Raw genomic sequence first — 72,089 nt, forward strand, 5'->3', positions numbered from 1 at the left:
AAGGAGGAAGAGACAAGAGATACTCAGAAATGAGTATAGGAAAAAGCAAGCACTGGTGGAAATCAAAGAAATATTTCTTGATGCATTCAGCTTGCAAGTACCTGATGAAACCCAACCCATCATGGAGCAACTATCCAACATTGTGGACCAGGTATAGAATGAAAAACTAGAAACTAATGTTAAATTATTAGAATGGTCACAAAAGAAGTTTTAGATGAAAGTGAATGAGAAAATATCAAGTGAAATAGCACTTTCACAAGTTGAATTGGCTAAGAAGATTGAAAAGGAAAAAAATGTACTTGGGAATGTATTCTCATTGTACACCAAGTTGTGTGATTCATCCTATTTCACATAGGAAACCAGCCAAAGGATACTGAGCTTGGAACAAAATCTAAAGATTTCTAGTACTCAGCTACTCAAAGATCTAACTCAGAGTGAGAAGCATTTTGCAACTATGCTTCACACACAAAAATAATTAGCCATATTAATAGTAAAAGAGGTCAATATCAAGGCCAAATTGATGGATTCAATCTTCCATTACCCCACATCTAGAAGTACTCCATAAGGAACAAGCCTATGCAGAAAATGTTCTAAAGAAAGATCCTAATATTTCTACTTTAGAAGGCCTTATTCATCTTGTAGTAGATATAGCCATCCAACACAAGCCATTGGAGATAGCTTTAGATAATTGGGATGCTTCTCTCAAGATGATTATAGAGGTAAATAAAACATTTTTGGCAAAGTATTATATTCATTCTTAGGACCATTTGACATAAGTCTCAAAAAGGGGGAGATAATTCATTATTGTATCTAATAAGAATGGGGAGATATTCAAATTCACATTTTGAGGAAGTAATAAAGCCAAAAAATACAAAATCGCAAGAAGATCTAAAAGGGACACAGATACAGAGTACAGGAAGCAGAAATAGGGTACACACAACTATATAAACAAATGTAGATAAGGAAAAGAGTATTAAATACATCAGAATGAGACACATTCAACATAAGAATTTTGGTTACAAGAATGGAAGTGGCACATCAGCTCAGGGGGAGTTACAAGATTTTGAGGTATACAAAATTTTGAACAAGTTTTTGAAGTTTTGAATAGAATGTGTATTATGATCATAGAGATTAGGTTCATAATGCCTAGTTAAGTGTTTTTGCCACTCATGTCAAAGGGGGAGATTGTTGATCTCAGATTGTCTTTGACATTTGAGTGTCAACACACTTAACCAATTCTTTAGTTGATGTTGAGTATAATATAGAAGTCAAGCTACAATGTATGCCAAGCCAAAAAATTCAATAGGTGCTGAGTGAACTTCAAGTGTGCCAAGAAAAGTTCAAGTGCTAAGAAAAGTATAGATGTAAAGTCACTATTGATGTCAAGTGAAACAAGATTTCCATAGGAGCCAAGTGATCACCTAGTTTTTCTATTTGTGTTAAGCATCAGCAACTAGTATGTGTCGAGTAACATAGAATTAGCATATGAGTTTGTGCCTTCACAAAATTAGATGTAAACCATTTTTGGAGCTAACATGGGATGAATCTCAAAGGATCTTGAAAATAAGATTGAATCTTTTGCATTACCTATGTAATCAACATGTAGCCAATGAGAAAAATGTAAAAGGCAGGCAACCAATAAGAAAAGTGAAAGAAATGAGTGAGAAATGAAGAATTACTATTGATCATAGATTCATACCTAACCCTAAGTCTTAAAAATATTTAAAAGGACAACAAAACATCATTATGCAAGAGAAGAGGATATGTGAGATAGAATTGTATGGGTGAATTATAGTGAAGTGTAGAAGGGTAAAAAGATAGTGAAAAATAAAGTAGCATTGTAGAATCCAATTGTTGAAGAACAAACTATTAGAACCTCATAGAGTGACATATTAGATCAAGAAAGGATTAGATCAGTAAGAGTAGAACAAGGATTTGGAATCAGCAATTGAAGATTGCAAAGCTATTAGAACAAAGACTTTCTAATACTCTCTAGAAATTGTATTAGATATGGAAATCCTATGGACTTAGGTTGGCCTAGCAGCCATTTGTAAATCATTTAACAGGGTAGCATTCCAAGTGAATGTACAAAAGTCCTTTAACTAGGCCTACTTTTAGTAGGGTAATGAAATATTTTAACTAGGTCACTTTTACTAGGGTGTAAAGTCTTTAATAGGATAGGCCTTTCATAGGGAAAATCATTGGAAGTGGCCAAACATTGTAACCTTGAATAGTTACACATTGTTGTAGTGATATTTTTGTGGGTGTCATCCCCACCCCAGTTTTACCTTTTCATTTTGGAGGGTTTCTAGGTTACCAAATTTGTGTTATCTTTTTTCATGCATTTCTTTACTTTAATGTTTATTAGATGAATTAGATGCATGTAAATGGTTTCAGTTAAAAGGATTTGAAAAGGTTAAAGTTAGTTACTTCTGATTCACCCCCCCCCCCCAGAAGTAAATCTTCCCACTTGTTAATTCCAATGGTTTTTGGCTAAATGGTTTTTATTTGTAAAGGTGTGAAAGTCTATAGTTTTAGTCAAGATTTAGGGTTTTTGTTGCATTGCAAGGAGTTAAGAGTGGGACCTAGTGGTTGCGAGATAGCATTAGATAGGTGTCAACATTCCAAGAGATCTCAATGGATCGAAGGAAGAAATATCTCAAAGGTTTGCAATCAATCACTAATTTCGATCTAGAAGTAGATCAATGCTTGTCATATTCTCTCTTTCTAAAGTTGTGTAAAGGATAGCCAAAGTGAGAAAGTGAACATTGGACATGTGGATGTAGTGAGACTAGAGCCAGCTATGGGCTACAAAAAGGGTGTGTTAGGGTAAGTTGACGGAATGGCATATTATGGTTGGTCAAAGGTACTAACTATGACAAAGAACTTTAGTTATATAGGAAACCTCAAATATTCTTACATCAATGGTTGTCATATTCTCTCTTTTCCAAGTTGCATGAAGTTTAGCCAAAGTGAGAATGTGATGTAACAACATGTAGAGATGGTAGGACCAACCCATGTTGTGAGTTTCCAAAAGCTTTTGCCAATATGAGGTTCCAAGTGGAAATTTTTAATTTGAGAAATATATAAAGCACAAGGAAAAATATTGCTTTATCATGGCCATCAAAGTTTAGTAGATCAACAACTCTTGATTTCTCATTGTAGACACCCAAAAATTGGCAAAGACCTAAACAACTCAATTGTAATCATCATCAAAAGACCCCAAATAGGCACATTATGAATAAGTGGATAGGCTAATGAAAGAGTTTTTTAGGAAATGAAAACTACAACACAAATGGGTAGGTGAAAATTCAGTCTCATTATTTGATCCCCCACTTTCTTGAAGATCTCACAGCAAACTATAATCAACCACTAGGCTCTATCATGTACATTTTTTCAAAATGAATGGTGTATCTTCAAGTTCCATAGAGGAAACTAGTAAATAAATACAAAACATTGACATCTCCCATCACCTATATGGAAAAGGTTTTGACTTAATGAAAAAGATGGGATATTTGGGTGGTGGCCCTTTAGGGAAAGGGAAAAGCATCATTGAACCCCTAGCAACATAGTTTAGGTCTAACAAATCCAAAATAGGGGTGGGGTATAGTGAACAAGACAATGCATAGATCACTTCCAAGTCCCATCCTAAACATAGTGGTTCCTCCTCTTCCACCTTGGTCGAGGTACCCAAACAAAGGGATGCTAGTAAGCAAAGAGCAACTAACACCAAAAATGTGAATCTATCCTTCCTAGATCCACATCACACAAGAGAACCACTCATTGACACCCCTAATAATGAAGAAAATGATGACTCCACAAAGTGGGAATTTGAATCATGATTCCATTCATTATAAAGAATGTAATTTTTTTCACATTCCCACATTCAATGGTTCCAATGAACAAGGATCCACCTCTCATCCAAACTTTACTTCACCAAGAGCTAGCACACATCAAACCAACTTATCAGATGAGGATGATGAACCTATTGAAATTTTTTAGTTTAAAACTATATTTCCTAACATTTTTCTAGCAAAAATTAAAGATGACTACTATGAGTCACTCTCTAGCTCTACTTTTTTCTGACACTTTAGAGGAAGTTCATGTTATAGACCTAACTTATATAGTGTATAAATGATCAAACAAGGTCATGTCTTTAAATCCTACCAAATCCTATCTATATTACATACCCATCTCCTTAATCCATCCTAAGCTCATCAACTAAAATACAATTGACCCTCACTATATTCCCAATTTTGACATCAACCATGATGTTTTCATCTACCTTAATGTAGTTAAACCATCTCATTCACAAAGAATAGGAATGCACAAAAATGGGTTTGATATCAATCATCTTAGCCATAGTAGAATAGGTCAAGCATATCAAAGCATCAATAACCGCCATTAGGTTATAGCTAATCTTGAGAAAAAATTGAAATGAATAGAAATGACACATCCAATGGTGAAAACCTAATAGTGGCACCCATGGATGAGATGATTGATACCCTACCCAAGCACTCAGAGGAAAGATCATCCATCCTAATTGAACCTACAGAGAAGGTCAACATCATAATAGAGCAAGAACCAAGGATCATCCATTTGGAATAGCCTTTAAACATAAGAAAGAAGCACATTCAGTTGCTTCTTCAAAGAGAGGTAAATAAAATTTGCATGGTCCTACACAGACATGCTAGGGTTAGGCCCAACTCTAATCCTTCATCACCTTAATGCTTCTTTAGAGGCCAAGCCAATTAAGTAAAAGCTAAGGAAAAGGCATCCCCAAATATCCATTCTATTCAAAATACAATTAGAGAAATTGCTTAGCACCAATTTCATCTTGCCCTTAATGTATGTATCATGTATATCAAAAAAATTTCCTATATCAAAGAAATGTGCTAGCATACACATCTATATTGATTTTTGGGATGTAAATAAAGCATGTCCTAAAGATGATTTCCCCCTTCCCAAAATCAACATAGTTATAGATCTAATAGCATGTCATTCCATGTTTTCTCACTCATGGATGGATTTTTAGGCTACAACTAGATTAGGATAGCACTAGAGGATCAAGAGAAAATATCTTTTACCTATGCATGTGGCACATTTTTTGGAATGTCATGCCTTTTGGCCTCAAGAATGTAGGAGCCACCTATCAATGGGCCATGACCACTATCTTTCATGACATGATGCACATTTTTATGGAATATTATGTTGATGATATCCTTACCAAATCTCATACCCAAGAAGATCATCTCCCCATCTTGGACAAGATATTTAACCACCAAGAAGCATTCAAAGTTAGGCTAGACCCTAAAAAATACACTTTTAGCATAAAATCTAGCAAACTCCTAGGGTACATAGTTTCACCCAAAGGGATTGAGGTTGATCTCACAAAGGTACAAGCTATAATCAACATGAAACCTCCAAATAACTTGAGTCAGTTGTGTTCTCTTCAAGGAAGACTTCAATTAGTCTATCACTTCATATCTAAGTTAGTAGAAAAGTTTGTTCCTTCCACCCACCTTCTCCACAAGGACATAATTTTTAAATGAGATGATTAATGTCAAATGGCCTTCCATTTACTCAAAAACTACTTGATGAATCAACCTATGTTGGTACCTCCAATATTACAAAAATCATTTTTGCTATATACTTTCCTAATAGATAAATCAATTAGAGCCCTCTTGGCATAGGAAAATGACTAGGGAAAATAAAGGGCCATTTATTGTATTTGTTGCATCCTAGTCAACTATGAGCTCAATTACACCTTTATTGAAAACTCTTTTTTAGCCATAGTTTTTTCTTCACAAAAGCTACGCCATTATCTTTTGACACATAAGGTTAAATGCATCTCTAATATTGATCCCCTCAAGTAACTTCTCAACAAGACAACATTAATAGGCAGATTGGCCAAATGGGTAACGATCCTAAGTGAGTGTTATATTGAGTATGTTGATTTGAAATCCTTAATAACATATCTTTGAAGTGAACATGCATGCATATAAACATTAAGAAATTATGAGAAACAAATATGCATCACCACATAACACTTGAGATTTTGGTAACCCAGAAACCCTCTAGAAATAAGAAGGTAAAATAGGGGTGGGGATGAAACCCACAAAATCATTGCAGTAATAATGCTTGACCACTTCTGATGGTCTACCCTGTTAAAGGCCTACCCTATCAAAGGATTTACACTATATCAATAGTGACCTGGTTAAAGGATTTACAAACACTTTACATGAAGTGTTAACCTATCAAAGGATTTAGTCACCTAGCTAAAGAATCTACAAAATAGCTGCTAAGCTAACCTATCACCATAGGGTTTTCTTTCTAATACAATTACTAGAGAGTATTAGGTATAATAAACCTAATATCTTATAATCCTTCGATTTCTGAATAGAGGCACTTGATCTGCTTTCTCTAATCTTGATCCTTTGTGATCTGATACTCTTTTCTCTGAAAATTAGTTTTCCTTACACACCCTTGTCCATTCACTCACATGCAATGAGATTTTGTCTTCCTTATAAAGACACTCAAAGACTTAGGGTTAGGTATGGATCTATGATCCATATTGAATCTTTGTTTCCCGCTTATTCTTTGCACTTTTATCATTGGTTTCTATGCCTTCTCCATTTTTCTTATTGGTTGTATGAAAATTTCATAGGAAATATAAATGATTTGATCTTATCACTCAAATCCTTCGAGATTCATCATATGTCAGCTATGAAAACCATTTTCATCTAAATTTGTGAAGTTTCAAACTCATATGTTGATTCTGAGTTACTCGACACTTACTACTTCCTAATGCTCAGCACCTTCTGTAACTTGACTATTGTATATTCTCAGCATCCTTTATGTAACTCAGCTCCTATATATTCTCGATATCCTTTATGTAACTCAACTCTTGTATATTCTTGGCATCATTTATGTAACTCGGCTCTTGTGTATGCTCGGTACTTAGATCATGCTCAATACTTGTAGTCACTCGGCACTTGATCTTCACTCGACACCTAAAGACTGCTCGGCACTTGAAGATCACTCAGCACCTGATGAATTTTTTGACTTGGCACACATTGTGGCTTGGCATACATAGTATACTCAGCTTCAATGTAGAAAGTGGTTAAGTGTGTTGGCACTCAAGTGTCAAAACCATTTTTAGATTAACAATCTCCCCCTTTGACATGAGTGTCAAAAACACTTAACTAAGCAATATTTATTTGATCTTATGAGTAAATTTACTAATCTACTTGGTATATATATAGAGGTTTAAAATAATTTGTAACTTTGTAACTCAAAATTATTATAACTCTTATAACTCCCCCTGGGTTGATCATGTCTATGTCTTGTGCCATTATGCCTAATGTTCTCTTTAATATATCTTCACAATATTATCTTCCCCTTAGAATATTATCTCCCCCTTTTTGATACTAATGTCAAAGGGTCCTAAATAGTAATGCCATGCTTGGCCAAAACTGTCTTGTTTACCTCAAGGAGTATTTGGAGAGTTGCATCCCAGTTATTTAAGGCAATATCCAAAGACTTTTGTTGGATTGCAAGCTCTGCTGCAAGATCAACAAGTCCTTCATGTGTAGAAATATTTGTATCCTTCTTTAGGACTATTTCTACATACATTTGCTCCTTGTGCAATACTTCTAAGTGAGTAGTAATGGAGGCTTGAATTTGAATTAGCTTTTCTTTAATAGTGGCCTCTTCTGCTAATAATGTTGCTAATTCCCTTTGAGTGTGTAAAGTTTGAGCAAATTGTTTTTCACTTTGTGCAGGGTCTAAGGGTCGTTGTATGCTAGAGAGCTTTAATTTACTCTCAAGGTTCAAAATTTTTTGATTTATTTCTTGTGTGAACCTGAAAAAATCACACAATTTTCTATAAAGGGAAAATATGTTCCCTAATACACTTTTTACATTTTCCAATTTTTTGGCTAGGTCAACCTATCCAAAATTATATTATTAGCTATTTTCTGGTTGACTCTACCTACATACTTCTTTTCTAACCATTCCATTAGTTTTACATTAGTATCATGGTCTTCATTATTTACTTGGTCAACTATATCAGATAATTGCTCAAGTATTGGCCTGTTTGCATCTGGAGGTTGAAGACTAAAAGCATCCATGAATATATCTTTTATTTCATTCATTGCCTACTTTTATTTGTAGTCTTTCCTCATTGCCTCTTGTCTCCTTCTCTTATCCAATGCACTCTATATTTCATTGATCTTTTCCTCATTTAGAGTGCTTGAATCATAATAGGGTATTTTGATTTCTTCATCAAGCTTAAGAATACCATAATAGATGGTCTTAGCTACCTTTGTAGAACTTGAACTTGGTGTACTGACATTTAAGGTCATCATTTGAGTACTCTGCTTATGACTGGGTTTGGTGGGAGTTCCTATTTTAGGTAATTTAACCAATTTTTTTATTGTAGACTCCTCTTTATTTTGAGTTTCTTCCTTATCCTCTTCTTCTTTCTTGTCTTCTTCTTTTTGTGTCACTGCTGCTAGAGGATTACTCGCTATTTGAACTATTGTTCCTGTGACTACCTCTGTTGTTGCACTTACCTCCTGATGAGTTTGAGTGACTAATCTTGGTGGTGACAGAGGTGGTAGAAATGTAAGCCTAGTAGTTTGAATGATTTGAGGTGGTTCTTGTGGTAACACCTTGGCTTCTTTGAGTTTATCTATTGACTTTTGAAGATTATCCACATTGACCAATATTGGACTTGTACACAATTGTGCTTGTAGAGCTGTTTGGTCAAGGATCTTAGTAAGATCCATTGTAGTTAATGGATTGATGTTTTGAGATGTGGTGTCAACAACATCCTTAATCTTTGTGATTTCTGCAGGTGTGGTAGGTGAGTGAGGTGGGCTAGGAGGTGAAGGATGTGTGTCTTGCACACTTTGCTATTAATCAGTTCCTTTGTCTTCATCTTTTCCTTCCTCCTCTCTTTCTTTCTTGTTTTCCTCTTCTTCAACATTTTTCTCTTCTTCTATTTTCTCTTCTCTCCTCCTCCTCCTTTTTTCAGGTTTAGCAGCAGCTTCCTCTTTGTATACCTCTTTAAGGACATCTTCAATTATTTTGTACAAGTTTTTCCAAACCCTTGTTGTTCTCTACACAACCTCTTCAATTTTGTTTTGCAAGATGGAGAATGCCCTATATTTAGGTGTAAACCTTTTTCTATGCCTTTTGATTTCTTGAGTTACCTATTCTTTTATTAAATTAGGCAGTAGGTTTGCTAGGGATGATTCCCTCATCTCTTTCTCCAACATTAGATAGAAATGCCATCTATCTTCTATAATTTTAGACAATTCCTTTGGCAATTGTCCATCTAGTTCAAGAGGTGTATACTTGAACTGTGTCATTAATGCATAGACTGATTCTTCTATGCTATTTTGTTCCTCTTCACTAAACTTATTGAAATCAATCTTTTTCATTTCATTTAAGTCTCCATTCCTAATCTTCTTACATAATATATCAATTGAAGATTTAGGAGGACTTACCTTTTCAGTCTGATCTTCTTCGTTAGTATCAAGTTGGGCCACATATCTTTTCCTTTTCTTTGGCTCTTCTTGTGCCTTTGTGTTTTTCTTCTTTGTGGCTTCCTCTTTAGCCTTTTGAGTAGAGGCCCTTGTTGTAGCTCTGTTTGTTGGCTTTTTAGGCATTTGCACAGTATCTTTCTTTGGTGAAGGCTAACACGTAGGAGGTGTCTTTGTTTTCCTTTTGATGGCTCTACCTCTAATGGGTGCTTCCTTGGTTTTTACATCCTCGACACTCTCATCTTTCTCAAGTGGCTCTTGTACTAGCTCACCTTCTTCTTCTCCTTCACTAATCTCTTCTTCTTCACCTACCACACTTGATTCTCCAACACCAAATTTCTTCTTTATCTACTTTACCAGCTTGTCCTTTTCCTTTATTGCTGAGGCTGTCTTGAGTTTTGTAACAACTCTTGATTTTACAATATCATATGTTCCAAATGCCTTGGTAGATTTGTCCATTTCCTCTACAAGTAATTCTATGATGGCTGCAGAAGCTTGGTCAACATCAAGCTCATATCACAATGGTCTAAGCCATCTTGTTCTTGGAAGGACTGCTTGAATGTAAGTGTAATCAATATCAACAAGAAAAAATATGTCATTTATATGTTTTTCTACCAGTGAAGTTGGTATTCTCATTATGTTCTTCATTGCATTTTTGAAATCCTCAAAATAGATAGACATTTGATCATCAAAGCTATCTCCCATTTGTGCAATGAAATCATTAATTTGAACAACAATGGTTTTATTTTGACTCTAGTTGACTTTGACAAATGAAGGGAATTCCTTCATTACATAGAAGAACATACAAATCAACACTAAACCAAATTTACACTATGCTCCCTTGGACTTTCTAATAGCTCCAAGATTTTTATTGATCTGTTGCAACAAGAGCTCTACAAGGTCATAAGTGTGGTCTTTCTTTACAAGTTTATGTGCCACATCTACTGCTATGTAGGGTACACTATTTAACCTTCTGGATTGGTAAAACTTATGTGATATGATCCTTACAGCAAAGTCTAGAAGGGGATCAGTTATGGTGTCTATAGTCATGCCTCTATTGTTCCACTTTGCACCTGTGTTCTTTTTAATTGTTTCCTTCTTTTCACTTCTCAATGTCTTTGGCTGATCTAGGGTTGGAAAACTAGTAACCCTATGAACCATCTTCTTAGTAGTCTTGACTTGCCCTTTTTCTAACTAGAATGATCCATCATGGATTGTGCTAAGTATAATGCATATCCACTCATTTTTTAATACGATTGGAAAAACTAGGGCTTTGGTTAAACCCTTATTTTCTATGATAGAAAACTCATCTTTCAGAATACCATTTTCATAGAGTTTGTCATAGGCATTAAAGATTTCCAAATCTCCTATGGCTCCTATTTTACAATTATAGCATTTTCGCACATCTTGAATCATAAAAAATTTTTCAAGGATGGTGGATAGGGCACCAATGGGATCATTTTTGTATGCAACCTCTAGTATAGGTCTAAACTCAGGTTGCTTAACTTTGTTGCTGACAAGTTGAATCTCATGGCTCATTTTCTCTTGGGTCATTTTTGAACTAGATGTCATTTATATCCAAACTAGGGTTTCAATGATTAAAGTAAACTTCTCAAACTATAAAACTTGGCACTTGAAGAAAATACCTGGATAGATACTTAGATCGCTTGGGTAGATGCTAAATTGTTGTAAATCACTAGTTGAAAGCTTGAAAGTTGCTTAGTCGTGGTCAAGGAAATTGCTCTTTGTTTTAATGGCTTAAGAATGAATCAATTTTTACTTTTGAGTAGCAAAAGAAACTTTTGCATTTAATGCATTTTAGTACCTACACCTGTCACTCAGCTTCCAAATGTTTTTCAACTTGAAATCTTGTTGGCAGCTATACTTAGTTGGCATCTATTTACTTTGTTGATAACTCAGCATCCAAAGCAGTTTCACTCAGCATCCAAAGATAACTCGGCATCATTGTTCAAGTTTAGTCTTAGCATCTTATCTTATGCTTACTTCTTCTTTTCAGTGCTTCTTTGTCTTGGGATTGATGTATGATATGACTTTGTATAGTAGTCCCATATATCTCTCTTATGCTTAGATTGATGAAGTGTGATCACTTGACCCATTAGGTGAAGTGATCCCTTTTCTTAATGTACTGCACTCATATTTCTTCTTCCAAGTTTTATTCATTTGTCCTCTTATGACATCAATCTTTTCTTCTCCTTTGTTGGCTTCAGTATTTGGTGCTTTGGACCTTGTAGGATAGTTTTTGCTAGTATGACTAGTTTTCAAGCAACTGAAACATGTGGTTTGGCTCAACCATCTTTTATAGTTCCCCTTGAAATGTGTTCTTATGCAATTTTGGGGTATATGTCCATATTCTTGGCAATAGTGACAATTTTACCTAGTGTTATAATCCCAATGGTATTGACTTTCATTCCCTTTTGATGGTTGATTTGATGTCCACATAGGCTTTGATCTGCATTCAAATACCCTATGTCCATATTTCTTGCAATTATGACAATGTCTTTCAAATCTTTGTGTTCTTGGGATTTTGGATCTGCAATTTTGTGTCATATGTCCTTGCATGTTGCACTTGTGATAGTAACTCTTGCTTTTGTGTGTGTTTGGTTGATTGATTCTTCTACTCCTGCAAATATTAGCAATATGTCCCTTTTTATTATAGTAATGACAAGTGGGTTTAGAATCCTTACCTTTGTCACTTTTTTGCTCAACACTCTTTGATGATTCACCAACTTCGGTGTTGTAGTATCTAAGTCTTGATGTATCATGGGCTGATCTTGGGGATTTTAGCAACTATTCAAAGTATTTTATGGCTTTGCTTGACTTGTTGAGATTCTCTGCTATCTCTTTTTCTCTGTTCAATTCATTCTACAATTGTTCATTCTGTATCCTTAGAGTAGAGATCTCAATATCTTTCATATTAATTTCATGATGAAGATTCATCATTTGAGCAAGTGTATCCATCTACAAGCTTGAGATCCTTGTTAATTTAGTACATTTTTCTTCCAGTCTATTTGCAAGATTTCTTTTGTCATCTTCCATCATGTTTTTGTCCTCAACTGCTCTTTTCTTTTGTTCAATGATTTCACATAACATTATGGCCTATGATTCATGTTCCATCTTGAGAGATCTTATCTCTTCTACTTGAACTTTGTTTTTCTCCATCAGTTCTATTATTGTTGCATCAAATTCTTTAATGTCTCCATTAGTAAATACTTGTGTGGTATCAATCTCCTTGTAGTGTATGTCATTTTCAGCCATGGCTATCTCTTTTCTTCTTTTCAAAGATTTTCTTAATTCCACTCTAGCTTCCTCTACTTTTTGTAGAGTGAGATGCACATCTATCACCTGGTTTTCAATGATCTTTCCAAGTTTGAAAACTCCCATCTTTAGATCTTTTCCTCCAAGTGATTAAGCTCCTTTTTGAGAGAAGTAGGGCTCTGATACCAATTGTTGGAATATCTTATTAGAAAGAATGCTTCTGAGAGGGTGGGGTGAATCAAAAGTAGTAGCTTCTTAACTGTTTCAAATCCTTAATAACATATCTTTGAAATGAATGTGCATGCATATAAACATTAAGCAATTATGAGAAACAAATATGCATCACCACATAACACTTGAGATTTTGGTAACCCAGAAACCCTCCAGAAATAAGAAGGAAAAACTAGGCTAGGGATGATACCCACAAAATCACTGCAGTAATAATGTTTGACCACTTCTGATGGTCTACCTTGTTAAAGGCCTACCCTGTCAAAGGCTTTACACAGTATCAATAGTGACCTAGTTAAAAGATTTACAAAAACTTTACATGAAGTGTTACCTTGTCAAAGGATTTAATCACCTAGTTAAAGGATCTACAAAATAGTTGCTAAGCTAACCTATCACCATAGGGTTTTCTTTCTAATACAATTGCTGGAGAGTAGTAGGTATGATAAACCTAATAGCTTACAATCCTTCGATTGCTAAATATAGGCACTTGATCTGCTTTCTTTGATCTTGATCCTTTGTGATCTAATACTCTTTTCTCTAAAAATTAGTTTTCCTTACACACCCTTGTCCATTCACTCACATGCAATGAGATTTTTTCTTCCTTATAAAGACACTCAAAGACTTAGGGTTAGGTATGGATCTACAATCCATATTGAATCTCTATTTCTCACTTATTCTTTGCACTTTTATCATTGGTCGCATGCCTTCTCCATTTTTCTTATTAGTTGTATGAAGATTTCATAGGAAATATAAATGATTTGATCTTATCACTCAAATCCTTTGAGATTCATCATATGTTGACTATGAAAATGGTTTTCATCTAAGTTTGTGAAGTTTCAAACTCATATGTTGATTCTAAGTTACTCGACACTTATTGCTTCCTAATGCTCGGCACCTTCTGTAACTCGGCGCCTGTATATGCTCGACATCCTTTATGTAACTTGGCTCCTATATATTCTCGGCATCCTTTATGTAACTCTACTCCTATATATTCTTGGCATCCTTTATGTAATTTGGCTCATGTGTATGCTTGATACTTAGATCATGCTCAGTACCTATAGTCACTTGGCACTTGATCTTCACTCGGCACTTGAAGATTGCTTAGCACCTGAAGATCACTCGGCACCTTATGAATTTCCTAACTTGGCACATGCTATGGCTCAGCATATATAGTGTACTTAGCTTCAATATAGAAAGTGGTTAAGTGTGTTGGCACTCAAGTGTCAAAACCATTTTTAGATTAACAGAATCCTATCTTAGATAATTTTCTAGATATGCACATTCTTCAAATAGAGCTAATCACTTGGAAGTTCTACTTTGATGGTTCTTATACACACCATGGTTTAGGCATTGGTATTTTTTTCATTATGCCTCTGGGCATTACCATCCCCGAGTCCTACAACTAATTTTCCCTTACATAAACAACATGGATAAATATGAAGCCTTGGTCTTAGGTCTTAAACTAGCCTTAGAATGGACATTAACAATGCTAGAATTTTACAAAGATTCTCAATTGACCATCAACCAAGTCACCAACACATATCAAACCAAGCATGAAAATTTATTGCCTTACAAACATATGGTTAACACTTAAGGATGTTTTGCTCACATTACTTTTGAACAAATTCCTAGAGATAAGAATAGAGTAGTAGATACCATGACCACCTTGGCCTCCTTACTTTAGTTACTAGAGAAACACGAATGGTATGAGTTCTTAGTAGAAGAGGTAGTTCAACTCACATTTACTCAACTTGGTTCCATCATTATCTATTATTTAGACACCCCCGATTCCCTCTTGTATAACTCCATCATCACATACCTCCACAATAACACCACTCCTTCTGATCTCTCATGGAACCAAAGATGTAATTTCATTTGATAGACCTTGTGCTACAATTTGGTAGCTTATATGCTATATAGGAAAGGTCTTGATCATACTTTATTTAAATGTGTTGAAAAGGATGAGTTGAGAGTCACTCTACAAGAAGTCCATGTGGGCATTTGTGGGTCACTCTCCAATGGGTTTACACTAGCAAAAAAAATTCTCAAGATGGGCTATTTTTGGCCAACCATGAAAAAGGATTCTATCAACTATGTTAAAACTTGCAAAAAGTATCAAATCCATGATAACCTTATTCATGCACTAGTCCAAGAGATCAACCCTTTGGCCACACCATGGCTTTTTTATCAGTGGGGCTTTGATTTGATTAGAGTCATCCACCCACCTTCCTCTAATGGACATAAATGGATTATCACCACAACTGAATATTTCACCAAGTGGATTGAAGTGGCACCACTCACTGACTCTACAAGAAAAAAATCTCTTCCTTCATTCTAAACCATGTCATTTTTTATTTTGGTATCCCTTGTGACATTCTCACGGACAACACCTTATACTATAAAAATCAAATATTTGATGAATTATGTGAGAAATTTCATATTATACACCATTCCTTGTCAATCTATTATCCCCAAAGCAATGGTCAAGCAGAGGCCACCAACAAGACCATTATCAACATTCTTAAAAGAATAGTCAATGATATTGGTAGAGATTGAAATTTAAAACTAAATTCCACCCTTTGGGCCTACATGATGAGTATCAAGACTTGTATAGGTGCTACACCCTTCTCCTTGGTTTGTGGTTGTGAAGTCATTCTTCCTTTAGAGGTTGAGATCCCATCCTTGAGAGTTACTCTTCATGATATCCTATTAGATGAGGACTATAAAGTAGCTCATCTAGAGAAGCTAGAACTATTAGAATAACATCAGTGTATAACACATGAGCACCTCTAAGTGTATCAAAATAGGCTATCAAGACATTACTACAAAAACGTCAAACCCCATGTCTTTCAAATTGGTGACCTAGTCCTCTGAGAAAACCCTTAGAATCAAGCTACTAGGGAAACTAAAGGAAAATGGGAGGCCAATTGATTTGGCCCTTACATTATCACATAATCATTTGGGACCAGTATTTACAGACTTTCAAATTTTTATGGGGAAGACCTAGCAGAGCCCATCAACAACATCCATCTCAAAAGGTTTTATGTCTAAAGCTTTGATACCAAAAAATCAAAAAGACCAAAAAACATTCAAAAAAAAAAATGGTACAAAAGAGATGAGAAAAACCACCTTTGGTTTAAAAGGAGTAAGAGATAACACCTTTGGACTTCCCTAAATAGCCCAAGTCCTTTAATGTCAAAGACAACAAAGCGCAACACAAGTAACTCTCTCTAAGACAAATTTTTCTTGGTTATAGCCTCCTCATAGTTGAGTTAATTTTACTCATACCTAATTGAGAAATACTTGTGAGTTACAATTTAATGATTTTTGGGCATTAGACAAAGTTCACAATAGCAGAGAGAGCCAGCAAAACAACAACAGAATGACAAGAAACTAAGAGAAAGTATGGAGTCCAATTATGTTCTAAGATATCATAGACATGAATTGTAGGAAAATCAGTGCACATCTTAGATATCTACCATGGCCAATAATTCCCAATATCTATTTTAGCCTTCATGTAATCCATTTGAAATCCCAAAAATACTTGTTTGCCTCCATTATCTCAAATATAGCTCTCTAAGCCCACTTTTAGCCTTTTGGCCCACTCTTTGTCTTGTTCACCCTTTATGTGCTCCAATAAGGCCCCTATTCCAAAAAATCTTACTTACATCCTCCTTTTTCCAACCACTAGTCAAAAATTATCAAAATTTGACAAAAACATTCAAAAATTATAAAATATTGTCAAAAACATTCAAAAATAATCAAAAATTGTCAAAAACATTCAAAAATTGTTTAAAATTGTCAAAAACATTCAAAAATTGTTAAAAATTGCCAAAAGCATTCAAAAATTATTTTAAAAAGTCAAAAACATTCAAAATTTGTCAAAAATGGGCAAAAATATTCGAAAAATCTTTAAAATGATAAAAAATAGTCAAAAAATCCCAAAAAATTAACAATAGCTCAAAATTCCAGTCAAACATGGCCCACCTCAACTCAAATAGGCTATTTAATTATACATAAATTATTGTTATATTTTTCAAACCGATGATCCATTGATTTCATGTCAAACTAGAGTGCATCTATAATTGTCGCTCCTTCAAGATAGGTTTGCGTACCTCAATTGGTTTTATATGAAATCAATGATGAGACCCACTATATTGAAAAATAATTAAATTTTTTAAGGCTCTATTACCTCTAGCAAAACAATAAAGAGTGCCTTAAAGGCATTAAGAAGTAGTGTAGTTATGTCATGAAACATCTTGCTAGGCTTTGGAAAATTTGGCACAATGCGAATAGTGAAAGAGGCTCTAGTAGAGTCCCTTTTCTTTCCTCCAGCCAAGAACATTCTTGATAGATTATTAGTCTTATTTATGTTGCAAAGCCCACAATTAAGCCAACAACCTTTCAACAAATATATCAATGCTATCCCAAAAGGCCCAGATATCTGTCAAACTCTTTCACCGTCACCTGACTAGGGGGCACAGAATAAGTAAGCATAAATTTGAGAGATTGTAGTGACCTCCTTGCCTTTTTGGGCTTCCAAAGTGCCTTTTTAGGCCCCTTTTGGACCCTCCAGTGCCTTTTTAGGCCATCAAATGCCTTTTTTAAGGCCCTATTTTGACCATTTTAGGCCCCTCAAGCACCTTGTTAAGACCCCAAAGTGCCTTTTTAGACCCCCAAAACACCTTTTTCAAGGCCTTATTTTGCCTTTTTAGGCCTAAACTCCTTTTTCAAGGCTTTTTTCACCTTCTCAAGCCCTGTAAGGGATTTTTTAGGCCTAAACACCTTTTTAAAGGCCTTTTTACACCTTTCCAGGTCCCTCAAGTGCCTTTTTAGGCCCCCAAAGTACCTTTTTAGGCCCAATCACCTTTTTCAAGGCCCTATTTTTCCTTTTTAGACCCCCAAACTCCTTTTCATAGGCCCCATCAGTATGCATCTTGACACATACCTAGAGAAATATTTAGACATTGGCTTCTAGCTCATCTGTGAAGCTTATCAATATATACAGAATTGTGTCTTACAATTCATGGTTTAGCACTTCCCACTTTTTCCACCTTAAACATCATGGCTCTCCAAATGTACACAATTTTGTACTCATCTTTCATTGAGATCTCACACTGACATTCAATTCCCCATACATAATTGAAGATCTTTCTTCCTCTACAAATCTTATTGTTCCCACTTTTATGGAAGTTGACACCCTTCCAAATAAGTTGTAAAAATCCCAAAAATATTCAAATATTTATAAAAATACGAAAAACATCCATATATCCCTTAAAATGCCAAAAACATCCAAAACATAGTCTAAAAATATCAAAAACAGACATGACAATGTTTATCGAACACATTAACATCAACCCCAAACATCCTTTTACTTGCCACAAAAATAAAAAATAAAATTATTCTATTATGATGAAAATGACAACATTACATTCAAACAACATCTATTGGATCATTTGTTCTAGCCTACCTTGTGGAGGTGGTAGGACAAGGTGTCCAATAAAGGGTGTTTCCCCGTACCTAGTTCCAGAAGAAGAGGCCCCTGGTGTCAATCCTCTTCATATCCACACCACATTCATGGGAGTCAAAAATATCCACTACATAATTATGCATTCAATAGTTGTATAAATTCCCTATCCAAAAACTATGTCTTTCACCAGTTCTCATTAGAAAATGCATGATGATAAAGTCCCATATAATTGGTAGCTTCCTAGTGTACTTTCATAGTTTGTTGCATATCTACAAACAGATTCTCCACCAGCTTATTATTCTTGGCATAGTGATCTCTTATTGGGCCAAATCCCACTCCTACTACATTTGATTAGTTGCCATTCACCAACACTCTGCATCTACTTTTGTCTTGGTAACATCCCACTCAATGCTAACTACTCCTGCAGCTACAACAACAAGGTGTTTTATTTGACAATTACCTCCCTAAATGACTCAGACTATGATTTCAGTAACACCAACTCATTTTGCATGTTCTCCAAACCCACTTGCACCATCTTTAGGGATTACTACAACCTCTATGCTTGTGATTGCTCCACCCACATTTCCATGTCATTTCCCTTTCCTCATGATTTCTCCACCCATAGTTCCACTTCTAATGATTGTATCCAGGTTCATTCTATATTCACCACTACATGGAGCCATGTTGACTCCATTTGTGCTCCATCTTCTTGCACCTTCTCCATCAACCTCAACAAAAATGTGACTTCCTATTCTACATTTTCCACCTAAACTTTCTCTGCAACCAACATTCTCTATAATTCTCCATGTCACTTGATGTTTGACCTCCACCCCCTACCTCTAGTTGTGGCTCCTCTATACTCATACTACTAGTTTCTCCTTTCATTGACCCTTGTCCTAGAACTCTAATACTAATCAATTGATGTGCTCCACTCATCACCTTACTGATATGAACATCTTCCAACTCTCTCTAAGCTTTTCCCATGTACTTTTTGGGAGATTTCATCACCCTCACCTCCATTGCTACTTCTAGCACACACTTTGCCACCCTAGGTAGACTATTCTCTACCTACATCATTAGTTCATCATCCAGTACTACCTATAATTCCTACTACACTACACTCCCCTCTAACATCATTAATGTTGACAAGGGCATTTCTCCTACCCTAACCCTTGCATCCTCAAGTTGTGTTGGTGCTAGTCCAACATGACTTGATTCACCCTGCTTATGTACTAATGCTTGAAATTCAAATTGATACTCCAATTCCCCAGAGGTCCATTGATTGTGTTTTTCCATCCATCCTTGCCTCACCCATCCTCCCTAGCTAGCATCACCCTTTAGTTGTGACTAATCTAGTGAACCCGACATGGTTTCACTTGCACACTTCCTCAAAGTTCTCAATAAACTCAACAACTACATTCTACTCTTTACTATGCTTCATATTATGTGCATATTATCCACCTATTTATGCCCATCACTCACCATGACTCACACTTCCCTACTCTTTCCATACATTCACTCTCTACATGCCACTACACTAGTGCTAGGTACACTTGGTCATTCAAACACTCTAATTCACACTAACACATATCGCCAACCAAAATCTGTTGTTGAATCACTACTAACACATCCCATATTTTGTTACTAGACTCCTACAATAGTTGCATCTAGAAAGAATTGGACAAACTTGACACTATTACACATAACTATCAAAACTACTGGTCCACAAATAATGGTTTTTCTACTGTTATGAACTTATAGTACTTCAATGATGTACTTGACTAGAGGTACCATGATGAAGTAATGATATTTTATTTGCCTTTGGTTTTTCACTATTTTTCTCCAATGATCCTTTCATTTTCTACATAATTGGTGTCCACTTGTAAGTGCCTCCTCTTATGTAGAAGGCCACATGTACCTTACCCAATTTTTGAATGATATCTTAGGTGAGGTTCTTTATCTAGCATATGACTATTTGTGTGCCTATTTTCATTTATTATGGCTACATTTTCTATTTTTAATGGTCATCCTATCTTTCATGTACATTATTTGTGGTTTTAATTCTCGATGTGATAAAATATTCATATCACCACAGCTAAGCTAGTGGTGGCTGTACTATGTTACTTTTATTTAGGAGCTCTTTGATGGCAGTTAATTTGCATCTCTTTACAAAGGAAAAAAAAGTGACAATTAGTTGCATTCATTTAGTTTGCATTTTCATCTTGGGTTCCTTGAGAACAAATTGTTGGCACATCAATTAGGATTACACAAACAAACCTAAACAATATCATTCAACCAATCAACAACACAACTCAAGACTGGCTCTCAAATATTAGATAACAGCATCAACATCAAAACAAGCTTTTGACAATCAACTCTTGTGGACTTTGTCTCATTGAATCACATGTCATTATCCATCATGTCCATTCCACCTCATTCCTTATCACATCACATCAACTATTTTCATTACATGACCTTTGAATCTCAATCAATTTTATTTCATTTCATTACACTCATCTCATTTCATTACATTTCATCTCCTCCCATCTCATTTCATTTCATCCTTATGTGACCTTCAAATCTCAAACAATTATGGTCACTAATCTCTCCTATTTCACCTCATGGTCTTTTCCACCATGTCATCTATTACATTGCGTGACCTTTGAATCTCAAAAAGTTTTGGTCACTTTTCATTACACCATTCATCATATTTTATGCATTCCCTATCTCGCCTATTCTTACTTGGATCTCAAATTTCATTTGTGAATTTTGGATCTCAAATGTTGAGACTCGCCTCTTCACATATTTCCATCTCTCACGCAATCATTTTATTCCATATAGTTCTTTCCATTTATCATTTCATTGCATTTCCTCGCATTTCATTTCATCTATCACATATCAGGTTTCATTTAGTCACATTTCACTTATCATATCATTTCTCATTTCCCATTCATCCATCACTTTATATTTATACTTATCCTTTCATATTATTGCATCCCATTTATACATTTCATTATTCCCATTCCATTTGTCATTCCATTTCATTTCATCCATTACAGTTCTTCACATTTCATCTACTCTCACTTCATTTATCATTTTTATTTCATTTCATTTAATTCATCATTATCATTTCATTTCATCATTTTTCATATTTCATTGCCCTTGATCATACTTCACTTCACCCATCATTTTATTTATCAGTTTCTGTCATTTCATTTTGTTTATCATTGTCATTTCCTCACATTCCATTCATTATTTCCTTCCATTTTTCATTTTCTTACATCATTTCATTTTCTCATCTTCTTTCATTTCATTTTGTTTCTTATTATCATTTCATTTCATCATGTTTTATTTATCTTCATCCCACTTATCACATTTTATTTTATCACTTCCTTGCATTTTATCACATTTCATTCATATATCGCTTCATTGTCCTTTACCACATTTTACCATGTTTTATTTACTCATTTTTCATCTCATTTCCCATTTCATCTAATCATGTTACCTATTATTTTATCACATTACATTTCCTTTCATCACATTTTATTCATCACAATTCATTACATCACATTTCATTACATCCAATTTCATTTTATCACATACCACATTTTATTTCATTTCATTTAAACACGTTTCATTACATTCATACCATTACATTACATTTCTATTCATCACATTTCATTTATGCCTCTTGCTACCTAACATTTCATTCACCCATCCCATTAGCACATTTTCCTCATACATGTCATTTAACTACTTCAATTCACTATCCACATATCATGCTATTCTATACACTACATTAATTATCCACAATGCATCAACATCTACAACTATTATATCAATCAAATCACAACATCACATGTGCACAAGAGTCCATGATATAACAAGTTCACAAGTCTGAACATCAAAAAGCTCAAATCATCTCATAAATCAGAAAAATTGAACCACGTGTCAACAGGAGCACATCAACAAGAATATCAAAACAACCACATTAACATGAACATAAATAGGTCACAAAGTCTATCCACATGGACATCATTAGGTCCTCATCAATGATACACATGATGTGTCAATAAAAGGGTGACACAAAATGCTACACATATTAACCCTGTGTCTCACTGTCTATGTCATCTATTTGTGTCTACTCTGCAAGTCCCTAATTATTGGGGGCATCCTCTCATCTTGAGGAGCCTACTTTATCACACTTTTCATCAATGTAATAGGTATGGCTATAATCATTTAACTATTCATAGCCCCATCTATCCTCTTTGATGGTGGTGGTGGTGGCCTCAATGTCATCACATCAATAAAAGTCTATACAATGCTCGTCAACTCACTCATTTGTACCTCCATGGCACTCATCTAAGTCTCTATATCCAATGACCCAACTAGCCTCTCTGGTGGAAGATGCTCTTGTGGTAGTACTTATTGCTGCCCCTGTGGCTATAATCCCTATGCAGCTGGAGTCAAAACCTATACATGTAGCCTCTGTTTCCAAAAAAATTGCACATCATTGGGTAAACTAGCCTTGACCTACTTTTTCATGCTATGCCCAAAATCACTTGCTTGTTGGTTGGACCCTACACCACTTCCTATACCTCCCCTCATCCTCACCCCACCTCATCTATGGATCCCTCTCTCCATTGGCCTTCACACTGGGCCCTATACAATAACCCTCGATGGTAGTAACATCACTACTCTACCTCTCCCTCCATACCTCCCTCATACTCTTGACCCACCTCTAGCTCTACCTCTAACTCTAACGCTGGATTGATTCTAACCCCTAATTCTCCCTCATCCACCCTCATCATCCCCATCATTCCCTCTACTAAACTACCCATCAATACTAGGAATAGGCTCTATTGAATCTATGTACCTCAGGAATAGGTGTTCTATGAACTATCATGCATAGTCACCTTGCATTTTCCTCTCCATTCCTCAGTGCCCATACATGTGGTGTCTCTATCATCTACAAAAATTCCTCCTAGTAGGCCTCATGCTCCAAGATTGGCCCCCATAGTAGCCTCTCTGATTGTACTTGAGCATAATCCATTGATCTCTATGGCATGTCATGTCATTGTCCAAACTCTCACAACCTGCCTAAAGTAGAATCTATCTATCACTGAGGGAATCCAAGCAAGAAAATATTGCAGACCAAAGAAATAAACCATCTCATCACCATCCTTAACCCATGCCTCCATAAACCTATATGGCCACCATATGACCTCATCAAGGTCATCCAAAATCTAACACCAATACTTTGTCTTCCCTAAATGGGGCTGCATGGTAACACTTAAATAAGTATGTATGTAGGGCATGTCCTATAGTTTTTATCACACACATATCAGCCAAGTGATAGGTAGATTCTCCCATGTCTATATCTATAAAAATACTACTCCTACTAATAGTGAAGAGTCACCCGAATATATAATATGATGCATATAATGATATAACTGAGCCAATATGTAGCTACCCCATGTAAATCTCTATGACTACTCAATCATATCCTATATGATATGGCTCCCTCCAACTAGACATCCTCCACCTTTTCTATTTGGTAATAAGAATCCCCTTATCAATCTAGCCAACACAATCGACAATGGACCATACTGCAATATTTGAAACCATGACATATTGTTGTCTTTGATACAGTCATCCCTAGATACATCTCTAAATATTGTCTCATTTGCTATCTAATTATAGAATACCAAATCTTCCACTATCAAGATTTAAAATATCCAATACACATCCTCAAAGGTAATATTCATCTCCCCCATGGGCATGTGGAAGGTGTTGTGGTCTGAGTGCCGCCACTTGGCCATAGCTATCAACAATCCTCTGTTCACTCAAAACTAGGGCATTTTTAGTAGATTAGTGAATCCACACCTCTCACTAACCTAGCATTCCTCAATGGACAATCTTCCTACAAACTCTAATGGCCATGGATACAATCCTTGCACCATGAGCTTACACCCATGTACCTATCAATCAAACTATCAAACAATGACATTAGTATTTTATCATAAGTGATCATTCAACATCAATCAACTATCAATTATCTAGCTACTCAGCTAATGGTTCTATCTTAGACCTTTTATTTGTCCTACTATGTATCTGGAGATGAACATGTTAAGTTACCCTACTCTATATCTTAAGGGGGGCACTATTTTTTTACCTATTTTACATCAATTGATTTACCCTACAGTACACCCTATGACCAAAAAATCCCTAATATTTGACCTATTCCAAAAAATGGCCATCAGATAGGCTCATGATCAAGCTTTATGCACTCAATCAATACCACATAACCTATTTACAATATTTAAATCCTCATAAGCACTATTACAAAGATCAAATGTGCTATAGAATTCACTTGCACTATTTTATACATCATATGCTCTTCTATATTCAACATTTGCACAACAATACATGTATGCACTAAAAAAATTTGACAAAAGCACTATGAAAATGTATGGCTGCACCACCAAATGCAAAAGTGCAACTATAATATTTGCATACACTATTTTAACACACAAAAGCACTCCAATGCAGATGTCCTATCATACCAATCATATGTGCTATACTATGATATTTCAACATAAGACTTTCCTAAGAAAACCCTACAACCTCAGATGTGTTATTTGATATTTTGTTTGTGCTATAGAATACATTGTATGCACTATAACATTTTAATGCACTACACAAACCTACATATGCATTTTTTAACTTGGTTATGCATTATTTAGTCATAAATCTAGGGTTTCAAAAGTGATATTTTGGCATGTAGATGTGCTACTCTATAAGATAAATGAGTTCAAAAACTTTAAAAGTGTTATAGAAATCATCAAATGTGCTAAAATATCTAAAATACAACCTTCACTAAGAATATCCACACAAAAATTGGAAAAATGCATGTAACAATCTAAAAATCTTAAAAATAGAGGATCTTGATGACTCATCGGAGGACCATAGTCGATTGGCCACTCATATCAATGACCCTTCTCGAACCTATGCTCATGGAACAGGACAACCATCTTGCAAAGTTAGAGCTCCAAGTCACAATCATAAAAGGTTAATGTGAAGATGAAAGTTGAAAATAGTCATTTGACCTATTTAACCCCCCCTCCCTTAGGTCATTTTATAACCATTTTCAACATTATAAGTCCTATTTATCACCTTTTGGCAAAAAATTTCTTGAAATAAAATTGGATTCTCAGAAATTAAATTGAACTTTCAATATTTTACAAATCAAATTGTCCAGTTTCATTTTTGAGAGGGAAGTATATCCATATCAAACTAGGGAATCAAACAAACTTTTTGAAATATCAAAGATATCCTACCCTGGCTAATATTTTAGACATCAAAAAGAACAAAATTGGGGCATCCAAGAAAAACATTGCAATATCAAAACATTGAATCAACAAAATCAATGATGATCAAACATCAAGTTATCAACAATCAAACATCATATCAACCTCGAAACATCAAAACATCATCGATCATTAGAATTTGACCTAAAATTAGATAATCAAGATAGTCTTTGAACTAATATGCTTCGCATATTATCTCAAAAAGGGGCATTTGTAGACACCCAAAAAGTGGCAAAAACCTAAACAACACAATTTCAATCAATTGATGTGAATTAAGGATTAAATTAGAGGAACACAATAGACTTTCAAATCAATCATTACATCAAGTCATTAATCAATAAATCAAATATCAAATCAAAAGAACCTAAATCACTTTAACAAGAGGAACAGCAATTCATAAATCATAAAATGAATTAAAAAAGGGAAAAATTAAAAGACAAAAAGTAAAAAATAAAAGGAACAATAAATGAATCAACAAAATCCATTTATCCTCTCAAAAATAAAAAACCCCTTTTTAACATTTAAAAAATTTGAAAAATCCTCTTTTATCATTGCAAACTAAGTCTGTTGGAATTTTCCTCTTAGTACCTTATGAGATATTTTTAGTTTCACTTCCATCCTCTAGTAAAAGGTAAAATCTTGATTGCTAGACCAACCCCCTTTGAAATCCTATAAATAGGAGGGAAATTAGAGAGCAAAGGACCCAAGTTTTAGGCATCTGCACTATAGGCACATTTTGAGTTATCATCTTTTAGTATTGTCATTATAGTTATTTTATGTCATTTTGATAGCATTTTAGCAATATTTTTATGTTATTTAGTATCATTTAACATATGTTTAATCTATTATATTCTCATATCATAATATTCTAAGGTTATCATATTATATAATCTGCATTCTCACATAGATCTTGCATATATCTTTCTAGATTTGCATGTATGACACACTCCCATTCTAGAATTGTCACTAAGATGCTAGTCTAAGAAAAATCTTAGTGATTGTAGTTAGGGAAACATGAGATGTTCATAGAGTCTCTATTTGGCAATGATTTCTTGGGTTTAGATTAGTTCATTGTCATTTTATTTGCACTCTGCTCTAAGGTCTCATGAATACATGAATTCACTATGTACACTCACTTTCCCTCTTTTTGAAGATGCGTGAAGGATAACTAAAGCAAGAAAGTGATAGAATGACATGTGTCCTATTTGCCAAAGGGTAAAGGTAGGAGAATTCATGATTGCAGATGAGTTTTGGCATAACAAAATTCAAGTTACAATGGTGCAAAGGGTTAATATGGTAGTTAAAATTTGGGTCATTACTACATTGCAAGGAGTTAAGAGTAACCCAGGGTTAAGGTGGTGAAGCTGCAAAAGCTCATTGATCATAATTTCCCAAGGTTAAAATATGAGTTAATTTTTTAGGTTGTGAGGATGTGATGAAGTATTAAAATGGTTATCATCATTTCATAGTGGTTAGTAGAAGGAAGTAGTAGGTAGCTACAATGGAGCACTCAGCAATGGAAGCATTCATCACAGTTTTGCATAGTTAAGCCAGAAGAAAACATTTTACATTGCGAATTTGTGACAAACATCTAATAGTCAATGGAAATAGTCTTCACACCATCACAATGGTTTGAAATGGAGAGATGATAGGTTGTAAATATGTGAAACTAAATAAGGATGGTCTAAGTAGTTGGAAATTTGCATGAAGTTAAAGCTAACCTAGGATCAAGATATTGAAGTGGAAAAATGTTTTGGTTGCCACTTCATAGGGTTAAAGGTTGAGTTAGAGATTTGAGCTACGAGAGTGCAAAAGGAAATTAGGATAGTTAAGGTCTAAGTCATCACAATGTCACACAATTAAAGAAAGCTTTATATTTTGTGGTTACAAAGAGGTGACATGGTTAATATAAAGGTCTTCACAACATCACAATTAAAAGAAATGTTAAGTCATCAATAGTTGCAAGGATGCAAAAAGGTTAGTTTCATGGTCATTGCTAGGTCACAAGGGTTAGTGAACTAAAGTGACAGACAACTGCGAAGCGATGATAAAGCATAGAATGAAGAGGTCACAATTTTGCAAGCCTAGACAATTAATACAAAAATTTGGGTTGTGAAGTAGTGAAAAAGAGGAAGCACATCATTGTAGAGTTAACATGGTAGTTTAAAAATGGGATGATCTAGTGGTACACTTCAAAGATATAAGGCCATGTGATGAGGTTAACTATTGAATGATGATAGAACTAACCTAGCACTATTGTAAACACTATCAAGTGAGTCATTGATGATGACCAACTCCTTTGATCATCTATAACCATCTTTTTGGTGTTCTTGATGCCTGATAAATGCAAATTTTATTCTCTCACCACCATTTTTATTCATATACTAGTTAGAGTAGTTATGATCATTGCTTATATCTCTTTAGGGCCCAAGCTTGCACATAAATATCAAATTTTTTTAGCATTGGATCATGTTTTTGACAAGATCTTTCTCTAATTAATTGTTATTCCTCTTCTACAACTTGAACTTGGTGGTTGAGTTTAGGGTTTTTTGGTGTTTTAAAACATTACACTGTAAGGAAACTTGGCAACAAAGAATATAACCGTTTCCACATAACCCATAATAGATCTAAAATAAACACGGAATTAAAATCCACATGCAAGAGAATAGAAAACATACCCACAAAATGTGACACAAGATATACCCTGGGAAACCCTCATTGAGGGAAAAACCTAGCCTCCAAAAGCATCCATCATCATGTATTATTCAGCAAAAAATACCATTGCCATACAACCATGGAAGCCTTCATGGCCATAGCCACAACCGAGCAAACTATGTGAACAAGCATGAATCCACACATCCCATGCCATGCTTCCAACCTTCACAAATGCTCCCTTGGCTAACCTGTCAAGCCTTGTTCCGCTCAACTCTTGCCTTTTTTTCTCTTACTCTCTCTCTCACTACAACAACTACCCTTGTGGCTCCTTATATAGTAGCAAGTCCCACAAAACCACCAAGTGGTATTACATAAACCATGTGCTAAAACCATGTGCTACCTAACCCACTGACCCCACATTTAATATTGGGCATTTAATTCTTTTCCCCAATATTAAATAATTACATGAAATATTATCACAATGTTACAATACATCTCATCAAGAATATTCCATGAGAATCTTTACATGTTGCACGTCCATCTAGGCACAACATTACATAATAAAATAAAATAATAAAATAACAATATTATGCAATGTGTGCAACACCCATTATCTCAACAAAGGAATTAAAATCCACATGCAAGAGAATAGACAACATACCCACAAAATTGTGACACAAGATATACCCTAGGAAACCCTCATTGAGGGAAAAATCCAGCCTCCAAAAGCATCCATCACCATGTATTATTCAGCAAAAATACCATTGCCATACAACCATGGAAGCCTTTATGGCCATAGCCACAACCGAGAAAACTATGTGAACAAGCACGAATCCACACATCCCATGCCATGCTTTCAACCTTCACAAATGCTCCCTTGGCTAACCTGTCAAGCCTTGTCCCACTTGACTCTTGCCTTTTTTCTTCTTGTCACTCTCTATTTTTCTACAACAACTACCCTTGTGGCTGCTTATATAGTAGCAAGTCCCACAAAACCACCAAGTGGTATTACATAAACCATGTGCTAAAACCATGTGCTACCTAACCCACTAACCCCACATTTAATATTGGGCATTTAATTCTTTTCCCCAATATTAAATAATTACATGAAATATTTTCACAATGTTACAATACAACTCATCAAGAATATTCCATGGGAATCTTTACATGTTGCACGTCCATCTAGGCACAACATTACATAATAAAAATTAAATAATAAAATAACAATATTATGCAATGTGTGCAACACCCATTATCTCAACAATCTCCCACTTGTTGTATACATTGCATACAAGATCTTTCTCTAATTAATTGTTATTCCTCTTCTACAACTTGAACTTGGTGGTTGAGTTTAGGGTTTTTTGGTGTTTTAAAACATTACACTTCAAATTCCCAATGAGAATAGAATACCTCTAGGGGCAGCTACTTCTCATCTACAACATACCCTTTCCGACACTAGGACCAACTAGAAGGCTATACCCTTCTTCTACTTCAGGCTTGACAAAACCTAGGTGGGTGTACCTTAGATTCATTTATGTGGTACTAGTATTCAAAAGCATACACTTGAATCTAATAAAGTAGATAATACCCTTAATCTTTTAATGCTTATATAGACAAGATAGGCATGAATAGCTAATAACACAACCTATGAACTAGATAAGAAAAGTGAGGGTAACTTTATTAGCTCTTTCAACATGAAAGGGAAAATATTTAATTAATGATGTTGAATATCAGAAAGACTAAGGTATGAACAACAAGAACATGTATTTTCCTAAACTAATCAGTCCCTTATCCATTGGGCATAAGCTAAGTCAAAACATAAACATGGATACCCAAGATATACTCATATATTTAGATATCTAATCTATCCATTCACCTTGTAAATAGACATCTAACTTCAAAATGAAATTCATACTTATAAGATCCTCCCATGATCCCTACAATATTTTTAGTGTGTATCAAGCAATGTACTCAAGCCCTTGACCCAATAGCAAAACATGCAATGGAATATAACTTCAAAGCCAAGCTGCAACTGGCCAATATGTACCTTACAAATATATCAACAGAAAATTACAAACCCATGAAGATGGAGACAAAGTTTAGATTGAAACTTTCAATAAATATTTATATTAATCTCCTTGAAATCAATACATCAAATGTACGCAAAACTTAGAATATACACAAAAGATGATTGTATAATCTATATTCTTATAAGAAATTACAAATTGTTGTTCATAATAGAGAAATACTAAAAATGGGTGGTATCACAATAATAAAACTAGAGTCAACCATGGTATCACAATCATGGGAAAATTTCTCAAAAATTAGAATCTATTACAATGAGGAAAGAAGAGAGACATATAGACAAGGAAGAGGCTCCTAGATTGGATCTACTAATGCTAAGTGTATAGTTGAAACTATTCCTTCTCCTATTGTAGAAATGTCTCTTCTCTCATCAACTATGAATCAAATCTCATTAATGCTATGGATAATTGACTTGTAGAAATATCCCCTTAGAATAAATAGAAGAACCCCCTGTGATGGAAAATCTGATACACACCTAGAATGTGGAGATATTTCAAACTGATTCTATTTGTCTTCATCTACCCTTGACATGAATCCTCAACTGCCTGTAACAACAAAACATTATCACTTACAACTACCCTAAAAAACTTTTAATTCTTCTTGGTAGTCATTTTAGTGGATTTAATCTTATCTTAAACTGATTACAACCTGATATTATTCCTTCTAAAACAACAAATCTACATAAATACTTATGATGCCTTAGAAATAGAAATTTGCATGTAGCTTCTACCATTGAAGACCTGTGCAAAATATGACTGTAGAAATAAAAAGTTTAGGTTCTCCATGTTCCAGCAATACATTATATTACATCTTTCTAATAAAAAATATGACTCTAAAGTCAATTTGAAAATCCAATCCCCATTTCAACTTAGAGATTAAATCAAAAAATTTAAATAGTCCATAGTCAAAACTATAGAATATCTTCAAATTTATTTAAATTTTTCACCCCTATGGCTTGCATGTTCAAAATTGAAAGAAAATTAATAAAATATCAATTTTTATATTATTTCATATTTTTCATTTTGGGTCAACCTCCTATTGACCATCAAATTATTATCATGTGTCATCTAATAATTGGTCAACTTTTCCACCTCACACTACCTTTACCATGTGTCACCTCCTCATGATTTCATGACCTTAACTACTAATTCTACCTTAACCCTGAAGACTAGGCAACTAACCTTGTTTTGTGGAGTCATGGCTTCATCCCCTTAACTATGGTTAAGGCTCATGACTAGGTGAAATGAGACTTTTCACATGGTCATGACACTTTTCTAACTTGACATTTACTATTGGCGACCCAATGACTATGGTTAAATCTCCATTTTGTGTGCCATCATGCAGTTAACCTCTTACTTTGTAGTTAGCCTCACAATCATGCAACTGATTGACACATTGCACTTGCTAACATCACCCTCTACTTTTTCTCCAAGTATAATATCATTCAAAATATTGCCTCTACTCATGTCTAACTAGCAATCAGAGTATAGGTGAGGCCCTCATGCAAGGCTAGGCTTTCCAAAAGTGTTTATGTTTGAAGACAACTAGGTATATTGAATTGGTGTATAAAAACACTATAAAAGATCTAAACATAGTGAATGTGGGATTAAAATTTGAAATATTTTCTTCCTTTGGTTTCACTATAATACTGGCCAAACCTTCATAATTGGGACAAACCTTTACATACTCCATAAATTCTACATCTTCACTAGATATCTTCAATATAGCTTCTAGTACTCCTCCTTTGATTTTAAATATGTTCAATAGATGGGTAGCAGATTACATTCACCAAATGAAAAGAGGGTGTCAAACTAGCTAGACTCCCAATTACTATGCAAGGGAACTGTTGTTAATGGATTAAAATTCTAAACCATAGAAACTAGAAACATTCTGACTTCATCCTTTTTATGTTGTGTGTTCCTCATATCCACCTCCAACTCTTACATTTTTTCTTTACTAAGTTTGTTGACTAATTTTCATGTGGTATATCCCTCCAACTATCCTCTATAGTTTCTCTAATTACACCTCTAGAATTCCTTTATTTGATATGTGTTCATAGGGGCTAGGCTAAGGTATTTGAGTTTTATATTTGCACAAAAACATGAACCATTGTTGGCTCATGACCCTCTCATCCTCCATCAAAAAAAACTTGCATCAATGATGGATACATTTTAGTTCCAATCAACTCCCTTCAAAATATTTTACTCACGCCATTTATGAATGGAAGGATCCCTTCATTTAGGCATTTCTATTTGTTGCATACCCAAGGTTTGGGTTTTTTCAGTGTAAACCTTTGGCCACTATTTTTTGTTGTTTTTTCTTGTTCCTTCATGTTCAGATGTTTGTTTCAATTCTTACTTTAGAATGGAAATTCTATCATAGTTTATACACCACTTTGATAAAATTTGCAAATTTGTTACAATATGAGGATTTTTATGAGGCATATGGGATTTTTTAGAGGACACAAATTTTTGTGGATGATTATTACATTCAACCCAATTAATGACAATCTCACATTCTTTCCTATTAAGAATAGTAGCACACCCATTTGATTTTCAGTGATTATGTTCATATGCCAAAAAAATCAAAATGAATATAATCCTTATAATGCCTTTTAAAAGAACTTCATTTCATGACATTTTATCAGTCTAATGGAAATAGTCAAGCTCTAGTGTGGCTCTGGCTAAAAAAGATTTGAACTTAAACACCTGACATCTTAAATTGATCCACTAAGACTATGGTACTGACTAGAAAAAAAATTGAGCATTGAAATATCATTTAAAACTAATTTTACCCTACTATTTACAAATTGTGATTCACTAATAGGAAGACCTATAGGTTGGCTTTAAAAATTAACCAAAATAGATAACTGGGGTCTAGAAACTAATATGTTGGTTCTTCATTTTGCATTCCTTCATCTTATTAGATCTTGTCTCATGATGACTTTGGGATCAAAAGATATTGACAATCAGAGTTGCCCCACTAAAACTTCTTGCAAACAAACATGTCAGAAAACTAGAAAGTGCATTTGGTTTTGGCTTTGAAAACATGGCAAATAGATACTTGAGAGCTTGAAAAATAGTGCATTAGTTCATTATTATGAGGGGAATATAATTATGTAATTTTTACAAATAATAGGGAAAATTTGGCAAGCATGCAAAGTGGGGTACTCAGATTTGTAAAATTGGGGCATCAGCAAAATTGTGGTTTTCACAAATGGAATGGACCTAGGAAAGTGTGTAGATGGATTTGTCAAGCTATGAAAACTAGCACACTTGAAGAAATTTTGGAGTAAAGCACAATGATATAATCCATTTGGTCTCATCTATCATGGATTCAAAGTTATGACATCTTGAATAGTGTTAGTGATCAATCTTTAGTTTATGACACCAGTAAAACTTTACAAATTACAAATGGAATTGTGTTTGAAAATTGATTAAATAGATTTTTCATAAGCTCAAAATTGAAACATAGCAAGTCTCTAACCTTTATAATATATTTAAAAAGGAAATATCTTAGTATGGTCAACTGTTTCAAAGTTACAACTGCTCAAATAGGGCCTCCTAGAATACTTGAATAATTAGCATCAGCATGACAACAATAAACAACCAATTTTGAGGGATTCAAAACATATCAAAACAACTTGAAAATTGAAACATAGGTTCTTTGATATTCATATTAATTAATCCCAAAGTGGTGAGTCATGAAACATTACTGGGTACAAGATATTCAAATGCAAAATTGGCCTTTTGTTGATGTTTGACACTTACGCAAAAATGTAGAACTGAATATTGCTCAAAATGAAACTTCACAAAATGACTTAGAATGACAATCTATAATCATAGGATGAATGGATATACTAAATTAAAGGTGATAAAAACATAAAACACCTCTTAGGCCTCAAAAGGATGGTCGGGTACACAAGCAAGAAAATGCACTTATAGAGCTCAAAATGACTCAAAAATTTGGAATGGTACTCAAAATGGGAATGCAATTTTGAGTCCCATCATTGGCTTTGTTTGGGGATGAATTCCCCTTGTGGGTATTAAAAAGGTTCAAATCTCTGGAGGAAGAAGACCACTCCAACAAAACTTTCTCAAATAGCTTATTGAAAATAGGAAGTCCTAGTCTAACTATACAAGATGATGATGTCTTCAAGCCACCAACACTTATCAAAACTTCTTACCTCTATCAAAAACATGATTTTCACTTACATCCTTGTAAGGAAAGCTATAAGTATCACTTTCAATTCTTTCACCAAATACATCAGAATTCTTCATTAGCAGATTAGGTGAAACAACATCATTCCCATAGTGAATATAAAAACTTGAAACACTCTCTTCACATTGCTTAATATGAAAATGCATAATAGCATGTTCTTGAATACAAAAATCAAACTAATAACCATCATGAACATATGATGGATGCATGCTATCAAGAGGAAACACAAAGTATTCATATTCTACTTTGTTCACAAAGTTGCATATGTCAAAAAATTGCAACTCATCTTGTGTAACTGGGTGTGAGAAGTATGTGAAATAGGATCCCTACCTACTTGTAGTAATGTTATTCATCAAATAAAATTTATCATTTTCTTAAACCTCTTCACACTGAAAAAAATTGATAGTCACCAAGTTTGAAAAACTTTCAAGAAAATGCTGACACAAAATATGTTCACCATAATCATTATATTCATCTAAAAAATATTTAGAGGGAACTTTAGAATCATCAAACTAATCATTAAAATATTTATCAGCATAAAATGAAACCTCAAAATCAACAATATAGCTTTCACTAGTTTCCTCTTCATCATATGAAACATGAAAACTTATTGTAGCACTATCACCAATATGAGAAAAATATGTAGTATGAAATTTTCCTTCAATCACATCCCCTACATCTAAAAAGTCATCATGTGCACAAACATTTGACGTATTTTCATATGTGCCTCCAAAGTTTGATAAATTTAGTTTTGATTTTATATCATTTTCCACATCAAACATTGTGAAAGTGACTTCACTAAATGAAGAAACAACATAAGGGGAAATATGAGCATGCTTAGGAGAACTTACATATTTTTCAAAATCATGAGCTAACAAAGTTGAAATCTCATTAGGACTCAAGAAGACTTCCTCAAAAATCTTGTCGTCTTTGTTGTGATTATTATCTAGATGATATGAAGAACTTATTTAACAACAAAACCATTAGCAAGATAATATGAAAAATTAAAATCATCACTACACTCATTTTCATGATAAGAAGAATTACTTCTACTATAGTTATACATTTCTTCAACTTCATAAACACTATCACAAGACTCATTTTTAGTTACAAATCCATTTTCATCATGCTAACCGCAATCATCTAATTTGCTAAAAGTTGAATCCATCTCTTCACACTCAGAAGACATTATCATTGTTTAGGGATTCATTACGTTCATCTTGGCTTTCAACACATTTAGTATCATCATTAGAAGATGTAACATGTACTCTATTTTTATCACTTTCCATCTTCTTAATGAACTTTTTAGCTTGCAAAAGCTCTTGTAATCTTATAGGTGTTTGCTAGTTAACTAAACAAAGCACAAGAATATCTAGGAAAACACTAGGTAGGGAATATTTTCTCAAGTTTAGAATGAAAAGGAATCTTTATGTTTTTTTATTTAAACTTTACATAAAAATTTTCAACATTTAGACCCTAAGTACTTCCTACTACAATTCTTATAAAATTGACAATCTTATTATGGATTTGCTTGTTCAACATAGCAATATTACTAACCACAGTTTCCAAACTTTCATACCTTGGCTAACTAACCTTAGACCTGATAGCTAACTCCATCTTAAAATAAATTCTACCTCTTTCTTTAGTGCTAAAATTCACTGGACATAGGAAACCATTTCGGTCATGTAATTTTCATGAAAGGGAAAATCATGAAATGCAAAACTTTCCTTTGCTAATTTGGCACAGGTGGAAACTAAAATAATTTCACACCATTGATCAAAACCTTGTAGATGTTGAAGTTGATGAATGATCAACCCCACAACTCCCAAGAATCACCTGCATGCAAACACCTATTATAGAGGAGAGAGACAAAAAGCTATGGAGGTAGGAATTGCCAGATCCATAGATGAGACATTCTTGATGAGCAAAAAAGAAAGATTGCTATTATCAAAAGTGAATGAATTATCTCAATTTTAGTTTACAATGAGAGATCATCCTTATAAAGTAGATCAAAACCCTAAAAAAGGTCTAACCTAGGTTGCATCAAAATAATTAATAAAAGAATTAATTATTAGATGCCTAAAGTTTAGCTTAAGCAACTAGAGTTAATTAGAAAATATATAATTACTCTAACACCCCCCCCTTAAGATAAACTTAGGGAGTAGCTAAAAACCTAGAAACTACTTCTAAAAGAGAAATGGGTCGTGGCAAACAAAGCCTGATGAGGTACCCAGGCACAACCAAATCTATGTAAAGAGGAGAAATAAAGAAAACCGCATGGAAAAACTCTACTCCAAAAAGAGATGGAAAACATGTTGAAAGAAACTAGTGAAGGACTGAAGAAGCCTCCAAACTAGGGAATAGAGGAACAAAAGATGATCATGTAGAACACCACTGAAGCATGTAGAAGTTGTAAAGCTCTGTCAAAAGTAACTACTAATCTAAAGAACCTCCACTAAAATAGAACCTGAAAAGGTAGAGAAGAATATAATCTACATCGAATTAGGAGGCACACAAAGGCAAACAACTAAACTCGAAGATATAGATGGCATGAAATACCAAAGCCTGAAGAGCTAATCAATCGAACCAAGGAAGCATGAGAAACAACAAAAGAACCCCCCCTAATGCAAACAAGGGTGAGGTGATAGGCAACTAGAAAAGTGGGTCAAAAGAACTGCATGTCAAGGAACCATGATCAAGATGCACAAAAGAATACATATGTGTGTACTGAGGTGATCAATCTTAAACATGTCATTAGGCTAATGTCACAAAAGGGACACTCACTGAATAAAGGAAGATGGAAAACAAAGGAAAAAACATCAACCCCCCATGGCACTTTATCAAAGTAGTGCATATACAATAAGGCACAAGACATAATGAATCCCAAGAATACAATAATTTGTACGAGTGTCCTCAGATGACACTACTCAAATAAGAAGGCAAACAAAGGCAAACAACTAAAATGAAAATACAAATACAGTATGGCACTTTATCTCAATGCAAATGCAAGAATGCATATAAATAATGTCTACAAAGATTAGAAAAGAGACATAAGACTAATAGAAAAGATAGTACAAGTCATGATGAATTATCTAAAGCAAAGAAATCAATCCTCAAACCTGAAACAACCAAGTTATCTACTAGAATGAAAAAATGTAGATGACTAAATAGAGTATGTTTGGAGTAGAATTTGGAAAAATAACCAACATCACTGGAAAGAGCTCGGAAAGAGCTTTCCAATGATATAAAGAATTCCCAAATTGAAAATCAAATGCTCAAGATATGCCTCCTAGAGCACAAAATTATACCCCTACCTTTGACATCAAAAAAAGATATCAAAAAAACATCAAAATTGAAAAATAATTGTACCACTATGATGGGCTCAAAACCAGCTTTTTGACGATATCTTGTTTACAAAAAATGGAGTCTATCTACCCAAGATATGAGCAAAAAAGTGAAGGTAGGTCCAAATAGAGGCTGAGGAGGTGACAAGAGTAGTAATGCAGTGCTGATGTCAGTAGGTGATGAGCCCAAAGTTGATGGTCAAATGGTCATCAAGACAAAAAATACCATAAAATGACCCCTGTTGAAACAAAAAATTCAACCACCGGAAACAAAAGCCAAACAAAGGGTTGGTGCTAGATTAAAAACCGGTGGCCAAATCTGCTCCAAGTGGTTGATCTCCAAAGAAACTCCAAAACTTATGTGCGACCTTCAAAGCATGTGCATGTGCCAAATGAGTTAGCATGGTCCCTGAATCAATGATGAGCCCCACACAAAAATAAATCTCCTCCATGCTTTTCGACTAAAAATTGATCTTCAGTAGGTCATCATGTGGGAAGGAGGGGGAAAGCCAATGTGGAAGACTTCACGTAGGCACAACAAAAAAAAATACCAAAATTTGAATTCCTTCCAATGCCAAATCTGCCTTGGAAGCCATGACACCCAATCATCCAAATCATAGGCAGAAAGAGTCCATGTGGGAAAAGTTAATGGAGGGTCAAAAAAATAACAACTCCATGCTAATAAAAAATATGTGCATTGAAACTCCAACAAATAATGTCATCTTAGTCAAATACTCCCAACTCCAAAAAAAAGCTTCCAATCAACAAAGATTTGCAGGTCCCAAAGAAGAAGAACCATTGATCATGCCCAAGATACAGTTTGCTAGCCTTGCAAGGATGCCCATAAATAATGCATTGAACAAGGCACTAATGGGGTTGTTGAGAGATGACCAATGGTGGAAGAGGAGCAACAACTCGCAGAAAAATAACCATTAATGCCAAAAAATGAGCTCCCTCTAATTTAGAGGAATACAAAAAATGCCAAAAATCATGCTGACTTTGGGGCTAAACTGCCACTTATCACACACTCAATGGTATGATTTTTCCATAGCTATCCAAAAGGTTAGAGATACATGAAAAAGCATGGAAGTTTCACAAGGACAAAGATGCCCATGTGGCTTAAAAACTTGCTGGAAGTGCAGGAAAACTGCACTACGAATGAGCATAAATTTTGTAGATGTGGGGTCCTATGAACCAAAGCACTCAATAGGCATGCACATGAATAGAGGATCCTTGAGATGAAAAAAAACAAAGAGGATTTTCCAAAAAGTGTAGGCACCAAAGAGACCCATGCATAAGTCATGCACATTGCCCACTAAAATAGATTGCTCCCAATCAAATGCACACTCGAAGCTTCCAAAAAAACACAAGTAGCTGATTAGACACACCGGATGCCATAAAAGAAGGCCACAAAAAATCCAAATCTTCTACAAAATAAAAAAATTGATGCCTCAATTTTGGTGCCCAAGTCAAAATGCCTTGGGTGAAAAAAAATTTGCCTCAAATTTCAACAACATCCAAATTGGGCATATTGTATATGGAAATGGGGGTTTTCAAGTGCTCTAAGTTCAATAGAGATGTCCATTTTTGCTCAAAGTAACTTGAAAATAAGTGACCCCTAGATCCAATAAAAAATATTTCTAAAAAATAAAAAAATGAAACCCTCTGAATGAGAAAACTTAGATCTAAAAGCCAATGTCAAATCCGATGTCAAATCTCTCATGAATAGAACAGGGGCATGAAGATCTGGAGCTCTAATACCATGTTGAAGTGGATGAACGATCAACCCCACTGCTCCCAAGAATCACCTACATGCAAACACCTATTATAGAAGAGAGAGACAAAAAACTATGGAGGCAAGAATTGCCAGATCCATCGATGAGACATTCTTGATGAGAAAAAAAGAAAGATTGTTATTATCAAAAGTGAATGAATTATCTCAATTTTAGTTTACAGTGAGAGATCATCCTTATAAAGGAGATTGAAACTCTAAAAAAGGTCTAACCTAGGTTGCATCAAAATAATTAATAAAAGAATTAATTATTAGATGCCTAAAGTTTAGCTTAAGCAACTAGAGTTAATTAGAAAATATCTAATTACTTTAACAGTAGAGTCATCACCTCATTGAAGAGGACAAATGAGATCATGGTTGTGATTCACTTTCTGACATTCAAATTCCTTATAATATCAGAAGCAATAGCACTCAACTTTAATCAATAATAAAAACTTCTTTCCAAGAATGACTATTAAGAGCTTTAGATCTGCCCTTACAAATTGGAAGTCCTTCAAAAATTACAACATGAAATTAACTAGGATACACTAGTATAGAGATATAGAGTTGCCACTCACACTTGCAAGAAATAAAACAAAATTTTTCACTTGAAAAAATTTGAACCAAACTTGCAATTGAAGGAAACATACAAATCATCAAACCACTCTTGTAGATTTACAAAATTGAAATAGAGAACAAACCTTGTTGTTTATTCTTGACTCTGAACACTACAGTAGTTTGAAATAAAACCTACTTGAATTGATTGATGATGGAAACACTAGTAAAAATATAATTTTCATTTAACCTTCCAACCTATTGGTGTCCTAGATAAAACACTACTAGAAGGCATGAAACTTTAGCATGACCTTGTTGTTGATAGCAAAATTTTCACATGCCTTTCTTCTAATCATATTGAATCACCTTTTAGAGTTAATACTTCCCTAGTAGAGTTTCCATTTTGTTGGTGTTTAAAATGTTATGCTTCAAATTCCCAATGAGTATAGGATACATCTAGGGGCAACTATTTTTTATCTACAATGTACCCTTTTAGATACTAGGACCAACTATAAGGATATATACTTCATCTACTTTAGGCTCTACAAAACCTAGTTAGGTGTACCTCATATTCATTTATATGGTACTAGTGGTCAAAATCATACACTTTAATCTAACAAAGTAGATAATACCCTTAATCTTCTAACACTTGTATAGATGTAGGCATGGAATAACTAATAATAAGTGAGGGTAACTTTTTTAGCTCTTTCAACATGAAAGGAAAAATATTTGATTAATGATGTTGAATATCAACAAGAATAAGGTATGAACAACAAGAACATGCATTCTCCTATGCTAATCAGTCCCTTATCCATTAGGCATAAGCTAAGTCAAAACATTAAAATGCATACTCAAGATATACTCATATATTTAGATATTCTATCTATCCATTCACCTTGTAAACAAAAATCTATCTTCAACATCAAATTCATACTTATAAGATCCTCTCATGATCCCTGCAATTATGTCAGTGCATATCAAGAAATTTACTTGAGCCCTTGACTGAAAAGAAAAACATGCAATGGAATACAACTTCAAAGCCAAACTACAATTAGATAATATGTACCTTATACATATATCAACAGAAAATTAGAAACCCATGAAGATGGAGACAAAGTTTAGATTGAAACTTTCAATAAATCTTTCTATTAATCTCCTTGAAATCAATACATCAAATATATGCAAGACTTAGAATATAAACAAAAGATGACTATATAATCTATTTTCTTATAATAAATTACAATTGTTGCTCATAATAGAGAAATACTAAAAATGGGTGGTATCATAGAAATAAAACTAGAGTCAACCATGGCATCATAGTCATAGGAAAAAATCTCTAGAACCGAAACCTTTTACAATGAGGAAAGAAGAGAGACATATAGACAAGGAAGAGACTCCTACATTGGATATGCTACTTCCAAGTGTACAACTAAAACTTTTCCTTCTTCTACTATAGAACTATCTCTTCTCTCATCAACCATGAATCAAATCTCATCAATGCTATGGACAACTAACTTGTAGAAATGTCCCCTTAGAATAATCAAAAGAACCCCCTTTGATGGAAAATTTAATACACATCTAGAATTTGGAGATATTTAAAACTAATTTTGTTTGTCACCATGTACCCTTTTCCTAAATCCTTAACTAGCTATACCAATAAAACATTATCTCTTGCAACTACCCTAAAAACATTCAATTCTTCTTGGTAGACATTTTAGAAGATTTAACTTTATCTTAAACTGATTACAATCTAATATTATTCCTTTTGAAATAGAAAATCTGCATAAATACTAAGAATCTCCCAAAAAGACAAAACTCCCTATAGCTTCTACCATTGAAGATGTGCAAAATCTAACTACATAAATGAAAATTCCAGGTTCTCTTAGTTCCGGTGGTAAATTATTCTACATCTTTCTGATAAAAAATATGCCTTTGAACTCAATTTGAAAATTCATTCCCCATTTCATGCTCAAAGATTAAATAAAAAATTATAAATATTCCATAGTTAAAACTATAGAATATCTTAAGATTTATTTAAATTTTTCACCCCTATGGCTTGCACATTCAAAATTGAAAGAAAATCAATCTTTATATTATTTCATATTTTGGTCCCTTTCTCATTCTAGGTCAACCTCCTATTGACCATCAAATCATCACCATGTGTTATCTCCTAATTGGCTAGCTTCACCACCTTGCACTACCCTCACCACATGTCACCTCCTCATGAGTTCACAACCTTAACCACTAACTCTGCCTTAACCCCAATGATCAGGTGACTAACCTTGTTTCACAGTGTTGTGGCTTCATACCCTTAACTAAGGTTAAGTCTCATGACTACTTGAAATTAGGATTTTGATTTGCTCACCACAATTTTTTAACTTGACATTTACTGTTAGCACCCTGGTGACTATGGTTAAATCTCCATTTTTCACACCATTTCATAGTTAACCTCTTACTTTGCGGTTAGCATCACTACCTCACTACTGAGTACCACATGGAACTTGCTAACATCACCCTCTACTTTTTCTTCAAGTGCAATTTGTTCAAAATATTGCTTCTACTCATGTCCATCTAGCAATCCAGGTATAGGTGGGGCCCTCACATAAGGCTAGGCTTTCCAAAAGCCATTATCTTTGAAGACAATTAGGTATATTACACTGGCATATAAAAAACACTATAAAAGATCCACACAACAAATGTAGGATTAAAACTTTGAACTATTTTCTTCCTTTGGTTCCACTATAATAGGAAGCCAAACCTTCATAATCAAGACAAACCTTTACATGATCCATAATTCTACATCTTCACAAAATATCTTCAATGCAGCTTCTAGTACTCCTTCTTTGATTGAAAATATGTTTAATCATTGTGCAATGGATTACATTCCCAAAATGAAAAGAGGGTGTCAAACTGGCTACACTCCTAATTACTATGAAAGGGTGCTATTGTTAATGGATTGAAATTCCAAACTATAGAAATTGGAAATGTTCTGACTTCATCCTTTTTGTCTTGCACATTCTTCATATCCACCTCCAACTCTTACATTTTTTCTTTGTTGGCTGCATTAACTACTTTCCATGTGGTATATCCCTCCAACTATCCTCTATATTTCCTCCAATTACACCTCCAGAATGCCTTTATTTGATATGTGTTCGTAGGAGCTAGCCTGAGCAATTTTAGTTTTATACTTGCAAAAAAGCATAAACCATTGGTAACTCATGACGCTCTCATCCTCCATTAAAAAAACTTGCATCAATGGTGGATACATTTCAACACCAATCAACTCCCTCCAAAATGTTTTGCTCATGCCATTTATGAATGAAAGGATCCCCTGCATTAGGCATTCCTATTTGTTGTATACCCAAGGTTTGGGTTTTTTCAATGTAAACCTTTGGCCTCTCTTTTTTGTTGCTTTCTCTTGTTCCTTCATATTTAGATGTTTGTTTCAATTCATAATCCACAAAAAGTGAGGCTTCAAAATGGAAAATCCATCCTAGTTTATAGACCACTTTGATAAAATTTACAAATTGGTTACAATATGAGGATTTTTACGAGGCATGTGGGCATTTTCAAAGGACACACATTTTCGAGGATGATTATGACATTTGATCCAATTAATGACAATCTCACATTCATTCCTATTAATAATAGTAGCACACCCAATTTATTTTCAATAGTTATGTTCAAATGCCAAAAATATCAACATGAAAAAAATCCTTTTACTATCTTTTAAAAGACCTTCATTTCCTGACATCTTATCAGTCTGATGGAAATAGTTGGGTTCCAAAGTAGGTTTGGCTAAAAAAAATTTTGAACTTAAACACTTGACATCTCACATTGATCCACTGAGACTTTGGTACAAATTAGAAAAAAATTCAAGCACTGAAATATCATTTAAAACTAAGTTCACCTTGCTATTTGCAGATTGTGATTCACTAATAGGAAGGTCTATAGGTTGGCTTTAAAAACTAACCAAAACAAATAACTAGGCTCTAAAAATTGACATGTTTGTTCTTTGTTCCACATTGATTCACCTTGTGAGGTATTATCTCATAAAAAATTTAGGGTCAAAAGATATTAATAGTCAAATTTGTCCGCCCCCCGCCCCCCCCAAAAAAAAAAAAAAAAACTACCTGCAAACAAACATGTTAGAAAACCAAAAAGTGCATTTGGTTTTGACTTTGAAAATAGGGAAAATAGATACTTGAGAGCTTGAAAATTGGGGTGTTAGTTCACTATCCTGAGGGGAATATATTTGTATAATTTGGGTTGATGATGAATAAAAGGGAAAATTTGGTAAGCATGTGAAGTGGGGTACTTAGATTTGTAGAATTAGGGACATTAGAAGAACTATGGTTGTTGCAAAGGGAATAGACCTAGGAAAGTGTGTACACAAACTTGTTAAGACATGAAAACTAGCACACCTAAAGAAGTTTTGGAGTATAACACAATGGTATAATCCATTTGGTTGCAATTATAATAGATTCAAATTTATGACTTCCCGAACAAGGGTAATGATCAAGCTACACTTTATGACACCAGTAAAACTTCACAAATTGCAAATGGAATTGTGTTTGAAAATTGGTCCAAAGGATTCATCACAAGCTCAAAATTGAAACATAACAATTCTCTAACCTCTAGAATACAATAAAAAAGGAAATTTCTTAGTATGGTTAACTAGGTCATGTTGGAAATACAAATGGGAAATATATATATTTATGAGGTGGGGGGGAGGGTGAATCAGAAGTAACTAGTCTTTAACCAATAAGACTTTTAACTTCAAAACAATACATGCATGAATATATTGAAAAAGAAAATACATCCACATAAACACTTGGCACTAGATATGATTACCCAGAAACCCTCCAATGAGAAGGTAAAACTAGGGTGGGGATGACACTCACAATTCTTCACTACTGCAACAATAAAGTTCACCTGTTAAGGTTATATTGTTTGACCATTTTAATGATCTTCCCTATGAAAGGTCTGCCTTGTTAAAGGCTTACAAAGGATTGTTAGATCGTACCTTCTTAAAAATGTGCCTAGCTAAAGGACTTTAGAAAACTCACTTGGAATGTCACCATGTTAAAGGATTTTACAATGACTGTTAAATCAACCTTATTCTAAAGGATTTCACCCTATTGATATAGTTGTTAGAAAGTAATAGTAGAATGTTTGATTTAACAACTTACAACTTTTCCTTGTTGATTTTTTATTGCAATTCTATTCATCTTGATCCTCTCAATCTATTATAACAATGTTGTATAGCTTCTCCTCTATTCTATAAACTAATTCTGCAATTCTTTAACACTTCTAAGTCACCTTGTATGTTTACTAATGAATTCACCCCTTTGAATTCCTTTAATTCTTCACTTGCATCACTTCCTCGCATACACACACACTCATACTGAATTATGGGGGTTCATCTCCCTTTAAAAAGACTTGGTGGCTTAGGGTTAGCTATGAATCTACGACTAAGATTTATTCATTTTCCTACTTAATTCCTTCCATTTTTCTAATTGGTTGCATGTTGATTGCATAGGGAATCCAAATAGTTTTGATCTTATCTTCAAAGCTTTGAGATTTATCCATATGTCAGCTTGAAAATGGTTTATATAGTTTTTTGTGCCATCACAAACAACTAGGTACATTTTGTATTACTCGGCACTTGATAATATTGATGCTTGGCACGTACTATAATTTTGTCTTGCTGAGCACTTGAACTTGCTCGACATTAACTATTCACTTGGCAATTGAACTACTTGGCACGTGAGTGACTCGACACTCATTGCAACTTGGCATCTATACATATTATACTTGACATGTATTACTAGCTTGGCATGAACTTAGTAAATATCTTAAGTGTGTTGACAATCAATTGTCAAAACCAATCTAAGACACCTTTGACATGAGTGTCAAAAACACTTAACTATACATAAGAAATCTAATTTCCTTGATTATAATATACATATAGTTTGGCATATATATACAAGACTTTAAAATTTATATACCTCAAAAGTTTGCTCAAAAAATTGTGTAACTCCCCCTGAGTTAATGTGCCCATTCTATATCCAAAATATCTTCTCTTCTCTGAGTAGCATGTTGATACTCTTTGTTTTCAAATTTTTTGACACTCTATTCCTATCTAATATACTTTTCTTTTGTTGGTTGCTCCCCCTTTTCTTTCTCTCCCCCTTCTTCTTTATTATCTCCCCCTTTCATATTTATCTCCCCCTTTGTTTGTTAATATTTCTCCACCTTTTTTACACTAATGTCAAAGGGTCTATACACTGATTGTGTATTTTTCCAAGAAGTTCTTGTGGACTTCCATTATAATCTTCAAAGCAGCATCCTAGTTGTCTAATGCAACATCTAAGGACTTGATCTAGAAGGTTCTCTCTCCTCCTAGATGTACTAGTCTGTCCAATGTTGAAAGATTAGGATCTTTATTTGACACTATTTCTGCATAGGCTAGTTCTTTCTAGAGTATTTCCATATGGGGGGTAAGGGAGGCTTGTCTATTAATCAACTTGGCTCTTATGTTAGCCTCTTTTGTTGCAAATATAGCTAGTTGATTTTGCATATGAAGTATTGAATGAAAGTGCTTCTCACTTTGAGCTAGATTTTAGGGTAGTTGCATACTTGAAATTTTCAAGTTTCTTTCCAAACTCAAAATTCTATGGCTCATTTCTTGTGTGAGGAGTGTGGGATTACACAATTTTGTGTACAATGAGAATATATTCTCAAGTGCTTTCTTTAGTTTCTCAATTTTTTCAGCCAACTCAACTTGTGATAGTGTTATTCAACCAAATATCTTCTCATTGACTTTCCCTTGAAATTTCTTTTCAAACCATTTCATGAGTTTAACATTAGTATCTTGGTCTTCATTTGTCGCTTGTTCAATAATTTTTGATAATTGTTCTAATATAGGCTTTGATTCATTAGGTTTTTGCAAGCTAAAAGCAGCTAAAAAGATGTCTATGATTTCCTAAAGTGCTTGGCTCTGTTTATACTCTTCTTGAGTATCTCTTGATTCTTCTTTCTTTCCAATTTTTCTTGCATGATATTGATCTACTCTAATGTCATTTTTTTATAATCATATTTTGGCATCACTATGTCTTCATCTAATAGTGCATCACCATAGTGAAATACTTTTGCAACCTTTGTTGAGCTCGAGCCTGGTGTTGAAATCTGCAATGGTATTGCATCAGTGCTCAGCATCTGAAGGACTTTAGTAGGAGTGCTAGTTGTTGGTAATTTTACCAATGTCTATATGTCTTCTTCCTCCTCCTTGGGTATGTCCTTTTCTTCATTAGATTTACTTTGATCAATTATGATTAGTTGAGATGCACTTTGTGTTTGTGCAGTAAGCATAGAAATATCTATCTATCATACTTGTTCTTTTGTTGGCTCCTTTATTTCTATAGTCTAAACTTCATCAACTTTTGTAGTAGTGTCAACCTTTTTAGATTTATCCTCTATTTGTATTAATGGTTGAACACTTGTAGCTATAGGGATGGTAGTAGGTGGTTCTTGTGTGTTCTTCCCTTCTTATGTCAGCTATTGCTTTTTGTAGTTCATCCACACTAACCAATATAGGATCTTCACATAGCCTTTCTTGTGATGTGGATTGGTCAAGTATCTTTTTCAAATCCTTTGTAGTCGATGGATTAATAATCTGAGGTGATTTGTCAAGAACATCTTTCACTGTTGTGGTCTTTGTAGTTGTATTTGTGTCATGTGGAGGGCTCATGGATAGCAATTGTGAATCTCCACATTCTATTCTTCTTGTTGCTCATTAGCTATTGCCATTTCATCCTTCTTTTATTATGTGTCCTCCACAATAGTGTCTTCTTTATCTTTTTCTATTTCTTCCTCCTTGTCCTCACCTTCTTCCTCATTATTCCTTCCCTCAAAGGGATCTACTTCTCCTTCTTTGACAATTGTTAATCCATATGTTAACCTCCACATTTGTGTGGATTTCTTCACAACATCTTCAATTTTACTCTATAAAATTTTGAATGCCCTATACTTTGGTGCAAATCTGCTACAATATTTCTTATTGGCCTTAGCTATTTGTCCTTTTGAAAAATCAAGCAATACTTGTGCCAAAGTAGATTCTATTATTTCTTTTTCAACATTTAAGCAATGATGCCACCTATTCTCAATAATTGTATACAAATATTTTGGCATTATGTTATCAAATTCAAGAGGAGTCTTCTTGAATTTTTCCATCATGGTACATACAGACTCTTCAATCATGTTTTGGTCTTCCCTACCAAGTTTACCAAATTCAATTTTTTTCAAACTTGTCAAGTCTGCATTATCTCTAACATTATCACAAATGTTTTCAAGCTCAGATTTGGGAGCATGCCTTGCCATTCTAAATTGGCTTGTGTCCTCTGATTCTATCTTCTCATCATCTATCTCTAGTTGTACTACATATTTTTTCTTGGTTTTTTTTGCACAAGACTAGTCTACTCAGTAGCCTTAGTTTTCTCTTTGGCTTGCTCCTTGGCCTTCTGTGTAGTTTCCCTTATAGTGGCTCTTGTTGTTGGAGCTATAGGCTTTGTAGTCTCTTTGCCTTTGGTTGTGCAACTAGTTGTGTCTTGGTTTTTCTTTTCTTGGGTTGTGGCTTTCCTAGTGCTTCCTAGGCATCATCTCCCTCATAACCTTCTTCTTCCTAATACTCACCCATTCCTTGGGTTAAAGCAAGAGGTCCTTGACCTTGTTCCTCTTCTTCTTCTTCATCATCATCTTCTACTCCTTCCCCAAACTTAGCTTTGAGTTTCTTCACCATTTTATCTTTCTTCTTCAAATTTGAGGTTGTTTTCAGTTCCATCTCAACCTTTGGCTTAATAACATCATAGTTACCAACAATTTTGGTAGTCTTGTCAACTTCTTTAGCAAGAAGTGCAGTTATAGTAGTTGAAGCTTCATCAATATTTATTTCATAACCTAGAGGCCTTAACCGTCTAACTCTAGGTACTGCAGCTTGGATGAAGGTGCAGTCAATGTCTACAAGAAATCAAATATCATTGTAATATTTTTTTACTAGGGAAATAGGAATTCTCAACCTATGTTTCATGGACTGCTTGAAATCTTCAAAATAACTAGTCATTACTGACTCAAAATTCTCTCCCATTTGCTCAATATACTCATTTATTTGCACAACAACTAAGCTATTGGTCTTCCATACTACTCTAACAAAATATGGGAATTCATTTTAAACATAAAAAAGTATACAAATTAGTATTGAACCAAACTTACATTGAGCACTTTTAGATTTCCTTATTGCTCCTAGGTTCTCCATTATCTGTTGCAACTATAGTTCTGCAAGATCATAAGTATGATCTTTCTTATCTTGTAGCCTACATCAACTACTATACAAGGAACACTATTCAGTATGCTTTGTAAGGAAACTTGGCAATAAAGAATATAATCGTTTCCACATAACCCATAATAGATCTGAAATAAACACGAAATTAAAATCCACATGCAAGAGAATAGACAACATACCCACAAAATGTGACACAAGATATACCCTAAGAAACCCTCATTGAGGGAAAAACCCAACCTCCAAAAGCATCCATCACCATGTATTATTCAGCAAAAATTCCATTTCCATACAACCATGGAAGCCTTCATGGCCATAGCCACAACCGAGCAAACTATGTGAACAAGCATGAATCCACACATCCCATGCCATGCTTCCAACCTTCACAAATGCTCCCTTGGCTAACCTGTCAAGCCTTGTCCCGCTTGACTCTTGCCTTTTGTCTTCTCCTTGCCACTCTCTACAACAACTACCCTTGTGGTTGCTTATATAGTAGCAAGTCCCACAAAACCACCAAGTGGTATTACATAAACCATGTGCTAAAACCATGTGCTACCTAACCCACTGACCCCACATTTAATATTGGGCATTTAATTCTTTTCCCCAATATTAAATAATTACATGAAATATTTTCACAATGTTACAATACAACTCATCAAGAATATTTCATGGGAATCTTTACATGTTGCACGTCCATCTAGGCACAACATTACATAATAAAATAACAATATTATGCAATGTGTGCAACACCCATTATCTCAACATGCTTGACTGATAGAATTTATGTAAAATGACTCTAATAGAAAAGTCAAGAAGTGGACCTATGATAGTGTCAATAGTCATCCCTTGCTTGTTCCACTTAGCTCCTGTATTTCGCTCAATTACCTCCTTAGAGTTGCTTCTCAATGTCTTAGGCTGATCTAGGGTTGGGTATCTAGTAACCCTATGCACAATTCTCTTTGATATTTTGATGGGTCCACCTTTTGGCCATAGACATTTGTCATATATTCTGCTCAGAACAATCTTGATCCATTCAGTTTTGAAGACTATTGGGAAATCTAGGGCACTGATTAAGTGCTTCCTCTCTACAATTTTAAATTCCTCCTTCAACTCCCCATTTTTGTGTAATCTATTGTATTCTTTTCTAATGTCCATCTCTCCAATCCCTCCTACCTTGCAATTATAACATTTCATCACACCTAAATCATGATAACTTTAAGTAGAATGACAGATAACGCACTTGCTATGTCATTCTTATATGAAACTTCTAGTATGGCCCTGAAATCTAGTTGTTTGACCTTGTTGCTAACTAATTGAACTTCAAATGGTTCCTTCTCCTTTACATTCTTATAACTTGAGGCCATTATGCAAGCTAGGGTTTAACAAATATCAAAATTGTGTAGCTCGGCACTTGAAGAATACCTTTGAAATTGATGAACTGACGCTTAATCTTCACTATGATTCATGCAAATGCTTCGATCTTTTCCTGTAAATTGCTTCTTCACTATACTTTCTCTTGATCTATGTTTGTAATGATGAAAAATATGTGAAATTCAACCTTCTACCCTTTCAAAATATAACATTTATTGATTGCACAGTACATGTACAGTTGTAAACTTGGCTCCAATGCAATTTCTATTTTACTCAGCATTCACTAATTTTACCATCACTCAGTAACTATAATAATTACCCTTACTCAGCACCAATAGAAATTTCCCTTACTCGACAACTACTACTGACTTGACTTCCACTGACTTTGGCTAATAGCTTGGCACATACTAGGATTTTACTTAGCAATTGAAGAGGACTTTTCACACTTGGCAAAAATGTGAAAATTTTAACCTTGGAATTTCCTTATTATCATGCATCTTTCTTCATGCTAATATATTTTTTTTAGTACTAACATCTTTTGGAACTAATTTATGATAAAACATTTTAGATATTAGTCCCACATACCTCATTTTGCTTAGTTTGATGAGATGTGACCACTTGACCTATCAGGTGAAGTGATCCCTTTATTTGATGTGTTGCATCCATCTTTCTTCCTCCATGTTTTGTCCATCTCTCCTCTGATGTGCTCAACATCTACCTTGTCTTTTCCTTTATTGAACTCTAAGTTAGGTTCCCTTGACCTTGTTGGGTAGTGCTTACTGATATGACTAGTCTTCAAACAGCTAAAGCATGTAGTTTGATTTAACCATCTGTTGTAATTACCACTAAAGTGTGTTCGTATGCAATTCTCAAGGATATTTCCATACTCTTGACAATAATGATAGCTATGTCTTGTAGTGTAATCACATTTATAGGAGTTTTTGTAGCCTCTTCCCTTTGTTGACTTGTTTGATGACCATGTGGACTTGGATCTACATTCAAAGGCTTTGTGTCTAAACTTCTAACAATTGTATCAATGTCCTTCAAATTTTGGTGCATGCATGGTTCTAGTTCTACATTCATGTGTCTGATAACCTTATTTGTTGTACTTGTGGTAATGAGTCATGTTCTTTGGCCTAGCATTCTTGTTCCTACAAACATTAGTTGTATTTCCTTTCTTACCACAATGATGACAAGTAGGTTTAGAATTCTTACCTTTATTGTTTCTTTCCTCAATAGCTTTAGATGATTCTCCTTCTTTCGTTCTTATGTAGCCCAACCCTAATGTGTCTTTACTAGATCTAGGGGATTTCAATAGTTTCTCAAAGTACTTGATGGCTTCATTTGGCTTGTTGAAACTTCAACAAACTTCTTTTCTCTTTTCAGGTCATTTTGTAGTTGTTCATTCTACAACTTCAATGTAGTTATCTCAACATCCTTGACATTCAACTCATGATGAGCATTCATCATTTGGCTTAGGGTTTCCAATTGTATGTTTGAGATCCTAGATAGCTCTACTAATTTTTCTTCCAATCTATTTGCCAAAACTCTTTTGTCTTCTTCAATCATGGCCTTATCTTCTATAGCTTTCTTCTTTTGTTCAGTTACCTCACATAGAAATATAGCTTGTGATTCTTGTTCCAACTTGAGATTTCTAATTTCCTCAACTTGTGCTCTATTCTTTTCCATGAGATCTACAATTGCTACATGAAATTCACAGGAGTTACCATCTGCAAATAACTTTTTGGTGTTAATCTCTTTGTATTGCATGTCATTTTCTACCATAGCAATCTCTTTCCTTCTCTTTAGTGAACTTCTCAAGGCATCTCTAGCTTCATTCAGTTATTTTAGTATGAGATGTATCTCAATCTCCTAATTTTGAATGGTCTTTCCTAACTTGTAAACTTTCATTTCAAGATCTTTTCTCCAAGCTATAAGGCTTCTCCTGATGAGAACTAGGCTCTGATACCAATTGTTGGAAATACAAATGGGAAATAAATATATATATATATATATATATATATACTATTAAGAGTGGGGGTGAATCAGAAGTATCTAGTCTTTAACCAATAAAACTTTTAACTTATAAATAATGCATGCATGAACATATTGAAAAAGAAAATGCATCCACATAAACACTTGACACCAGATATGATCACCCAGAAACCCTCCAATGAGAAGGTAAAACTGGGGTGAGGATAACACCCACAATTCTTCACTACTATAACAATAAAGTTTACCTATTAAGGTTACATTTTTTGACCATTTACATGATCTTCCCTATAAAAGGCCTACCCTATTAAAGGCTTACAAAGGATTGTTTGATCATACCCTATTAAAAGTGTGCCTAGCTAAAGGACTTTAGAACACTCACTTGGAATGTCACCCTATTAAAGGATTTTACAATGACTCTTAAATCAACCTTAGTCCAAATGATTTCACCCTATTAATACAGTTTTTAGAAAGTAACAGTAGAATGTCTAATCTTACAACTTACAAATTGTCCTTGTTGATTTTAGATTGAAATTTTGTTCATCTTGATCCTCTTGATCTATTATAACAATGTTGTATAGCTTATCCTCTATTTTGTAAACTAATTCTGCAATTATTTAACACTTCTAAGTCACCTTGTATGCTTACTAATCAATTCACCCCTTTTACTTCCTTCAATTCTTCGCTTGCATCACTTTGTTGCATACACACACACTCATACTAAATTATGGGGCGTTGTCTCCCTTTAAAAAGACTTTGGTGGCTTAGGGTTAGGTATGAATCTACAACTAAGATTCATTCATTTTCCTACTTAATTCCTTCCATTTTTCTGATTGGTTGCATGTTGATCACATAGGGAATCCAAATAGATTTTATCTTATCTTCAAAACTTTGAGATCTATCCATAAGTCGGCTTCAAAATGGTCTACATAGTTCTTTATGCCATCACAAACAACTATGTCCATTCTATGTTACTTAGTACTTCATAATATTGATTCTTGACAGTTACTATAATTCTATCTTGTTGGGCACTTGAACTTGCTCAACATGAATTGTTCACTCGGCACTTGAGCTACTTGACACATGAGTGACTCGACACTCATTGCAACTTTGCATCTATACATATTATATTCGACATGTGTTACTAGCTCAGCATGAACTTAGTAAATATCTTAAGTGTGTTGACACTCAATTGTCAAAACCAATCTAAGATCAAAAGGTCAAACTTACAACTGGTCAAACAGGGCCTCCCAAAATTCTTGAACAATTAGCATCAACATGACAATAGTAAACAACCAACTTTGAGAGATTCAAAACCCATTTAAAACATATCAAAATGACTTGAAAATTGAAACATAGGTTCTTTGATATGCATAATAAACATTCCCAAAGCAAAAATTCATGAAACATTACCATGTACAAGATATTCAAATGCAAACTTGGCCTTCTATCATTGTTTGACACTTGGGCAAAAATGCAGAGTTGAACATTGTTCAAAATGAAACTTCACAACATGACTCAGAATGACACTCTATCATTATAGGATGCATCAATATACTAAATTCAAGTTTTTAGAAACATAAAACATCTCTTAGGCCTCAAAAGTATGGCCAAGTACATAAGCAAGAAAATGTGTTTATAGGGCTCAAAATGACTCAAAATTTTTGAATGGTTCTCAAAAAAAGAATACAATTTTGAGTCCCATCGAGGTTTTAGCGAGATATTTGAGTTCTACCTAAACTCTAGTTTAAAGGCAATTAAAAATATATTTAAGGGGTTCTTCTTTGTTTTTTTATGTTTACTTGCAGAATCCTTATTCTCTACAACTATATTCCTTACCTTCCATTAATGAAATATTTGGTATCTTACCTCTTCTTGTCATTCATTAGTCTTTGCATGTATCTTGCCTCTCCTTGAATTTTTCTTTTATGTTTCCCTTGATTCTGTATGTTGTGTTTAATCTACTGATAAGGGTTGTATTGTAAAGAATTCTTCATTTCAATGTTTTTATTAGCTTGTGACCTTCATGTGGTTCTTTAGGAGTAAAATATAGTTAGAACCTATGTATTTGGGCTTTTCATTGATGTATTGTACATATAAGGAAAGAGTTGTAAACATTTCAATTAGGTGCATCACCCCCTTTCCCTTTCAACAATTTACTTTCATGTATCTCCTTCTCCCTTTCCACATCAAGTAGTAGTTAGGTGCATCCAAATTGTAAGGAAGTAGGCCTTTTCTAGAGACTCAATCTCATAGTTCAAGTCCCACAGCTTGGATATTGTTTCCATGTTTCATAATGTTGCCTTTACATCAAAATTCAAGCAAGGGTGCAAACTTTTGTGAAAACAATTTTTGGCATGCCCAGTGGGATAGATTCAAATTCATAAGTCCACTAGTTAGCCAATTTGAAGATCTGTTCATTGAGAAATTGTGTGTTTTTCTCAGTGTCATCATCTTTTAGAGGCACCCATTCAACACCATGGGGACTCTATGCATCTACTGGTTTCAATAGAGCAAGTACTAGTATGATTTTCAATTTTTATGTTTCCTTAGGATTTCTGTGAAGTTGTTTTCTTAGATGCTTTATCATTGATCCCCTTCATAGAGATTCTTCCCGTTTTCCCCCATATCATGAAGAGGCTATTCCTTATCCCTCCCATTCTTTATATTAGTCGCAACATGATTGTGACTAGCATGATTACCCATGTCACTAGGAGGTTGCTTTTACTCCAATTCATCATGTCATCTTTGGGCATGAATGTGATAAAATTTCCCCCACCAAGTACATTTCATTCCAAGAGTTCCAATAGTAGAAAGAGAAGAGGGTCAAATCAAACCTCAATTTGAAACCTTTTGAGCTTCAAAACTATTTAAATAGTTTGGGATTTGGGTTTGTTGAACTTTCAAAAAAAAATTAACTATGTTGAAAATCCATACCTAGATATAGATTATGGGAGGGCATTTGATATTTTGAATGAGGATTAAGAGACTCTCCTCCATTTGTAGTACGAGGAAGAATTAAGATAAAAGAAATTTGAGGAGGAGACAAGACTCAAGCTTGTCCAAATGCAGAGATTTGAAGTGCAAGAGCCTCCAAGAAGGAAGTTTGCTAGCTTCAGACAAAGAAACCCTCCCCGAATTTCTATTTCAAGCTACCCTAAACCTCATCCTATAATTCAGACACCTCTACATGTCAATGATGGTGAGCTCCAAAATGACTATTGTCCCTTATTTTTTGTTCATAAAGAAGTGGATATATCTTTCCCCACATCAAAGATAGAAAATGAGAAGTCACCAATTGAAGAACATGTGCTGCAGCGGGAGGTTGAGGAAGAAAAACATTAGGAGGAAATCCTTTTCTTTGAGGAGGAACACATTAATGTGCATAAGGTTGCTCCCCAGCTTGCATGCAATGTCACAATAGAGAAGACTACCCAGGAAGAAGAGTTTCTTTCTTCTTCAAGCCATCATAGGGATTGTTGTAACATGGGGACATCACAGTGGATAGGGGAGATTGATTTATATGTGCTTGAGGCCTCATGTCTATCTATCAAGTCATCTTTCCCATATGAGGAATATTTGTTGTAACAAACAATGCTTCATGATATGGAGGATGGAAAGGAGGATCCCAAGGATGGGAATATGCTAACATGCATGAGGTTTCCCCTCAACCTATGTATGTTATTTCAACTATAATGGAGGTGAAATTTTGAATCATCATCTCCTATATATGAAGAGCATGTTCTCTAGTAGCAACAAGAGGAGAGCATGCTACTAGCCATACCATCAGGACTAGCCCTTGCTACCCAAGAGGATTCAAAGGATCTAGAGCACAACCAAGTGGTCAAGGATGATTCTTTTGACCCTAAACTATGAAGAGGATGCCCTATCAGGAACCTAGCTCTACAACAAACACAAAGTTGCCCCTAGTCATGCTTATCTTAGAGCATGAAGAAGATTTTCACTAGAAGGAGCAAGTTGATCTCGCTCAAGACCAAGGTGTCCCAGTATTGGAAAGTTTCATTATTTTCAGCATTGGGAAGGAGGTATTCCATGCAAAATCATGCTTTCCATGCTTGCTACTATTTTCAATTGCCCACATGCATCAGAGAAAAAATCAACTGGTGAGGAAGGGAAACTACATCAACAAACTAGTTAATGGGTTTTCTTGACCTTCCATCTCTATAATTATTTTTTAAATAGCAGATTAGGTTTTTTCTACTTTACAAGAAGTGCATGAGAAAATGATATTTCTCTATAAAATAACAAGTTCCAAATTTTTTTGGTTGTTGAGGTTGTAGTTTTTTCTAGTTGTTTGTAGAGCAGGGCTCATTTTTGTGACTCTATAGCCCAATGGATTTCTTAAGGCCACTAGTCCATGCTTAGAAAATAATCATCCGCTTTGAGTCACCAAAAATGTTAGCCATTTTACCCACCCCCCCTTTTTTGTTCCAATGTTGCCATCCCCATGAAAAGCTTAGGGTGATAGTCATGTCCTACATTTTGATCCATTATTTATAAATTTCCATACAAACATGAAAACTAATACGTAAAAACTTTGGTTATATGTTCTTCTCTTTTATATCCCTAAGTATTTTAATTATTTTTTATATTGTATGTCAATATCCTTATGAGTATTTCAAGTTGTGACAGTGTGACATCCTTTCAATCACCTTGTCACTCTAATTTGTGATCTAACTATTGTAGGGGATGTGAGGATGGGAAATAGTCAAGGTAATAGTCATTGCGGCTTCATAGATATTAGGGATAACTGTTAAGTTAAAGTCACAAAGGAGTGATTCAATGGAAATCACATGATCACAACAAGTTTTTGGATAAAAAAAATTTAGTTGTGAAGTTGTGAAAGTCAACAACTTCAGTTAAGATTTAGGGTTTTTATTGTATCACAAGGAGTTAAGAGTGGGACCCAGTCATGGTGATATAGCATTAGATAGGTGTGAACATTCTAAGAGATCTCAATAGATCAAAGGAAGAAATGTCTCAAAGGCTTGTGATCAACCATTGTCATTGATCTAGAAGTACATCAATGCTTATCATATTCTCACTTTTTGAAGTTGCACAAAGGATAGTCAAAGTGAGAAAGTGAGAGTTCAACATGTAGATCTGGTGGGACTAGACTCAACTATGGGTTGCAGAAAAGGTTTGTCAAGGCAAGTTGACAAAGTGTCATATTCTGGTTGGTCAAAGGTGTTGATTATGACAAAAAAAATTAATTATGTAGGAACTGTTAGATCTTGTTAGATTGATGGCTTTCGTATTCTCACTTTTCAAATTTACATGAAGTTTATCCAAAGTGAGAATGTGACATAATGACATGTGGAGATGGTAGGGCTGGCCTTTTTTGTGAGTTGCCAAATGTTTTTGTTAGTACAAAGTTCTAGATGGCAATTATTAATTTGCTATAGATACAAAGCACAAGGAAAAGCATTAATTTTTCATGGCCATCAAATTTCAGCAATTAAAACCTCTCTTTCTCACTTTTAGAATATGCATGAAGGATAACTAAAGCAAGAAAGTGATGAGATGACATGTGTCTTATTTTCCAAAAGGTAAAGGTAGAAGATCGCATGATCGCAGATCTATTTTGGCTTAAGGAAATTCAAATTTTGATGGTGCGAAGGGTTAACATGGTAGTTAAAATTTGGGCCATCATTGCATTGCAAAGAGTTAATAGTAACCTAAGTTTAAGCTATGAAAGCTCATTGATTGCAATTTCATAGGGTTAAAAGATGAGTTAATGTTTTAAGTTATGAGGGTATGATGAAGTAGTAAAATGGTTATTATTGTTTCACAGTGGTTATTAGAAGGAAGTAGTAGGTAGCTACGATAGAGCACTCAACAATGGAAGCAATCATTGTAGTTTCACACAGTTAAGCTAGAAGAAAATATATTAAGTTGCAAAGCTATGATGAACATCTAATAGTCAATGGAAATGGTATTTGCACTATCATAAGCATTTGAATTGAAGAGATGATAGATTATGAATGTGCAAAACTAAATCAAGATAGTTAAGGTCTAAGAAGTTGCAACATTGCATGAAGTTAAGGATAACCTGGGATCAAGGTTGCAAAGTGGTGAAATGTTTTGGTCACCACTTCGTAGGGTTAAATGTTGAGCTAGATTTTTGAGCTACAAGAGTGTGAAAAGAAATCAGGATAGTTAAGGTCTAAGTAGTCACAACATCGCACAATTAAAGAAATCTTTATATCTGGTGGTTGTGAAGAGGCAACATGGTTAATGTAAAGGTCTTTGCAACATCATAGGTAAAAGAATTGTTAAGTCATTAGTAGTTGCAAGGATGCAAAAAGGTCAGTTTCATGGTCATTTTTAGGTGCAATGGTTAGTGAACTAAAGTGATGGACAACAACAAAGTAGCGATAAAGCATAGAATGAAGTGGCCACAGTTTTGCAAGCCTAGGAAGTAAATGGATAAATTGGGTTGCAAAGTAGCAACAAAGAGGAAGCACATCATTGTAGAGTTAACCTAGCACTGCTGTGACTCATTGGTGGTGAACAAATCCTTTGATCATCTCCAACCATCTTTTTGGTGTTCTTGATGCCTGATAAATGCAAATTTCATTCTACCACGACCGTGGTTATCCATCTATCAGTCAGAGTAGTTATGGCCACCACTTCTATCTCTTTAGGGCCCAAATTTGCACATAAAGATCAAAAAAAATTCAGCATTGGGACATGCATTTGGTCAGATCTTTCTTTGATTAGTAGTTATTTCTCTTCTACAACTTGAACTTAGTGGTTGAGTTTAGGGTTTCAATGAGATATTTAAGTTCTACTTGAACTCTATAAAAGGTAGTTGTAAATATGTTTTATGGGTTGTTCTCTATTTTGTTATGTTTACTTGCAACAATCTTGTGCTCTGCAATTGTATTCCTTGCCTTCCATTAATGAAATGGTTGGTTTCTTACCTCTTCTTACCATTCATTAGTTTATGCATGTATCTTTCCTCTCCTTTAATTTTTTTTTTTTGTTTCCCTTGATCCTACATATTGTGTTTAATCTGCGGATAAGGATTGTATTGTGAAGATTTCTTCCTTTCAATGTTTTTATTAGTTTCTAACCTCTATGCAATTCTTTGGGAGTAGGATAGAGTTAGGACCTATGTATTTGGGCTTTTCATTAATGTATTGTGCATATAAGGGTAGAGTTTTAACTGTTTCAATTAGGTGCATCACCCCCTTTCCCTTTTAGCAATTTACTTTCTTGTATCTCCTTCGCCCTTTCCCCCTCAAGTAGTAGTTAGGTGCATCCTGATTGTAAGGAAGCCATCCTTCTTCGGAGACTCAATCTTACAATTCAAGTCCTACAGCTTGGAGATTGTTTCCATGTTTCACAATGTTTCCTTTAGGTCAAACTTTAGGAAAGGGTATAAAATTTTGGGACAACACAACCAACATTTTCATAAACAAAAATGATATACAAAACCCTAAACCTAAATTTACTAATAACTATTTTAATTGCAAGAAACAAGGACACCAAGTACATGAAATTGAGTCAAAGACAAGTGACACACCTACTACACCTATATTTGATGGACATTGTTAGAACTATCATAAATATGGACATAGAGCTCATGAATGCAGATCCAAAGTAAAATCTAATTGGATGTCTAAAATGAAAATACATGCACCTAAGAAAGGTAACTATTACAATTGGGATTAGAACACATGGTATAATTGTCATTATTGTGGAAAGCATTGGCACATTATAGAGAATTGCATTAAGACACACTTTAGAGGAAATTACAAGAAATGTTTAAATGAAAACCTAGTTTATTTTAGTTTTCTTAAGGTCGAACATGTTAGTAAGAACTACAAGACCTGAGCACCAGCACAAAACAATGAAAGGGACAAAGTAAAAGGGAAAGTTGAGATGAGTAAATCATGGAAATAAATAGTAGAAGCTAGAGGTAGTGGATCAAGTGAAGATGAGATCACCCAATCCAATGGATTAGGTGATCACACCACATCCAACTAAGAAAAGAAGGTATATAAGGGACTTTATACTTAAATAGCATATTATACATTAGTTCCTAATAACATATGTAATTAAGAGTCTACATCAACATGAATAAAGACACATTAGGCTAAATTTGATAGAAGAATTGAGTAATAGAATATGTTTCACTATCAAATGTTGAGTGTCAGTAATATTGTCTATATTAACCAAGCATTGCAATATAGACCAAGAGCTTATATTGATTGAGCTGATGTATTGGTCAAATAAAAGAGAATTGACCAAGCAAAGTAATAGTAATTAAGTATGCAAATGGAAAGAAGCGTGAACACAACCTATGAAGGCCAAGACAACTATTGTACACCTACCAAAGTATAGATGTATTTATTATAGATATAAATGACAATATTGAAGGTATATATCAAATTTTGGTACTTATTTTCATTTTACCAAGTGATTTTATGTGCACAGGAAATTCAAGGGTAATCAAAGTGATTTCAGCATTATAACAAGTGAATCATATTGTGTCATTAGCATAATTGGAAGAACATCATAAGTAAAGTTTTTAGTGAGTTAAGTTATTTTCAAAATTGTTGAAGAAAATTTGTTCAAATCCTAGTTTAAAAATGGCATCCTCTATGTCTATATCTACTAAAGAAATGTTGAGGCAGAGAAATGCACAAATTGTGAGGTATGATCAGTGGCCTCAATTGAAATTCAAGAATTATCTAAACATTGCATTGAGTGGTGCTGAATTTGGTGCCCTTTCATCAATTCCACCAAGATTATTGATGATTCATGATGTAAGATTGTGTTACATGTGCAAAGTAGCATAAATTGGAGATTACAAACTTCAAGTAGCATATGAAAAATTATATGACAATGGAGTGTTAAGAGATGAGAACAAGATAGTTGTTGAGAAAAGGTTGACCCATGCCCTATCCTTTTTGAAGGTTTTAAAGGTTGAGTAGATAAGGATTGTATTGAGACAAGTTCACAACATGAAGATTTGGCTAGAAGGTGGACCAATAATGATTAACAAGGATATCATTCGCCAAGTTACTAGTTACCCTACTTTGGATAGACCGATGATGAGAAGTGCCACAAGGGATGTTGTTGAGTAGCAAATGAAAGCAAAATGGAATGGTCATGTCATGTCAATCAATGGGATTATAGATCCAATCATTAAGTTTGTAGTAAGTGTGCTTGCACACAAGTTCCATTAGTCAAGTTGACTAAACAGCATGCCTTGCATTGTAGTGGACCTAAGATACAAGATTGTAAAGGAAGATCATAGTTATGATCTTGTTAAGCTACAACTACAACAATTATGTGAGAATCTTAGAGCAATGAGGAAAGAAAAGAATACTTCTTTAAAGTTTGGTTCCCTAATTGTCCATATATTTTTCTATGTACACAATTCATTCCCCACTATAGGAACAATTTCATGAGAAAGGAATTGATTGGCCATTGAATAGATAAGTAATTTGATTAGTCAATTGGGAGAATTTTTTTAGGAAATAATGGATAATTATTTTGAAGAATTCAAGAATAAGATGAAAAATAGGAAGAAGATACCTAAGTAAGTTGTAGATAAATTTTATGATGATATATGTTTTATGGTACATATAAATTTCATCTATACATAGGCTATACTACCAAGGGTTCCATGGATGAGGTTGGTGCAATATGAAGTAAATATTATTGAAGTGAAAACAACAGACACTACATTGTGGTCTGAAGAAATTGACATGGATGTTGAGCCATTTAGTACTTATGACACAACCAAGATCAAAATGATGATGGAAACAAAAGTTCCCAAAGTGAAAAAGAACTAAAAGAAGATGATTAAAGATATTTAGGAAAACATGGTGAAGGTCAACTTAAGATAATTTTAGGAAAAGGTGAGGAAGAGGAATCTGAGGAAGAAGTTGAAGCCAGAATATCTAAGAGAAAAGAGCTAGTTGTTTCCAAGCCCTAGGAAATAAAACAAAAGAAAATAGTGATTGTTGATCCAAAAGTAAAAGAGGATCTAAAGAAAGTTTTGAAGAAGTCTATCACAACACTAGAACTAGAGCCAAAGAGAAGAATGATCATGAGATCAAAGGAAGCTTGGTACCCAATTGCAAAAGAAAAAGATAGCCCAACAAAGAGGAAGTCAACCAAAGAACAAAAGAAAAGCTCACCTAAGAGGTTAAGGAGAAAATTGATCATAACACTTGAGAAGGAGGAAGATGAAGAAGAAACAAAGTCTAGCAATCTGATCAAAGTTCAGATTGTACCCAGACTGCCTCCAATGATTGCTGACCAGATCATCTTTATTATAAATATAGGATTATCTAAGGATTAAAAGTGCAAATACTGATGATTCTCAAGCCACATCAATTGCAGTGGTTTTTGACATGAGTGTTGAACAATAGTGCAAGGCAATAATCATGTTTCCATAATTTACCTATTTCACATATGATAAACCATATGAGAGAAAGATAAAAGAAGAGAAAGAACTAACATAGATAGAGAAACTTAAAGATCAAGGGGCTATTCAGGCTCTTATAAAACTATTGAGTGTCATGTCAATAGAGACACTAGTTGTTACACCTGTATAATAGGTTAAATCAACTCAATAGAAGAAGACACCTAGATCAAGTGCAAAGGGAAAATAATTGCAGATGTCACTACCTAGTGATAGTACCCCTCTATCATAGATAATTGTATATAAAGATGAAGCAATAAAGGAAACAATAAGTTTAGATGAGGTAATCACATTACTTGTGTATGACTTGAATAATAATATGGCATTAGAATAGACACAAAAGTTGTAAACCTTGTTGAGTCACAAGACAAAGCAAGAATAGTTGAGGAGAGAACACAAGAAGAAACATGTTTTACATAATATCAAAGATATTTGTCTTGATGTTTTTGATATTTCTAATGTTGATGAGAAACAAATTTTTTTGGATCAATTAGTGTTTATATAAAAAATTGAATCAATTAGTGTTTATATAAAAATTTGGATCAATTAGTTTTTATAGTTGATAAACTTCAGATTGAAGATATTGAGACTAATGATAAATTGATGCAATAGTCTAAGAAGAAATTTGAGCACAAAGTTTTGGAGAAATTCTCAGCAAAACTTATGAATTAGGTAGGTTGAGATTTTAACCTTATCACATAGTTGGAAGAAATTTTGAAAGTCATTCATTCTTTGTAAAAAAAACTATGTGATGTTGAGTTCTTCACATTGGAGAATCAACATTTTATTGATTTAATCTAGACAGATATGAAGGCATGTACAATATCATTAGGAAAGAACACAAGTTAAGGCTCACCTTCATATAATAAATTGACATTTGATTAGTAGAGAATAGCCAAGTTAATTACTAGAGACGGTGACATAAGGAAACAATTAATTTCAATTCAATTCATGATACTACCCCACTTAGAGATAATTCAAAGGGAATTATTTGTCGCTCAGGATTTAACAAGGAAAGATCCACATCTTTCAACTACAGAGAGCCTAATTGATCTAGTTTCTTAGCTAGAAATTCACATTCAAGTCATGGAATCATCAAGAGATAGATGGAATAAAGGACTTGATGAAATTTTGGCCAGTCATCACACATTTTTTGAAAAATACAAGCTAACCCTTACAAACCCCAAGCCATAAGTGACGAAAACAAGGGGGAAATTCCATGACATCACAAGACATCAAAAAGGGGGAGATGACACAAAGGGGGGATAGAGATTTAAAAAAACAATACCAAATGAGTTAGCATCAAAATTTTATATACATGTATATATTGTATAGTAGAGAATATTGAGTTATAGTCTTAAGGGGAGTACTATTTTTAATTTTGTATGGATTGCTAAGTCAGGACATAGTGTTTTTGCCACTAATGTCAAAGGGGGAGATTGTTGATCTCTAAGCCTAAGTTACCTATTAGTGTCTAACACTTAGTCTTTTCTATGGAAACATTAGATAGTCATCACTATAATCGAGCCATCTAGAGAAGGTCGAGTTACAAAGAACTTGTTTATACTTCATCATATGCCAAACATGTCAAAGATTATCAAGAACCCCAATAGAGACTGAGTCAACATACATGTCGAGTAAAATAATAGAGAATGATCATTCGGTAAATTAGTTAATTCTAAGTGAGTGAGTTTATGCTGAACATATAGAAGTCAAGTGACAACATGAATGTTAGTTATGATCAAGCATCAAAACATTCAAGTGCTGAGTAAACCTATTTTGACATACGAGTTTGTAATGAAATAAACACTTATGTAAATCATTTTAGCTTAATTTTAAATGGCATTTAAAGATTGTAGAGATAGCTAAGGAGAAGATTACACATTTTTTAGAGGACATTAATCCCAAGAAAAGAAGTTTAACCAATCAAAAAATTAGAACAGAAAAATGGCAAAAGGGTGAAATATGGATCATTGATTATGGTCTAGAACTTTCTATGATTATCTAATTATGAATGGTTCTTAACCCTAAATAAATATGTGGATGAGATAGATAGTGGTGAATGGAAGTGAGCATGAAGGAGAAATCAAGCTTATAACATAGCAAGGAAGGCTAAGTTTGAAAGGAGACCAAAGAGAGAAATTAGAGTAGTGAACAAAAAAATAGAGCATATAAGATAAGGAGATCAATTTGAGATATTGAATAGAGGAGATCCATAAACAATTCTCAAATAAAATTGAAGGATCAAGTACTGATTCAGTTTTGATAGATTGAGTTAGAGAAAATCTCTTAATAGAGTGGTTTTAACAAACCTATCCAAATATCCTAACATAGTCCTTACTTCATTGTAAGTATAATATCCTTTAATCAAGGTAAGACCTAATAGTCTTAAAATCTTTTAGTAGAGAAAACCCCTCATAGGGTAGGTCATCAGAAGTGATAAAATTATAGTCCTAATAGGAAAACTTTGTTGTTGCAGTAGTAAATATTTGTAGGTTTCATCTCCACCCCAATTTCACCTTCATCTTGAAGTGTTTCTAGGTTAGGAAAATCTTTGTGTTATGAATTTATGTTTTCATGGATGTTATTCTTAGATATATTTCATCTCAACATTACATGTTTATGAAGATCTAAGATATGAGATGGATTAGGTGTGAATATAGTTAATTATTTTATAGATATTTATTCACCTCCACACCCGCTCCCCCTTTTAGTAACTTGTTTCCCAATTAGACTTCCAACAATATCAAACTCAAGCATAGGAGAAGAAATATGAGCATGCAAATGCTTAAATATACCAATAAAATTAGTCACTTTCTCTTTAGGACCTTGTTTATAATGCATCAAATCAGTCAACAAAATAAAAGGACCAATATTATTATGAAATTGTTGTATAAAGTCATTAGGAAGTTTATGAAAGGAATCAATATAGTAAGGTGGCAAAGGGCAATACCATTACAATGCTTTATTATGGAAAGTGAGAGCAAACAACTTAGCCAAAATCTTATGGTCATGTGCATAGTCACTACATAGAACTTGGAAAGTCTTAAAATGTGTCACAAGATCACCTTTACAATTAAAAGTATCAAGGCGAGACATATCAACTTATAGAGGAGCTATAGTTATATAGATAATGTCAAAAGATAAAGGACTGCCCATATCACCTATAGGAACATTAAACTTAGATCGAGTGAAGAAGAAAGTTGTTGTAGAGAAGACATAGTTTGAGAAAGGCTAAGAATAGTAGAATAATTAGAAGAAAAAAGTGGAATAGACACATTTGAGACACTAGGAAGAGTGTATGAATTAGTGTGAATAGATGGAACAATAGTAGGAACTATGGGTAGAACACTCTGAACCATAGTTGAATGATTAGGATAAATGAAAGGAACATTTTTATATAAAGGTTATGAAGACAACAACGAAGTAGATAGAACACTCACATGAAAAGAGGATATGAAGAATACTAAAAGGATTAGATACCTGAATTAAATTAGTCATAATAGGAGGCACACAAGTAGAAATTATTAAGATAGGCACAAAAATAAGAAAAATAGGCTCAAGAGTAGAAATAAGTGTTGGAAATATAAGTGGAGTAACTAAGAGGGGAGGGGTGAATCAGTTACCACTAAAATAAATCCTAGATCCCTTTAGATGTTAGTACAAAATAAACTCTAAAAACTAAATATTGTTGATGTTCGACAAACACACATAAAATGTTGTAACTCAATAAATGGTGAACATGCAAATCTTAGATGTTATTTTTGATTACCATTATCTTAATTTAGATGCAAACACATAAAAGAAAATAACATGAACACATTTGACACCAAGATTTAATGTGGAAACCCAATTTGGGAAAAACTACCAATTGAAACTAGTTATTGTTTTCACTCTTTTGAAGTAAGCCCTATTAGGAGCCAACCCTGTTAAAGGTTACAAAACATAGTGTTATGTGTGACCCTATTAGAGGATTTAATCACCCTATTAGGAGTGGCCTTGTTAGAGGTCTTTAGACAATTCAACATAACTGCCACCTTGTTAGAGGTTTTACAAATAGCTATTAAGTCAACTCTGTTAAGAGATTTAGATCACTACTATAATGGTTAGAGAGTAACAATTAGATGACTTGATTTGAATGCAACTAAATTACTGATTATAGATCTCAATGCTGGCTTTACTTGACCCTTCCTAATCGAATATATCTTTCCTATTCCATAATGATATTCTACTTATCCTTCTAATTAGCTACCTTACCGAATCATTAGATCTTCAAAATCATCCATGAATTCACATTCTTACACACTTTCAAATTCATAGCTTGACCTTATACTTATATCATTCATATTGTCAAGTTAGCTTATATACAACTTAGAATAACTAATATTCATCACCTTAGTTGGCTAGAACATATAGATAAATCAATTAAGCTTAATATACCAAAACAAGAAAACCCTCCATTAGTCAATCCAACTCGGTAAACACTAACTTAGAAATGATTTTCTATGTTAACCAACAGAAGCTCGATTAACATTGCAAACTCACAAAGATTCTTTGGTAACCAAGTGAGCTCAGTTAAGATTGGTTCCATCCAACATTTTCTTCATTAACTGAGTGAGCTTGGTTAACACTCATCTTCTACAGACTTTTCTTTGATGCTTGAGTGAACTCGGTAGACATTGCCTTCTGAACTATGCAAACACAGGAACACTCAGTAGACATAGAAAATTGTCTTCACTGCTCAAGTGAGCTTGGCATGTAATGACTAATAATGATATGACATTTGTGTAACATCAAAGATAATACACAATTAATTAATTATATCCAACAATCTCCCTCTTTGGCATTGATGGCAACAAAACATGTCATAACATAATGAAATTTTTGGAATGGGAATAAAATAAGAAACATATCCTTAGTTTCATTCTAATTCACATCTATTAGAACATTTTCTATCAGCATGAACTCTTTTTGTCTTTGGTTTATCCCTCTATCAAGAAACTTCTATCTACAACAACTTCTACCAAGTTTATTCTCCCTTTTAGACAATTCTATGATAGCACACTTATGCCTCTTACAAAAAACTTCTTCCCTTTGTAATAACAAAAATTTCTATGAGATATGATAGTAAACTTTTCCCTCTTTGACAACACATGCCAAAGACAACAACTCTATTAATATCAATGTACCTTAAGTACTGATTCATGTAAAATATGCCCTTGTGAATTCTACACCAATTGATTGATCTTCAACTTTCTTTGGTTGATGCATCACTAAACTTTATTTAGTGAGCTTTAGATAGGAAAATGACCCCTAGCTTACCTCTTAGATACAAAAATGCATCATTAGGTAATGGCTTGGTGAATATGTTTGCAATCTGTTCTTTTGTATTTACATATTCCAATCTGACTTCTTTATCCTTCATTAATTCTCTTAAGAAGTGATATTTTATAGAAATGTTCTTTGTTTTGGTATGCATCACTAGATTCTTTGATATATTGATTGCACTATTTTTATCATAGTATATGACTACTGGATCTTTGATCTCTATCTTCATTCCTTCCAATAGTTGTTTGAACCAAACAATTTTAGAACAATTAACTGTTGCTACCACATATTCTACCTTTGTTGTGGATTGAGAGATGCAATTTTATTTCTTGCTTGTCCAAGACACTAGTCTTTTACCAAGATAGAATGCTCCACCACTAATGTTTTTTCTGTCATCAAGACTTCATGCCCAATCAACATCAGTAAACACCTTCAAGTCCAAATTGCCTTCGAGTTTGTACCACAAGCCATAGTCTTTAGTACCTTTCAGATATCTTATGATTCTCTTGATTGTTATCATGTGATTTTCTCTAAGATTTTTTGAGAATCTTTCTACCATACCAACTACTAATGCAATATTAGGCCTTGTATGCACTACATATTGCAATTTTCCAATCATTGATCTATATATGGTCTGATCTACTTCTTTGGAATCATCATTCTTGGAAAGCTTATGTCCAATAGACATAGGGGTTCCAACTGGTCTTGAATCTTCCATTCCAAAATTCTTTAATATCTCCTTGATATACTTGGATTGGGTGATGTGGATACCATTTTTGTTCTACTATATCTGCAACCCAACAAAGAATTTTATCTCACCAAACATGGACATTTCAAATTCTTTACTATTTATTCTAAAAAGCTTTGCACAAGTAATCATTTCCTATGAATAAAGTATCATCAACAAATATTTCTGCCAACACAATCTTCTTGTCTGGTTCTTCTTTGATATACAAACTATTGTTATCATTTGTTCTTTGAAAGCTAATATGTATCAAGTAATTATGAAGTCTTTCATACCAAGCTCTAGGAGCTTTCTTGAGACCATATAATACTTTGTATAATTTGCATACCATGTCTCTTTTTCTAGGATCTACAAAACCTTCTACTTGTTTAATGTAGACTTCCTCATTAAGAATTCCATTCAAGAATGTAGATTTAACATCGATTTGATAAACTTTAAATCCTTTGTGTGTTGCATATGCTAGTAAAGTTCTAATACCTTTTAATCTTGCAACAAGAGAATTTTTTTTACTATAATCAATACCTTCTTCTTGAGAATAGCCTTTACATACTAGTCTTGTGTTGTTTTTGGAAACTTTTCCATCTTCATTCAACTTATTTTTGAACACCCACTTTGTGCCAATTACATTTTTATCCTTGGGTCTATGAACAAGAGTCCAAGTTTTGTTCTTTTCTATCTATTATATCTCTTCATTCATTACTTCAACCCAACTTTCATTATCTAATGAATCTTTAATATTTCTTGGTTCAAATTCAGTAAGTAAACATGTACCTTTTAATTTGCTTCTTGTCATTGTTCCATCAAATTTGTCTCCAATGATCTGATCTGGTGAAAGATGCCTTCTAACATATCTTGCTAACGTAGGTTCTTTGGATTTGGAATGAGTTCCATTGATTTCATCATGAACTTCAGTATCAAGCTTAGGTCCCACTATCTATGACTTAGGTCCATCAGATTCAGTTTGAACTAGCTTGTTAGCTTCTGACTGTGACTCGGGTCCTTCAGACTGTGACTCAAGTTGCATTGTCTACAACTTGGTAACTATTGGAAATTTTTGGGACTTGGGAGATGATGTCTCCTTTCTTCTAGATAGCTTTGGTAGGGTATCAGGTTCATAGTAAACAAATCTTCTATAATCCTCTAGCTCTTTGTTGCTTTCTTCTTCACTCTTTTATGCAAACTCATCAATTCTAACATGTGCACTTTCTATGATTTTATGAGTAGACAAATTCAAACACTTGTATGCTTTACTTCTATAGGAGTATCCTAGAAACATTCCTTCATCACCTTTTACATCAAATTTTCCTTTTCTAGATTCTTTCAAAATATAACATTTGCTACCAAATACTTTCAAGTAACTTATATTAGATTTGTAGTCATACCATAGCTCATAATGAGTTTTATTTGAGTCTTTCTTCAATTAAACTCTATTCAAGGTATGAACTACAATGTTGATAGCTTCCTTCCAGTATTTGATTGCAACATTCTTTTCTATCATCAATGTTCTTGCCCAATCCATGATGGATCTGTTTCTTCTTTCAACTATACCATTCTGTTGTTGAGTACCAAGGGATGATACATGTCTTTTGATCCCTCTTTCAATGTAGAAATTATTGAATTCATTAGAGATGAATTCCCCACCTCTGTCTGATCTTAAAAATTTCAATCTCTTTCTAGTTTCTTTTTCTACTCTTGCCAGATACCATTTGAACTTTAGAAAAGTTTTTAATTTTTCTTTTAGATACATCACAATCATCATTCTAGAATAAGCATCAACAAAAAGAATGAAATTTTTTTTTCCACTATAACTCTCTATTCCAATAGGTCCACATAAGTCTATACGAACAATTGCTAAGACTTCTTTTGATTGATAGTTTTTTTCTTTTGAAACTAGTCTTTCCTATCTTACCAATTTGGCAATTCTTGCATAAACCCATATCAGGTTTCTTTAAACTAGGAAAACCTCTTACTCTTTTATGTTTCCTTACCTTAACCCGATTATCAAAGTTTATATGACATAGTCTTTTGTACCATAACCAGGTTTTTTCTACTTAAGCAATAAAACATGAACATTCACTAAGATCAAGATAAAATATATTACCTTTTGTTTGCTTGCTAGATTAAACCAGATTTCCTTTCCCATCCAGTAGTTTGGCCTTTCCATTCATGAATTCTACCTTGAATCCAATTTTATTCAATTGTGCCACACTCGGTAGATTATGCTTTAGTCATTCAACCCAATAAGCATTTTTACATACAAGTTCCTTAGTCAATGAAATACATCCTTTTCCTTTTATGTTACAAGGTTCATTGTTTCCAAGC

Source organism: Cupressus sempervirens, chromosome 5 (genome assembly GCF_028749045.1).
Source record: "Cupressus sempervirens isolate cs-2001-9-10 chromosome 5, ASM2874904v1, whole genome shotgun sequence".
Taxonomy (NCBI): domain Eukaryota; kingdom Viridiplantae; phylum Streptophyta; class Pinopsida; order Cupressales; family Cupressaceae; genus Cupressus; species Cupressus sempervirens.